Raw genomic sequence first — 72,089 nt, 5'->3', positions numbered from 1 at the left:
CCCACCCAGGAACATTTAACTATAGTTAGCTGGAATTGTAAAGGTTATCCTTGGAGAAGAGGACCTAGGTTAGGGTCGATAGCTAGAGATAATAATATTATCATGCTTACGGAGATGCATGAGCATGAGGATGTCAGGCTCCAAATTTTAAGGGATATAAGAAGGTATCGTTATGGAACAAAAGGACAAAAAATGGCAAGGGGCATGGGGGCATCACCGTTTTAATTAAAGAAACTTGGAGCAGATTTATAAACTTAGAGAAAGAAGATATAAACAAGCAGTACATATGGATAAAAATAATAGAGAACTAGATTAGTAATATGGTGGCTACTTGCTACTTCACCCCTGAAGGCTCAACAATGTATACGAAACTTAGACTAGACAAAGAAGACCCATTTGTTGCTCTCAAAAAAGACATTGCAACTTTTATCTCCCTAGGGGAAATAATGTTAATAGGGGATTTCATTGCAAGAACAATGAACAATCAAGCTCTTAGCATCAAAGATAATTACAAGGAAAGTAGAGATCCAGTTTGGCTAGAGGAAGAGAGGACACAAAAATGGATAAGAGCATTGCAGGACAACAAGGGAAAGGTCAATAATTTTAAGGCTAAATTACTAGGTTTATGTTCCTTATACAATATGGTCATATGTAATGGTATGGAAAAATTGCCTAAACTGAAAGGAATCACATGCAAAAGACACAACAGACAAAGTGTTGTTGACTATGTCATATGTTCTCAGGACTATGTCTCAAAGCTTAACTTTGAGATAGAGGACTGCCTCATTGAACTAAAGTATGACCATAACTCCATCTTGATGAGGGTGGCCACTCACATTAAAGACCAATATAATGTCACAAAACCCTTCCAAAAGAGGAAGATACTCCCAACTGATAGAGTTTTAATGACACAAGAAAATCATAATATTTTCTGAGACTCTCTTTTATGACTGTCTAGTGTTTAGGGAAACTATCTCAAGCCTTCTAAGCATTACTCCATGGAAAACAATAATTTTGTCTTTACTATCAATAAAACCTTGGAGGAGTGTAAAAGATCAAAGACTAAGAGAGAAGATAAGAATACTTTCCTAGCCAACCCATGGTATGATGATGAGTGCAAAACGGCAAAAAGAAGGTGGAAAAAAAACATAGAAAATGAAAGCATAAAAGAGTATGCTCAGCTGGTTAAAAAGAAGAAAGAGGATTATGTGAGACTGAGAAGGATTGAGCTAATTAATCTTCGGAAAAACAGCCCCAAAAAGTTTTGGAAAGAACTTCAATAGAGAAAGACACAGATGAGAACAACATCATAGTGACCAAATGATTGGAATACACCAAGACTCTCTACGAGTGCAACTTGGGAGAACAAAGAACCTTGGTAACTGAGTCTACAATTGATCTATTCAGTAGGAATAAGGAAGTTAGGTGCTAGTAAAGCCCAAGATATAGATGGGCTATAGGCTAAATATTTAAAGTGAGGTACTGAAACCCTAACACCGCACATCAGTAGGATTTTCAAAAACATCAATAGGGAAGGCTTCCCTATAAATTGAACAACTAGTATAGTGATTCCACTACACAAAGGCAAAGACATAAAATCCCCTTCTAATTATCAAACTATGACACAGTGCAAGGTAGGAGTATCCCCAAAGGAGATGTCTTAGCCCCTAGCTATGGAAACACAATAGCAAGAAAAAATAATGCAATATCTAATACCAAATTAAAATAATTGATTCATTGATATATAACTGATTACATGCAATATGCTTGGTTGTGAGGCCTTCCAGGTTAGGGCCAAATACAAATAGCAATTAAAAAATATAATCAGTTCTACAAGATCCCTCAAGATCCAACTTACAACCAATCTTAGCTAGTCCAGATACACAACTGGATAAGAACACCAAGAAGAATCCACACTTGTACCCACAGGTCCACCAAGAGATCCTCTAGTTCCTAAGCCATAGGTCTAGCTCTACTCCAATCCAAATTTGCATCTATTCTTCCTCTCCAAACTCCATCCAAGATTCAAGTTTAAATTGCCTCACGTTTGGCACTCTGTCCACACATTCATAACTCCATCACAATCCTACTGTAAGCTACCTCACATTTGGCGATTCGCTCACAAACTTAGGAAAACTTGCCCTTCAACTACTCCCGCACTCACTCCTCTTCCAAATGAATAATCACTAAAGACTTCCCTACAACCCCTACTTATACCAATCTAAGCCACAAGTTGGCCCAAAACAAAAATTAAATACAAATACATAAATTAAATGCCACAAGTTGGCCTACAACAACAATTAAATGTCCAAAAATTGATATTTGAGTAAAATTTTGATATCTCCTAGCTCTGATGGAATTAGAATTCGTGCTTCAAACCGTAGTTAGTACTCTAGGCCCTCTTCAATCCCTAAAATTTGCATCCTCTAACTCATTGTGGAAAATTAGTTACATGGCTTGAAATAGGCACCAAATTCCTAAGCAAGGCCGAGCAACCAAAGACCATGCCAAGCAACCAAAGACCATGTCGAGCTCCCAGACCATGCTGAGCTCCCAAACCATGCCGAGTCTCATAGACCATGAAGAGCTCCATAGACCATTTTGAGCTCCTAGAGCATGTCGAGCACCAATCCTTCTTTGACTGAGAACTAGTCCACACACCCTCCAAAGCAACTACCGAGCCTCCTCCCATGAACTCCAAAGTAGTCACCAAGAAAACCCAAGATGCTTCCGCATCAAACTATTATGATCAATCCCCTCTTCAAAAAGTTATTTGACATCATGGTAGAATGGAAAATCAGTAAATAGGTTGAAACAGAAAGTTAAAAAGCAAAGGGGTAAGCAGACTTTAGACCGAAACACTCTACTATAGATCACGGGATAACTTTAAGATATTTGATAGAGAAAATTTGGGACACCCAAGGGGCCGAGGCTTTCTACTGCTTTGTGGACTTTAAAAAAGCATTGACACAATGCCACGTAACAAACTTTGGGATAGAATGGAAGAGTTAGAGGTCTCAAAGGAACTTAGGACTGTTGTTCACAGATTATATGAGAAGGTTAAAGCTAAAATTAGAACAACAGATGGGCTATCTGAAGATTTTGACAGCAACATCGGGGTTAAATAGGGGTGTCCGCTATCTTCAACCTTATTTGGGCTTTACATTGATAAGTTAGAAGAATGGATAAACAAGACCATCGGTGAGCGAGTGCAACTAGCCCAATTTGTGATAAGACTACTCCTATATGTAGACAATTTCATCATACTTGCTAAGATGGCTAAGGGTTTGAAATAACACTGGAAAATGCTAGAAAGTTTTTTCCAAGAGGTGGGAATGCATGTGAACACTAGCAAAATAAATTTATGATCTTCTTGCTAAAAAAGAATAGGGATATACTAGACAAGCTCTTGTTTGAGGGTAATCTGCTAGAGATTGTGAAAGAGTACAAATACTTGGGTATAGATTTTCAAAACAAACTCAATTGGGATACACACAGATTAAAAAGGATTCAAGGAGGCTAGAAGACATTATATTCTTTGCAAAACAGGTGTACGAATGCATAATAATGGGATTGGATGATCATGAAAACTCTTTTTGGTCTGCTAGTTACTCCAGTGATTTTGTAAGGGTGTGAAGTTGGGGGGTAGTAGTATGTCTGAATAGAAATGGTGACAAGTTGAAAGAATTCAAAAACATTTCATTACATGCAATCTCAAAGTCAAAACTATGGTACCCTATGAGATCTTATTAGCCGAGGTGGGTTCTTTTCTGTTAATAGTTGTCGCATTGGTCCAGATGCTAAGTTATTTGAAGAAAACCCAAGGTTTGGAAGAACATCATTGGCCCAAGCTAGTCATAGACAAAAAATTTGTTAGGCGAAAAGGCACATGGATGAAGCAAAATGACAAGCATATGTGAAAATGGGATGTTAACATCCATACTTGTCTAGATAGTAATAAGGAAATAAAGAAGTATGTCATGGAAAATTTTTGCAATATCATATGGACAAGACATAAGGGGTGAAAAAAATCTTACTACACTAAAGAATTTAATCCCACTTTTGGTGATGATGAAAAGGCCTATATAAGGGCACCAATTAATTGGAGAGCAAGAATGCTAATGGCACAAATTAGAACTAGTTAACACCAGCTGAGATGTGAAATGGGTAGATGACAGCTTCGAAAAGAAGAGTGGACAGACATAATTTGTTTATTCTGTAATATGGGGGTGGTAGAGATAGAGCACCACTTTGTCAAGGAATGTCCGACTTACAGTGAAATCAGATCGGGGTATGTAGAGTTATTAGAGAACACAGACTTGAACTACTTATTTGAGGAGAATCAAGTGAAGAGAACAACGACTTTAATTATGAAAATTCAATGGCAGAGACACAAGTTAACCAAAAGTTTATAGCTAGATTAGTTTCTCCCCTCCCTTGGGGGGTTGCTAGTGCATGTCCCGTAGGCTACCTTAGCCTCATTATTAAAATCTTTCATCTCATTTCATTTCACTTCATTCTTCATTTTTCATTTGTCATACTTCCTACTTCATAGGCCATTTAATTGATCCTTCACAGTTTGTTGTTTGCTTGATCCAATGTATGAATGAAAAATCCATTTAAAATATATTCACTTTTTTAACATATAAGAACCACAACACCAAAAATCCATTTTAAAATATATTCACTTTTTAACATATAAGGATGACATCAACAAGTGCCAAATAGAACGCTGACTGAGCAAGTAGGAGGGACTCTTAAGGGGAAAATATAAGAGCAGGGACACGACTATCCTCCCTACAAAAGGTACCATTGACTAAATTTCAAAAAAATAAAATGATTTTTTTAAAAAAATCAAGGATTTGATCTTCATGATCTGTATATTTTGTGATCGAAAACAACAAAAATTTTGAAAAAATTTGACTATGTTTTTGTGAATCTCGAAAAGAATCATGCTTGACTTTTTTTTAGGGTTGGTCTTTCATCCATTTTGTTTTCCACTGGGCGAGGGCAAGAGTTTTGACTTCTTTTTTTTGGGTTAGTCTTTCATCCATTTTGATTGCCACTAGACACAAGCAAGAATAGTAGGAATAGGCTAGTGGCTACGGTGCAACTTATATGCACCCAACTAGTGTTAAATATTCTTAATTCTTTTATAGACAAATGAAATACACTCAAAAGATATGCATATAAGTTGCACTATAGACAGTGCCAATTGTAGCAGCGAAAACATTTTAAAATATATAGGGGAGATGACCCAATAGTTGAGTGGGGTCCAATAATTGATCACCCTATCTTGAACATAGAGTCCAATATTCCAACACATTTTTACTATATATTGTAATTAATTGATCTATTTGTACATATAAAAAATTTCAAACGTTGATAAAAAATATACCAACACTTGAACACATGAAAACTTATAAATGTTATAGAAAAAATAAATATATGAATTCATTTATGAGTTAAATAAATAAATTTTTGTCTCAAATAAAATATCATATCTATTTCATATGTGTGTGTCACTCAAAACATAATATGTTCAATTAAATAAACATTGTTATCTTAGTGCACAAATACTACTCTTATGTGTACAACTATTGGGATAGCAATGTATATGCATAGAGTAAATCATATCAATAATATGTCTTGTCACAAATATAAAAGGTGGATACCAATAAATGCCTTGTATTTTCTTATGAAATGTGTGAGATTGTCAAAAAAAATAGTATTCAATTAATGGTCCTTTTGTGTTGGTTATAAGTTGTATTTTATATAATAATGTGTTATTTTTATAACAACAAATAATTTTTTGTTGTTGAAGTATTTGTCCTTTTGTGTTATATATAAAAGTTATATATAATAAATATTTATGATTAATAATAACTATTTGGTCCATTTAAGTTACATATATGTTAGATTTCATATAGTTATACAATATTCTATTAACAACAAATGATAATTTTAAATTCAATTATTAGATATTTTTAAATTAAGCTTTGGTCGAGTGTATATCCCATTCATTTTTTGAACGCACTTAGGCCCCATTTGGTTACAAGAAGAATGGGCACAGAATAGGGTTTTCAGAGCCAAAACCAAGTTATGGAGGAAAACAGGGGCGTTTGGTTCAGCAAACGCAGAACCTGATTTGATTTTCGTCTACCAATTTTGCCCAAAATTTGGAAGAAACATCTTCCAGGAAATAGGTAGAAGTTGAAATCAAAACCCGAAGTTGGGTTTTTATGAATGCATTTGAATAAATCATCGGGTCCACGGAATCTCCCTTAGATTTTTGAAAGAACAAATTGGGTTTTTTGGAAGAAGACGGATTGTGCTATTTTCATGCTCTACTGTGTGAAGGCGAGGGTTTCTAATTTGCTAGGTTTCTTGGGCTGTGGCCATGGCATTTGTTGGGCTGTGGTCATGGCGTTTGCTGGGTTTGTTGGGTTTCCTGTGGCTGTGGTGTTTGCTAGGTTGTGGCCGTGGCATTTTCTGCGATTGCTCTACGACCGTGGCTAGGGTTTCCCCGCTTTGAACAACGACGACGGCTTTGAATGGTTTTCTTCTCCCACCCGCCTTTGCATACTGGATTTTTTTGGGATTTTTTTTTCATTCAAACAGGTCTGTTTAGAAAAATAGTCAAAATATATGCTCAGGAATGAGTTCTAGTCTGTGCTCATGTCGTTTAGCTCTGATTACTTGTATATATCATAGTTAAAGTTTTAATTTTTTGTACTCATAGCAATGAAATTTACAAGACCTATACATAGTTTTAATCTATACATAGCTGACCTATACATAGTTTATCATGGTTTTATTTCTATCTGCTATCTGCTTAGCAATTTAGTAAATATATGTGGTAACCATTTGTTTCAAATCTATTTTTAAAATAGTCAATATGTGCTCACTAATAAATTCGAGTATTAGTGCTATGAGAGATAAATTTCAGTGAAATAAACAATTAAACTTTGTAACAATTTCTAACTGTTTGTTTCAAATCTGTTTAGCAAAATAGTCAATATGTGCTCACTAATAAATTTCAGTATAGTGTTGTGAGAGATCAATACCAGTGAAATGAACAACTAAACTTTGTAATAGTTTCTTGCCAGTAATGAGTTCTAGTATACTGTTGTGAATGCAAATGAGTTCTAGTATACTACTGTGAGAGATGAATGCAATACCATTAAATAGAGCCAAGTCATAAACTTGTACTCACTAATAAATTCCAGTATAGTGCTGTGAGAGATCAATACCAATGAAATGAACAACTAAACTTTCTAATCGTTTCTTGCCAGTAATGAGTTCTAGTATACTGTGTGAGAGATGAATGCAATACCATTAAATAGAGCCAAGTCATAAACTATGTATGGATCAACTATGTATAGATCAATGGCAATCATGGCTTTTATCTATACATAATCAATATGTGCTCAATATGTGCTTAATAATAAATTCTAGTATGTGCTCATGCGATTACATGTATATATCATAGTGCCAATCAAGTAAAACATGGCAATCATGGCTTTTATCTATACATAGTTGACCTATACATAGTTTATCATGGTTCAAATCTGCTTAGCAAAATAGTCCAATATATGCTGTAATAGTTTGTTTAGAATTTGTTTAACAAAATAGTCAATATATGCTCACTAATGAGTTCCAATATAGTGCTGTGAGAGATTAATACCAGTGAAATGAACAACTAAACTTTGTAACAATTTCTTGCTAGTAATGAGTTCTAGTATACTGTTGTGAGAGATTAATGCAATACCATTAAATAGAGCCAAGTCATAAACTATGTATGGATCAACTATGTATAGATCAATGGAAATCATGGCTTTTATCTATACATAATCAATATGTGCTCAATAATGAATTCCAGTATGTGATCATGCGATTACCTGTATATATTATAGTGCTAATCATAATAGCAAAACATGGCAATCATGCTTTTATCTATACATAGTTTATCATGGTTCAAATCGATTTAGCAAAACAGTCCAATGAGTTCCAGTATGGTGCTGTGAGAGATCAATGCAATACCATTAATCAAAGTGAATCATGCCAATGAAATGAACAACTAAACTATGGATATATCAAGTATGTATTGATCCATGCAAAATCATTCAACATACTTATGAGGTCATAAACTATGTATAGATAAAAGCCATGATTTCAAAATATGTATAGATCAATGCAGAAAGAAACTCTATTCCCACTGCCAACATTGCTACTTTCATCTTCTAAAAGATGAGCCTCAGTTTTAGCGGACTTGACGGTTTATTAAAACACATTCATAAAAACCCAAATTCAGGTTATAGTTTGTACATGTGTATGTGTACATACATACATGTGTGTGTACGTACATACATACATACATGTGTGTGTACGTACATACATGCATACATACATGTGTGTGCACATACATATACACATACATGTGTGTATACATATAGACAAATGGAATCAGTATTATGCTTTCATTGGTATAGATAGATTACATGGAGTAGACTGACACATTATTGTAATTTGTTCATTATGGGCTTATGATCCTCAATAGTTAGTACTCCTTGTTGTATTTGAATAAATAATTGACTTCTTAATGCAATGAGGCTAGCAAATAATCATGTTGTATCTCGATAGGTGATAGTTGATATCTCATAACTGATAGTGTTTAAATTGTCCACGTTTCAGGTCACTGATGGATCCTATGGAGAGTATAGAGGTCCAAGGAAGCATAGTTAGGAGGACCACATACACCCGCATTCTCACAATTCTTTTTGCTTTTGTTGGCATAGCCAAAGTACTGGTAGCTCGAGAAGGTAGTCAAATGGGTAAACGAATAAGAAAAGGAAATTCCTTTTGTAGAGATATTATTCATTCGAATGAGGTGGATTGTCATGATCAGATTCAGATGAGTAGGGCAGCCTTCTTTTCTCTAGCTCGTATTCTGAGGCTAAAAGGTAGCCTGAGAGATACGATCCACTTGAAGTTAGAGGAACAACTAGTGATGTTCCTCCACACCCTTGGGCACAATCTAAGGAACCGCAAGATTGCCCATAACTTTGGGCACTCAGGAGAGACAATTAGTCGGTACTTCCACAAGGTTTTGATGGCTATCTTAGCCCTTCACAAAGATTACTTCATACCACCTGGTCCAAGCACTCCTCCTCAAATTAGTGGGAAGGATCATTTTGAATTGTTCTTCAAGGTAAATCACACATTGTTACAAGTTTATTGTCTAGAATGTTGTCCTTATCTTATTATTACTTGAGCATACATTTGATTAGTGTATCATATCCCACAAGATTGCATTGGAGCCATCGACGTAACCCATATTCCAGTGCAAGTGGATGTCGACATACAAGGTAAATATCGTGATAGAAAAGGGAACCTATCGCAAAATGTTATGGGTGTCTACTCCTTTGATTGTAAGTTTCAGTACTACCTTGCTGGTTGGGAAGGCTCTGCTGCAGATAGTTGTGTTCTAGCCTCAGCTCTATCCAGATCAGATCCACTTATAGTTCCCCCTGGTAAGCCAAATCACATTTTAATATACTCAAGGTTATGCTAAATGGTTCAAGTATTGACAATATACTTTCTTTATGTAGGAAAATATTATCTCGTGGATGCTGGATATCCAAATGCACCTGGATTTCTTGCTTCTTATCGGTGTACACGCTACCACTTGAAAGAGTGGTCAAGAGAGAACCCAATAAACTCTGCACATGAGTTGTTCAACCATCGACACTCCTCTCTTAGAAATGCAATAGAACGTACATTTGGTATTCTAAAGCAGCATTTTCCAATCTTAAGACATGCAACGTCTTATGATATCATGACACAATCCTATATTGTTTTAGCATGTTGCATACTTCACAATTTCATTATGATAGAGGATGGCCTTCCATTGGAAGAAGCTATTGAAGAGGAAGATGATCGTGATGGGATAAAGGTACCACTGCTTGAGACATATGGGTTGTCTCAGGAGGATAGAAATGAGTGGGCCCAATTTCGAGAAGATATAGCAAGTAGGATGTGGGAAGATTATAGATCCCAAGAATAAATGATTTATTAGAAGGCAATGTTCTTTATATGATTAAATTGATGTATGCATATACAATGATGGTGTGTGATTTCGTTATTCTAATATCAGTCCTTGCTACATTTTAATTAAATAAAAAGAACATTAACTTTCAATTTCACACCTACATTATGTACAAAAACTGTTGATCATATCTGCAATACACAATCCAACTTGAAATATAGATTACATTGCTTTAAATGCAAGAAAGCACAATTATTATACATCTTTGCATTGAGAAAGTACAATAACATGCTTCATAATGGGGTTCACGACTATTTACTTGCCATTGATAGCACCATTTTGTCTTGCTGGTAATTTTTTTGATGTTGATGTGTTATCATCAATTATTGCTTAAAATGTATATCATCTGATAGGAGTAGCTCAAATATCTCCCAACTCTTCCTCCTATCTACTGCCTCAAACCCACTCAAATTGTCACATGTTGTAGTTGAATAATGTTTATCATCTTCAATTAAATGCTTTCAAGTTTATTAAATGTTAGCCTCATTGCATTAGAATGTATTTAAAAATGATATTTAAAGTTTATCGTCTTCAATTTTAAATGAAACATAGAAAAGAGTACCAAATGATGAAGATCATAAGCCCACTAGTAAGAAGAGAACAACGAATTTGCTAAAAATCTTATTTTTCTGATGTTACTGCTTGCTGCATTCCATTTAAATTTAAAGAGCAATAACTTTCAATTTCAGTCATATGATTACTTTAAATCATAATACGTTTACCTATTCAATATGTTGGCCTCGTTCCATTATAATGTATTACAAATTGATAGTGAAAGTTTTTCACCTTCAAATTTAAATGAAATACAGGAAGGAGTACACAATGGCATATACCGAGCTCATGATGAGCATGGACGGATCTAATCATGTGAACCAAATGTGTTCTCCCATTACTTTGAGTGATATAGATGGATCCCTCGCTGTGAGCAACAAATCTTTTTCTTCAAAGAAGAAAATGTGGACAAAATCAATGGAACGCAAGTTTCTAGACTTGCTCCTCGAACAAGTTCATCTCGGACAGAAAGGTGAAGGTGGGTTTAAAAAAGAGGCGTGGACTGTGATAGAGAGGACATTCAATGCAATGATGAACTTGAATCTATCACGAGATCATTTTAAGAATAAGCTGAAAACATGGAAAGTAGGATATAAAGTAATGAAGGACTTGAAAAATACAAGTGGGTTAGCTTGGAATGAAGAAATTCAAACTGTGGATGCTGAGGATTCAGTGTGGGATGACCTTTTGAAGGTAGGATGATCTTTGTACTCTTTTCATTGAAGAAATTTTCCCTTCTTATTTTAATAATGAAAAACTTACAACCTAATCCATCTATTAATGCTTACATGTAGAGGAGAGAATTCAAAAATGCAAAAATGTATAAGAGGTTACCTTTCCTATATTTCAATGAGTTGGCTATAATTGTTGGCAATGACATTGCTAAAGGGTTCGCATCCACAACGCCCCTTGATGCTGAAGAAGGGCACCCTATGAACGATGCATTTAATGTGCTTGATGAGGATGATACCAATTGTGGTACACCTCTTGATAGCCAACCAGATATTAATGAAGAGTTATATCATTCCAATCAGTCGAGTGCAAGTACTAGAGGGACTCCTCCACCATCATCATCAAGGAGGGAAAGAGGAAGAAGACATCTTTGGCTACATCATTGGATGTGATATGCAAAACTATGAAGGAATTGAAAGATGGCCTCAGTAAGCCTCAGATTGTAAAAGTGGATAAATCTAAAGACGATAATATTTTGAGTGTTGCATATATTACTCTCAAAGTTGTCCCTAAACTGAGCCGAGCAATTTTCATGAAAGCACATGATACCTTGGTGCTTCAACATGAAAGAGCCAAAGGGTTCTTGATGATGGATGAGGCGGAGAGAGTGGAGTGGATTGCAATGACATTTGGTATGATTTAGCTATTTCAACTACTGACTGGATTGCAATGACTTATGTTGCATGATTACTCTGTTCAATGGTTTTGCATTAATCTCTAATAGCACTAAACTGAAACTATATTGATCTCACATCACTATATTGGAACTCATTATTGAGCACATTTTGACTATTTAATTGATTATTTACTTGATATATCCATAGTTTAATTGTTCATTTCATTGGCATGATTCACTCTGATTAATGGTATCGCACTGATCTCTCACAACACTATACTGGAACTCATTAGTGAGCATATATTTACTATTTTGTTAAATAAATTCTAAACAAATTGTTACAACATGTATTGGACTATTTTGCTAAATAGATTTGAACCATGATAAACTATGTATAGGTTAACTATGTATAGATAAAAGCCATGATTGTCATTGATCTTCCATGTATCCATACATAGTTTATGAGTTGGTTGCATTTAATGGTATTGCATTGATTTGTACATAGTTTATGATCTCATAAGTATGTTGAATGATTTTGCATGGATCTATACATACTTGATATATCCATAGTTTAGTTGTTCATTTCATTGGCATGATTCACTTTGATTAATGGTATTGGATTGATCTCTCACAACACTATACTGGAACTCATTAGTGAGCATATATTTACTATTTTGTTAAACAGATTCTAAACAAACTATTACAGCATGTATTGGACTGTTTTTCTAAACAAATTTGAACCATGATAAACTATATATAGGTCAACTATGTATAGATAAAAGCCATGATTGTCATTGATCTTCCATGTATCCTTACATAGTTTATGAGTTGGTTGTGTTTAATGGTATTGCATTGATCTGTACATAGTTTATGACCTCATAAGTATGTTGAATGATTTTGCATGGATCTATACATACTTGATATATCCATAGTTTAGTTGTTCATTTCATTGGCATGATTCACTTTGATTAATGGTATTGCATTGATCTCTCACAACACTATACTGGAACTCATTAGTGAGCATATATTTACTATTTTGTTAAACAGATTCTAAACAAACTGTTACAACATATATTGGATTGTTTTGCTAAATAGATTTGAACCGTGATAAACTATGTATAGGTCAACTATGTATAGATAAAAGCATGATTGCCATGTTTTGCTATTATGATTGGCACTATGATATATACAAGTAATCACATGAGCACATGTTGGAATTCATTATTGAGCACATATTGACTTTTTTGCTAAATAGATTTGAAACAAACAACCAGACACTGTTACAAAGTTTAGTTGTTCATTTCACTGGTATTGATCTCTCACAACACTATACTAGAATTTATTAGTGAGCACATATTGACTATTTTGCTAAATAGATTTGAAACAAACAATTACCACATTTATTGACTAAATTGCTAAGCAGATAGTAGATAGAAATAGAACTACGATAAACTATGTATAGGTCAGCTATGTATAGGTAAAAGCTATTGATATACTTGTAAATTTCATTATTGAGCACATATTGATTATATCTAAATAAAAGCCATGATTGCCATTGATCTACACATAGTTTATGACTTGGATCTATTTATATGGTATTGCATTCATCTCTCACATCACTATACTAGAACTCATTATTGGCAAGAAACAGTTACAAAGTTTAGTTGTCCATTTCACTAGTATTGATCTATCACAACACTTTACTAGAATTCATTAGTGAGCACATATTGACTATTTTGCTAAATAGATTTTAAACAAATAGTATGTATGTACACACATGTATATACGTATGTATGTATGTATGTATGTATGTGCATATGTATGTACACACATGTATGTACATATGTATACATACTTGATCTATGCATTGCATTGATCTCTCACAACACTATACTAAAACTCATTACTGAGCACATTTTTACTATTTTGCTAAGCATGTATGTATGTATGTGCGTATGTATGTACACACATGTATGTACGTATGTATGTATGTGCGTATGTATGTACATATGTATACATACTTGATCTATGCATAGTTTAGTCATCCATTTTATTGGCATGATTGGCATTGGTGAATACACAATTTAGTTGTTCATTTCATTGACATTCACACGATTGGTATGTGAAGTAATTCCAGATGGTTAGTTGGCTTTGTGTAATGGTATTGCATTGATCTCTCACAACACTATATTGGAAATCATTATTGAGCACATTTTTACGATTTTGCTAAGCATGTATGTATGTATGTGTGTATGTATGTATGTATGTGCGTATGTATGTATGTACACATGTATGTACGTATATATGTATGTACGTATGTATGTATGTACACATGTATGTACGTATATATGTATGTACGTATGTATGTACACACATGTATGCACGTATGTATACATACTTGATCTATGCATAGTTTAGTCATCCATTTCATTGACATGATTGGCATTGATCAATATATACTTTAGTTGTTCATTTCATTGGCATTCACACGATTGGCATGTGAAATAATTCCAGATTGTTAGTTGGCTTTGTTTAATGGTATTGCATTGGTCTCTCACAACACGTAGTTTATGATCTCGTAAATGTTTGGTATAGTTGTTCATTGCATTGTTAATTAGAGTTATATTTGAACCATACATACGTGGAATACATGAGGAGTGGCAAATGATGAATGCTCAATTGTAGAACTTGAAAGCATATAGAAATGTGATTTGCTAGATGATTGTATAGTTCATGATTCTGTCCTATGTTATATCTATAGTCCTAATTTGCTTGTATATGTTTTTATTTCTTGTCTTTTTGTCCCTATTTGATTTCCTATGTATGTTCTTGTTGACAAGATTATCAAAAGTATTTGAGGATTTCTGGTAGATGATTGTACAGTCATGATCTTGTCTCATGTTATATGTATATTCCTAATTTGCTTGGATATTTTTTTAATTTCTTGTTTTTTTTTTTTCCCACAATTTGGTTTCCTATGTATGTGCTTCTTGACAAGATTGTCAACAGTATTGATAAAGTGTCTTTCTTTTGTTTTTTTTTATTGCTCTTGATTTGTTGATATTGCAAGACCACACATGTTGATAAAAAATGAGCTATCTAATGATTGTTTACTGTGTTTGTAAACGGTCAATATTTTTGATGCCACTCCTTGGTGTATTCCATTGAAAAAATAATCAAGTTTTAATTTTTCAAGCATGTTTAGTTCATATATGCAGGATTGACCATCTAACAATACAGACAGTAATGGGAAGATTGAGTAGCATGAGAGGGTTGCCGGCGAATGTGGGGCATAAGGCCATACATCATGGATTTCTCAGTGTTTTCATATTTAACGGTGTGTTTTCACACCACCATTCAGATCACGGATATTGTTCTATCAAGTTAGCAAGTTTTCATATTGTTCATGGATATGTGATCTAGTTAGCAAGTTTTCATATTGTAGTAATTATGTGAAATTCATTATCAGAATTTCATGATGTTCAAATATGATTAATATTATTAATGATTTTCATGATCTTTTTTTAAAAATTGCATTTAAAATCTATGTAGCCAAAATTCCACATTTTTTTAAGAGCAATTATTGACAAAGCATCATTTTTCTTGTTAAAGTTATCATCAAATGTTTAATGTATGTGAATTTAAAATGGTATATTTTTTCTTATATAATATTTCACATAAAATTTTAGTTGCATATTTTGTTGAATAATTAACTAACCTAATAAATTTATTAAAAGGGAGAGATACATAGAGGGGCAGAGAGTGCGGGATAGGAAGGGGGGAGGGAGGGAGGGAGGGAGAGAGCGAGAGAGAGAGAGAGGAGCTTGTGTGTTCCTACATTTGTAGAAAGGTGTCTGTTGATGTGTGTTTTATGACTCACCAAACAGTAGAACAAAATACCGAAATATCTTATCCTCTCTTGAATATATATCTGTCTATGACCTCATCAAGATCTTAAAATGTCTCCTCCCCAATTGAAAGCATTTTCCAATTCGAAGATAGCTAGCAAAATCCTTTTGGTCTTTTCCTCCCTCCACAATATCCTTGTGTGCATAAACTCCATTGAATATTTTCAGTGTTAGAATCAAGTGAGTAGGCCCTTTCAAGCTTGGACAGATAATACTCTCCCCTAGCTCTTTATCTGCTAGGAACTTAATGGTTTCATTCTCTTGTTCACTTCATGAAATAGAATCCTCTTCTGCAAAATATGGATTCTTAACCTCCTTATCCTTATCCTATTCACCCTGATAGTTATCATTCTTCAGTGAACTCTCTTTGCAAGTTAACTCAACTAGGTACTTCGCTTTTGTCATAGTTTTCACCCAACAGGTAAGGATGCTACCTTTTGCAATTTTTTCTACAGGATCTATATCTAGATCATCAGAAAGCTCCTCTTTCAATATTATTCCTATCAAGCTTGATTCCAAATCACAAATTATACAATGATTTTGGACTCTGCGGGCTATTGCTTGGACATTTTTTCCCACTGACAGGGTCTCATCATTTTCTCCAGTCAGCAGATAAAATTTCTCATCCTGGAATGGCTCTTTATATGGTGATCTCAAATCCTTAAATCCGTGTAACAATTCACTCTTTATGTCAGCAAGCATTTCCCACTTTTTATTGGATATCCGTTGCTCCACACTTCTAGCATATTCATCAATATCAAGGGCATTTAACAGATCGAGATATTTTTTGACATGCTCAACAACCATTTCTTGTGTTTCCTCATCCATATCATCTATATCATGTCCAGCTTCTTCACAATATATGTCCTTAGCCATTTTCTTGGCAAGTTCATATGACTTTGGATGAATTCTAGTATCATCCAATGGATCTATAACATGGTTTCCGGAAGCTGCTTGTCCAGTCCCTCTAACCCTTAAAAAAACCAGTAGCATTTATAAAGACAAGTCGCTTCATAGCCTCTACAGTTGGTTGATGTAACCATTACCTGCTCAACAACTTCATACTTTTCATTTGGAGTAAGGAAATGTTCCAATGAATGAAGCTTCAATGATAATATTTCTTTGCCAAGACTACATAATGTTGCAACCATGGCCAATGGATTCTGAAGATACCGACCAAGAGCCACAACATGCCTCACAATCCCTCTCTATGTTGGCAACTGGTCCTGAGAGATGCGAGAATTCTCATATAGTGTAGGCAATAATTCATCTGCATAAACAACATTTATTGTGTCCAATCCTTCTGCCAAATCATGTGGATGAACACAAACACAGGGAGGGACAGAGGGAGGACACAAACACACACATATTTAGCGACTAAGTCACAAAGTTCGAGCTTGAGTTCGAGTTTGACAATTATGAAGTTCGGATGAACTTGACAATAAATTCAATTTGACGATAAATTTGTCTTATATAATTTTTCAAAAATATATAATATACATGATCACAATTTCCAACAATGGAACAAAAAACAACTTTGTACAAATGATTGCAAGTATGATTTTTTTTACTTTTCTTTGCTAATAAATATAATTAAAATAAAAAATAATAATCATTTTATTTATTCTTGACTAACAAAATAAAACTGTGAATATTCAAGAATAAAAAATAATAATAATGTAGTCTAATTATAAATAAATTAAATCATAAATATTAATACTTTACTCATCATGATCCTTGTGTTTCACTAATAAAATAAAATAAAACAATTTTACATCAAATTCTAATTTCAATTCGAAAATGAACAACCAAACGCAAGAAAAAGATATTCCCAGTCATATTCCGTTCCAATTCCAATTTCTAAATTGGAAATCAAACGCAGAATATAGATTTGTATATTCATCTTCCATGTCAACCAAATGATCCAACTATCTTCCTAAAACACATACCCAAGTTTTCGAAAACCTGATAATAAGATAACCTGGTTATGAGAGAAATTCATCTTCCCCAACCAAACGAAGCCTTATCTATCTTATTCATTTTTTGGACGCGCTTATATATCCCATTATATATTCCATTCTATATCAGTGCTGACAAAGTGAGTGGTCTCGCCTATGTGTCTTTTTCCAGGAAAGTAGATAAACGTATACGTGCGTAAGGAGGTCGACGCCCGCCAGCGTGGAGTTTTTAGAGAATGGGCCGGGGATTTTTTCGCGCTCCGCGTGCGTCGGGGTCGACCCTCGCCAGTGTGGAGTTTTTATATAATTGGTCAGTGTGGAGTTTTTCAATATCACATTGTTCAAGACACAAGAGAGAAATAGGCAGACCATGGCCATGGAGGGTGCTCTCCACCCCTCAATACCTCGACACACTGTTGCGGCATTATACCTTCAAGAAAGAAATTCTCTTCAGCGATACGGCCAGACTATACTGTTGCAGGTTGTTAATTTTCATACCGAAATCTTGCGGTTGGAGAGAGTTATGTCTGATCAAACACGAGGAGTTCACAAGTTTCTGAATTATTATGTGGCGATTCATGGAATGATCATCGCTGCGATATATTCAGTGCAAGTAGTACGCATGGAGATGCACTGTGCAACGGGGTGGGTCTTGCCTCTTCTCACAGCTATTGCATCTGTAGGTTTGATTTCATCAATTGCCATACATCTCTTCCACCATTTTACTGCTTTAGTCAACAGACAACTCGTTACCTATCAACTTAATGTGTTTCTTGCTAGACATTTGGGCAGCAATGAGGGTGACTTGCTACGGAGGAGTAACCCTGAGCTTTTTTTATCCATATGCAACATGGGTATGCAAGCACTTAATAGAGGGGAGCTGTCAGTAAGATTGCAGCGTCTTCAAAGCATTGCGGCTTTGGTAATATTGACTGTTTTTTCCATTTTTATATTAGTCTCCTGCAAACGTCTTTAGCTGTTGAAAAGTTTTCCCTTTGTATCGGTACTGCTTTCATTTGTTCATATAGATATTTACTTAGGGTTTTTAATGTTTTAGTTCAGTTGTATATTGGTCGCATCATTGTGTCTTGTTTTGTGTGCTTTATATCATTGTAAAAGTTTTAATACTAATAAAAATTCTGATTAGGGATTTTGGATTAAATGAGTACTTTTTTAACATTGTTGTCTATCGGGCAATTTATTTAATCATGCATGAAGAGAGTATAAATTTGTCTATCAATTACATGTTCATGGTATGGAACTTTGTCCATAGACGCACAGTTTTCAGTCTGAAAAGAAATTCGAGATGTGTTTGATTATATAATAACCCATGGTACTAGGCTATGAACAATTTTTGACCAATTCAGCATTATATTTTCAAGCTGTGTATCAATTACACATAATTACCAAAATCGTAAGTTGTACATGTTTTTATGGGACAGGTCTTTTCCAAGTGACAAATTGTTGGGGCCTTAAGCTTTCCTAGCTTTTTACGGGGCAGATCTTGCGTATTTCTACTATTTACTGAATTGTTTGCAAGTATTATTTAGAGGCTTTTACCATGCATGCTTCTCGTGGCAGGGCATTCTAGTATACATAGATGTCTAATAGAATTTTGAAAGCATTTTTTCTCGCTTACCATTTATCACTATTTACAAAAATATATTATTTTATGCAAGGTTTGTGTTAATTCCAACCTTTTCAATATAATACATGGGTTTGAACACTGCCAGACTCATCCCAAGCAAACCTTGCAAATTTCAGTGTTTTGACTTTGTAAACACATTATAGAAAACAATCTTCCAATACCTCAATTTTTGGAAGGATTAGAGAGATCAATTGTTGAGCTTGTTAATGCTGAAATAAGTAAATATAAGGGTAAACATATTTTTTCTCCTTGGGATGGCTATGTTATTCAGTGGTGGAAGGGTTTACTTTTTCCTCATCTTCCCGGTCCATTGTGTCCATCCAAGATTCCTCTTATCCGAGCACAAACCAAGTGGATTCCTCCAAGTGAGGGTTATTTCAAACTCAATTTTGATGGGGCCTCTAGAGGAAATCCAAGCAACTCTGGCTATGGCATAGTCATTAGAGGTTTTAAAGGTCATGTGATTGCAGCAAAATCATCTTCTCTCCCTCAGTGTACTAATAACAAAGTTGAGGCCTTGGGTTTGCTTTTTGGTTTGGAACTTGCAAAATCACTTTCTATATCTAAGCTACATGTTGAAGGGGATTCATCTATTATTATTAATGTGTGTATTAAACGTCATGTATATAATTGGTCCATACAGTATATATTACATCAAGTATGGTCTCTTCTTGATTCAATCTCTGAATGTTACACCATGCATACTAATTGAGAAGGCAATCTTTTGGTTGATTGTCTGGCTTATTTGGGTACTGATGGGTTTTATATTAACTCTTTACTTTCCCCACTTAACTTACTTGATCTCCCCAACATGGTTAATATTATGACAAAAGAATATGTTTAGAATAAGGCTGAGTCCTCCTCATATTCTATTTGATAGTAAATCATGACTTCTCTATGATTTCGCATGTTTTTTCTTTTATGGATCTCACTTGTTCTTTTGAGATATTATATGCAAGTCAGGGTCTTGGATTACTCTTGCATCAAATGACTTTCTAATAGCATGGTCTTAATTGAAGTTTTGGATGTAGACTAGTGATGGTAATCTCAGTGATAGTTTTTGGCTGGGCTCTTCATCTTGTCTCTGGCACCAATCAATGAATTGTATTCATATGAGTTTTGGGCTCTTTGTAATTACTATATTCTCGATTTGGGAATCTCTAGGACAAGATTCATTAGTGTTGATAAATACTCTCTCTTGATGCAGTATTTCTTCTCCTGCATCCCTTTTTTTGTATTAGGCAGTGACCGGAGTTTTTCTTTTTTGGTTCTTTTCTCTTGGAGCTTTTTTGAACCAGTTATTATTATTAATATAAATATAATGTTTCGCCAAAAAGAAAAGAAAAGATGAGAATCCACAAACTTGGGGACACCAATATTGTAGTGTAATGTGGGGAAATAAAATTCACTGGCTTGTACGTGCAAGCTAGGAATGTAGATCTATTTATGTTTTAATTACCTCAAGAGGACTATGCAACAATGTAAGGAGAATGCGTTGTGCGCTCTTGGTCTCCTTGTGTTGTGTAGTGCGATGCTTGAGTTCACAACATGGCATAACTGTCTCCCAAGCTCTATAAGGCTAGTGGTAATTACAAGCATTAATAGGTTGATCTTTTGGTGCAATTAAAACCAACAATCAATCTCGAAGCCTAGGTCATGGGTTCAAGCCTTGTGCTTGCTGCTAGGTGTGTGTCTTTTGTCTCGTTATTTTATGCAATGTTGTGCTTGGGTTTGTGACATGGCTTATCCACCTCCCATGTTCTATAAGTCTGGTGCTTGTAACAAACATTAATAGGTTGATCTTTTGGTGTAATGGCAACCAAGCAAATGTAAAAGCTTGGGAAAAGCATTGTAAAATTATAATTTGTAACATATATAACAACGCTGAGATCAGATATGCAAATGTTGACTACAAATCTGAAGAATATGGACATGGAGGAGGTTGCTGCCAGAATCTAGGCTAGATTCCGAGGGATGACAATGAATAGAGAAACAGGGTGGCCTAGTCCTAACGTTTTAGGATTTGGAAAATGATATCTAGGTTTTTTGATGCTTGATATGGACCTAGATCAATGCCTTTGTAACTTGTCACCTGGACACAAAGAAGACAGAAATTGTTGGATTGATGGGGGTTTTCCTAGCTCAAACCTTGAATTTAGAATTAACCTTGAAATTGAAATAATTGAAATGGAAATTGAAGCTTATTCAGATGTAGTAAATCTAGATCTAGAATCGAAGTATCTTATAACTTATTGATATAATTTTTTTGAATGTGATCACACGTGTTGATGAATAACTTGAGTCCACAAGACCTCAAACAAAATCAATCATGAACACATGCTTGCAGAAATGCTGTCTAGATTTTGAAGAAGAATGACTTGAATGCTTGAGCTTGATGTCTAATTAAGATAGATGGATATTTGCATGTGTGTAAATTCAGGGGGGAGGGGAGCTTTCTTTTCTACCTTTTCTTAACATTTTCAGTTTGTAATTTTGAAGGTAGTCGACACAGAAGAGGAGTTTTTTCTTTTGCAAACTAATTGTTAGAGGGTTTGAATTTGGGCTACAGTTATCAGGAACAGGTCACTTGAAGCAACCTAGTCTAGGATTGGCAACCTAGTCCTATTGACAAAGGCACGAACTAGGACTTGAAGTCTAGAATGTTGTGGGTGATGTCTGATTTTTTGGCCGTGCAAGCAAATTGAATTGGTTCGGGCATGAGAGGCAACACATGCTAAAACAGGGCCTAGTTGAGCAAGAAATTGCATTGGGATACAATTTGCGATGCTACATAATAAATCAATTTCTAAATAAAAAATAAGATAAGTGATCAAATGGTGATTAAAGTGGATACTCTGTTTTATATGAGTACGCACATTGCATGTATATTTATTTGACATTATCTTAATTATTTTTTCATTCCAAATAAATGTCTAGCAAATGTTTGCACATGGTTACTCACCAATATAAAATTACCTTTGATTATATGTCAATCCATAATTACAAGTAGATAATAACTATAATAGCCGAACTATTTCAAGAAGTGTTGGGATTAAAGAGACGGAAATAACAATTACATGCAAATATAACCAATATCCAAAAATAATAAAGCATACAAAAGAGAACACAAGATAGAAAGATTTAACATGGTTTACCCAATCCCTAGGCTACGTTCACCAAACAACGAGTCCAATATTCTTATTATCTAGTGATTACAATCTGCAATTCCTTGCAACTCAATACCGCGCAAGAACCTACTCAATTATTATCACTTAATAAAATCCCTAACCCTAAGCCATTTTTATACAAGCATTTTGCGACTTACAAATTAGGGTTACAGTTCATTACAACATGTTGGCCCTTAGTAAAATTGTCGAAAAAATAGCCTTACTGTTTTCCTTAGGGGCTACTGCCCTTGAAGCCGCCACCTTCGGACCCCCGCTCAGGCCTGACTCGACCCCAAATCCCGACGAGGATATATGGTGAGTGTACAATACTTACGTGACCAGCCATCACAAGCAAACAATCTCCTACTTGGGGATTGATTAGGCTCCAGACTAAACAACAATCTCCCACTTTGAGATTGATCCTATAGCAATAACACTACTGCATGAGGCTCCCATTGGATCGAACCACTCTGGACTTAGCTGTTCGTTTATTTTGTTCAGTCTAGAAGGCCAACCGAAGTTGAAGAGGATTTCAGCTTCTCCCTTGTCATTGCCTTTGTAAACATATCTGTTGGATTATCATTTGCATGTATCTTTTCTAGCTTTAATTGTCCATCATCCAAAACAAACCAAATGAAATGGTACTGGAATTGTATGTGTTTTGTCTTTGGGTGTAAAGTAGAATTCTTGGCAAGATGGTTGCCGACCCCGAACCCTCGCTCAAGGGCCGACCTAGCCCCAAATACCAACAAGGATACATAGTGAGTGTGCAATACTTACTTGATCATTCACCACAAGCTCACAAGAAGTGCCTTACTTATATCAATATCTTGGGTGATATTATTATTGATGATACTACAATGATGCTCATCATAATCCTTATATAGAAGATTCTTCATTGACATAGCACTTGATATAAAAAAATTGTTAAAATGTTAAACATGTAGGTCACCATAATTGTAATCCCTAGTGTCCCAAAACTCCTATCTGCAAATTCATGTAAGTTTGACCATAGATTGCAAACTCAACGAGTACTTGCGAGCTTTTGAATTGCTTGAGTAACTTGTAGGTTTACTCATTGGCCCGAAAAACACTATACTTGCGAAAAATCATCCAAAAACTTGATCAAATCATCAAGAAACTGACAAAATTTGCATCTAGGGCAAGATGTGAGTCAAAACCAAGTCACATGTGGGTTAAGTACTTAAAAAAACACAATGAAATCCAAGTATTCCATGAGGATGTGTCCCTCCAAAAAGCTCTGCATTCCCTATATGGGGACATTTGCAAGACTTGGGGACTTGGGGGAAATGATCCCCCACATCACCATCACCACCTCTGCCACTTCCACAAGAGACGTCATTGCTTGATACATTGTACATGCCATTACATAGTAATTGCAACATTTAACTTTGTGAAAACCAGATTTCCTTTTATGAGGCACTTGCAGAAATGTTATCTTGCAAATTTTGCCTTAAAGCTTTTAATTCACCTAAATTTGTATATATCAATGCCAACTGCCCCTCCCACCCTCCATTGTTGCTCTAACACTATCATCCCCCACTGTCTACTCACTATCCCTAAATATAGGCCCTTGGCCCCTTTGTCCCAAAAACATGTCTCTACATCCTCGAGTCCTATTAGTTAGGAAATTTAGTAGAGATACAAAAAACCCTGAACTTTGGTAGAACCACATTCAAAGAAAAAGGGTGAATTTCAAATAATAGCAAGTCGTGTTGAAGAAAAAGGTGAATTTCAAATGATTTAAAGCTTGGATTGTGTTTAAAGAAAATTAATACTTTCTTAAGTTGCTGAGTTTTTGTCGAGTCAAAAAGTTTGGGCTTACCAAGTACTCTCCAAGTTCAAGTCTAAGTTCGAGTCTGTGAATTGTGCACACAACTATATAAAATAAGTATCTTCATGGTTTCTGAAATAAAATTTTGCCGATAAAAAAATATAAAAGAGTAAAGAAAGTATGAATTGGGCAAAAAATGAAATTGATGTACACATAAAAGCTTGGTTGGACTTCTTTGCAGAAAGAGGATACATTTCTATAAAAATTGTTGCAATTTGTATTAAGTTGTATACACATACCATTTAGAGGTCCATGCTATGTGCACTTATAATCAAGGTTACCTCGACTTTCCTAGACTGGGGAGAGCTGCAATTTAGAGTCTCCAATTTCTCGAGCCGTTTTTGGGGACAACAAAGTAGACTAAAATATAAAAAAGGGGTATATTTTAAAAATGTAGAGAAATTTCTAAACATTTCTATAAAAACTTGGATAAAGCATGCATCTATACATGATAGAACCTTAACATATAACAGTAGTATTAAGTTGAGATTTCACAGGAGAGTCAAATTCAAATAAATTATCACAACTCAGACCTTAACAATTAATTTAAATTGTTTTCAGAACTCATTAGCAATGTGCATTTGAATATTGATTTCAAAAAATAGCATACAAGTTATTAACTTATAACAAAATGCCACAGTGTTTCACTTATGATTACGATATGAAAATAGTAAATGTAAAAAACATTGTACATTGCTACCCCTAATCTGCATCTCTCAAGACTGCACAACATCAAGTCCTCTGAATTATTGCTAGTGCAATGGCTCACCTTATCAACAAAACCCCACAACTCCCATTGGCGCTTCTTCATAAACCTGGGTGACATCTTTGAGATCAACATCTCACCATAAGACTCGAAGTTACCAATATTTTGGAGTTTGAAAATCCCATAGTTGAGGTGGTGCGGCTAGTAGCTTTTCCGTTCATCTATAGGAAGTCTATTCCTCTTGTGGGGTGGATGAAAGCATATGTGGACTAATTCTTCTCTGCAAAGAGGAACTAACAACCTATGTGAGGAGGCAAGTGGTAGGCATCTTCAATTGTGGTATATCCTTTATGTGCCATGTCCACCATCCAATATGATCTTTTTGAGCCAATATAGCTCTATCCAACCTTGCGTATGGTCTACTGAATGCAAAAAGATTTGCGAAGTGGAATACTTGTCCTTTGAATACATCTTTTCTAAGACCCCGATTAGTCCATCCAAAACCTCCTCATCATCAAATGGAGGCAACCTTCCATCCCTTGGTGCATACCATCTGGGATTTTGAGCAAAGGCTGCCATATGAAGCGGGGTTTCCATTGTGTTCCAGCTCCACATCACAACGGGCTTGATATGTTGCTTATGTAATCCCAAAGTAGGATCCTTAGCCAAAATTGTTTTCTTTATCTTTCCAAGCATGCTGTCAAATGTATCATATATCCCTCCAAGACTAGGAGAGCCTGCATCAACATATCTAATGACATCTACAACATGTGAGATGAAAGAGAAAACATTTTTGCAAAATGTAGACAAAATCAAAAGAATTATTTGACAAGTTAGTTGACATGTTAGAAACTTTGAAAGTTGAAACATTGGACAATAAAATTAAAATATTAAATTCAGAAATTTAATATTTAATATTTTGTAGAATCAACAATTTAATGACAAAATCAGTAATGTCTTACCTCATATGGGACCACTGATCATCATCAAGGATCTTTTGTTTATTGGATTTTCTTGTGGTAGAGCTTGAATTAGGCCATCTATTCCACTCTTATCTCAGCATCATCAATTGTTCAGGCTCAAGCACCTCAAGCATCCCCTTGAACAAAATGAAGTAACTGGCTTATCTTGTCTCAATAGGCTTGAAGATCTTCTTTAAAAATTTCATGAAGAGATCAAGATGTCAAGTTTGCAAATGGACATTTGAATGTCCTCTAGCTTTTTCCACCACTCGCTTCACCCAATTTATTTCCCCTATATCTGTCAACGTATTGTTCAATGCAGGAATACAATGTGGGGCCCCCAAAAGGTCAGGTTGGAACAATGACCACCTATACAACATTTGAAGGCACAACCTTTTCTATGACATCTCTCAAAATGCTAAATTGGAAATTGACATCCTTACACTTTTGTGAACAATCCAGGGCTTTGCAAAAGTAAGAGCCAATAAGGCATGTGACTATGGAAATGTCGAATGGCCAATGTGTAATGGCAGTCCACCCACACATCACCATAGAACAATATGTCTTGATCCATGTTTGCCTCATATCCTCTTTTAGCAAATTAACCTTGGAATACTCTTTGTCTAGGAGGGTAGTCTGTAACTTATGATCTCCATTGGGTATGAATGAGGGACCCTTAGACGCTACTTCTCTAATCATTTATTTGAAATAAGAGGAACAAGCCACAAGAGATGGATGGCACGAGAAAAACTGAATTTGGCTATGAAAGACTTTGTTATATCCTGTGCTTGCAAATTAAACATAGCTTCATTTTTCCCCTACTTTGTAAAACCAGTAATCTGCCTCTTTCCTCTTGTGGCAATTTCACTACTACCAATTGTGGATGGCATATGCAGAGATGATTGTGCACTTGTAAAAGAGTGTGCTGGTATTGTCACTCCTTGAGATCTCATTTCCACCTCCATGTGCGACCTATGAGTCTCTATCTTCTCATTCTCTTTTATTTTTGGACTAAATTTAACTCCATGGCCTGTAACACCCAAAAAGTGAGACCACACCCTTGTAGAGTTGCCTCTAAATTGCTTGCAAGTGTGACAAAACCAAACCCTTTCACCCCTGAATTTTTTTCTTTCTTGTCTATAGCTGTAGCAGTTTGGAGTAGAGATTTTGTTTTGGGTAAAAAACCCATTGCATATGTTTCCAATACTTTTGAAGGGTGCCAAAATGGATTTGTTTTTTATCCACTTCCACCCTCAACAATAGCACTTATATTTATTTCAAATTTTTCTTCTTCATTCTCACTACTATCATTCTTGATGTTGCTCATGTTTCTTGTTGAGATTCAATGCAACTTTAAATTGAAAAATGGAAAAGAATCAGATACTTAATTCTTCAAGCTTTGAAAAAAATAAAATAAAAGGATAAATGACTCAACTCTTTGAAGAGATTGCAGTGCCACTACGAATGATGCCCTAGAGAAAATCTCTTTTTGCAGCTGCTCCTTCAATCCCTGCTAAAGAAAATTGTTATTTCTTCAAGCCCTGCTGCTTCTCTTTTAGTTTTTAGTATTTACAAACAAAACCTGTAATGAACACTGAAATGAAGCCCTTTTTCCTCTTTTAGGGCAAGTTCAGACATAGCGGCCGACATTGCAAATAATTTTTTTTCCTCCAAGTATTGGGTCTTTTAAACAAAACTATGCTTTATGCTGGTTGTCCCAGAACAGTTGGAAAAGCTCACATGCTTGGACAGACCTAGTCGAAGGGAACATTTGAGGATGTTCCTAAAGCATCCCCCCATCACTCAGATGTCTTGGAAATGGGGACAGGGAAAAAATCTTTAGGAAGACATCCCTCAATAAGCTTGCTTATAATGGATTAATTATACTTGAAAGGTATTTTTAACATCGCACCATGATGTGCCACAATATGTGATATCATGTGTACTTTGTGTTGTTTCTAATCCTTTCAATTGCAGATAGGATTTGTGCATTATTAGTTGTCAATCAGGAATTCGGTTGTTTTCCTAGAAGTAGAATATGGACACTCATGATTAATTACTAGTGGTATGAAGAATTCTCTAAAAGCGAATAGCTTGTTGCTCTCACTAATGCCATTGCAAATAGAGAAAAATGTTCAATTTTGTTGCATATGGTACATACTAGTAGGAGGTTTTTAAATTGTATGGTCAATGTATTCTATTGGGCCTCCCACCCACGAATTGAAGCTTTGCATGTGTAATGTTCCCGTTATTAAATAAATCATTTATCAAACAATTGTAACAGGCTGATTGATTTTATGTATCTCGAACCCATTCTTATTTTTGTTTCCGTAGTTTGTGTCGCCGTCGGCTATCTTTGTACACCCTCGGAAGGTTTTTCTTGACAGGTATTTAAGCATGGCGTGTAGGTTGTCTTTAGGCATGCAATTTGGATTATTTCTATGTACTGCAAATTCCTGTTGGGGATTCTCTGTCGTTCGCCATTTTGGAAGTGAAAGATCTTCCCTATTTGGTCTTTTCGATTTCGGTGGGATTCAACTCTCACCCTATCCCTTCGCCTGTATTACTTCACTCGGATCTGACAAATCGGTGCATCATCTTTCGGCATAAATATTTCTTGAATGAATTGTCTGTATTCAAGTGTCCATTATTGTGTCTGATTTACTTGTGCATACGAACAAGTTAGCAGTCATTGCGATGGTCCCAACACCTAAGTGTGTGGTATCCAGGCATTCCCATACGACCCCCATTGCTCGTACGGCCTCCATCCTCCCACCCATCCATACCTCTCAGCAAATTCATTGTACAGCTCTGTGTTCCACCACCATACAACTCATCTCTGTTCGACCAACAAAACCATTCGTATAGACTCACCATCATACCCTGTACGGCTATTAGGAATATATTGTACGACCAATTTTACTACAGTACGACCACCAATATAGACCGTATAGCCTTCATCCATACGCTATCTTCTGCTGTTGTGCCCTTTGTCACCTGCACTATCGTATGACCGTATGGCCCTTCCTGTTGGGCATAGTCATCACGGTACAATCAACTCATCCTTTTGGTTTTTGAGCTGAAAGAACTTGGAACGAAACATTATAGTGGTATCAGAGTGCTTTGATCCTGCCAGCCCGTGGACAGTGAATGAGAGTTTATAGCCGGAAGAGAAAAAGGACACATTTCGTTGATCTAATGGCTGCCGAACCGGAACCGACAGTTGCCGAACTCGTGGCACTCTTAAGGGAACTTGCCAGGAATCAGGCACAAATCATTGATACTCAGCGACTCATGGAAGAAACTCTCAAGAAGTTGGCGGACAATAAAATATTCGGAGAACAAAATGGTCATAGCGTGGACTCGATGTCAGGTAAATCAAACCCTCATCTAGCATGCTCTCGACCTTCCATGCCGACTTTTCCTCCAAGGACGGAGGCACAACACGGAGAAAAACAACCAACCTTCGAAGAGATGCAAGAACAACTAAGAGAAGACTGGAAGAATGCAAATCTTAAGGAAGATATATCCTACAAAGATTATGCGGATCTGAGAATGAGATATTTGGGAGGTAGAAACAAAGGATATTTTAACGATGATCTCAGAAGAAAGTCGAGTAAAGTAAATTTGTTTCCATTTGATGATTTGGTTCCATATCTGCGCAAGCATGGGTAATGAAGGTCGATACTTACTTCCAGCTGAATCCTATGCTAGAAGAAGCATTCAAATTTGCGGCGCTGCACTTGGAGGGAGTTGTGCACGAATGGTGGCATCACTACACCATCACATCAGGGCATGATCAAATAAATACTTATGCGGAATTCACAGAGAGATTGATAGAGCGATTTGATGGTAAAGATCTGGAACCCAATTTCAAAGATTTGGCACAACTGAGACGAACTAGATCGGTTGATCAGTTGATTGCAAAATTTCAAAAACTTTGTTTTGGTCACGGACATTTTCGAAAGAAGACAAGTAGTGCTCTTCATGGACGGACTAGCAAAACCTCTAAAAGGTTGGGTAAAGGGGTTCAATCCTGCCACCCTATCGGAGGCAATTAATAAAGCGCGAAGTATGGCATCGTCATCGGTGTCATCCTCTCGAAGTTACATTCCAAATTGCTGGCGTTTTCGAGGAACAAACCTTTGCCCAGGTAGCTGTCGTTGGATGAAGCTATCAGACAGGAACTCCGAAGGAAGAAATTGTGTTTCACTTGCAAAGGACTTTGCGAGCCTGGCCATAGATGCCTCGGAAAGGAGAAGATCCATTACATTGAAGTCGTGTCCGATGATGAGGACGAATAGGAAGAAATGCCGACCAAAGAGGACCAACCTTACAATGACACCAACATGGTCGGTTTAAACCGTACGGAGAGAATTGCAGCTTTGGTAAAACGCAGAGAAACTATTGCCTTAGCTAGTAGCCTGAGGTGCACAGTTTTTCATGTACGGGGAACCCTTCAAGGACAAAGGGTTATGGTAATGCTAGACAGCGGAGCCACTCTAAACTTCATTAACACATCTCTGGTGAAGCGAAGAGGTCTACTTACGGAGGTGCACACAGGCTTTTAGGTCAAGGTTGCGAGAAGGACTCTTTTGCCCTGCACACACCTTGTTCCTCAGCTAAGTATCACAATGGCGAATCACACGGGGACTAAGGATTTCTTCATAGTGGACCTTGATGACATGGAGGTTATTCTAGGCATCCAGTGGGTGGAGACACTTGATGAATACATAGAGTTTCAAATGGATGGACTTCACATTTGTTGTTGATGGAAAGAAGGTTGTCCTCCACGGAATGGCAAATGAAGGTCCGAAGGAAGTTTCTTTGCATCAGATGGAGGCAATTTTTCGACGTGATGACGTTGCGTGGATAGCACACTGTTTTATCTCGGCGAAACCTATAAGAGGACAACAAACACCTCCACAAGATGATGAACTCGAAGATATTTTAAGTAAACATGATAAAGTTTTCATGGACATTCCTCCTAGCATATCGCCCCATCGAGGGTTTGAACATACTATCAAGTTGGAAGCAGGAGCCAAGCCGGTCATGACCACATTGTATCGCCATCCCAAGAAATTCAAAGATGAGATCGAAAAGACAATTCAGGAATTGCTAGAGAAAGGATGGATCCATCCCAGTTTGAGCCCATTCGTGTCATCTATGGTATTGGTCAAAAAGGAGGACGGGATGATGCGCATGTGTGTGGACTACTGCTTGTTGAACAAAAAAACAATAAAGAATATATATCCCATTCCAAGGATAGATGAGATGCTGGATGAATTGCATGGTGTGGTCTATTTTTCAAAAATAGATCTTTGTTCCGGATACCATCAGATCCATGTGAGGGAGGAAGATGTAGAGAAGATGGCCTTTCATTGTCACTACGGACATTATGAGTTTTTGGTCATGCCTTTCGGATTGACCAATGCACCTGCTACATTCCAATCATGCATGAATAACATCTTCAACAAACAATTGCGTAAGTACTTATTGGTATTTTTTGATGATCTTATTTATAGTAGGACATGGGAGGAGCACCTGAAGCATCTGAATGAAGTCCTAAGTATTATGGAGGAATAGTCTTTGTTCGCCAAGCAGTCCAAGTGTGAATTTGGTATGACAGAAATATTGTAATTGGGGCATGTTGTTAGTAAATACGGAGTTCAAGTGCATCGGGAGAAGATTCGAGCTATCATTGAGTGGCCTTCCCCAAAATCACTCACGGATTTGCAAGGAATCTTCTTTTTGTGCAATTATTACCGAAGGTTCGTTAAAGGATTCTCTCAGCTCAGCGCACCCTCGTTAAAGGATTCTCTCAGCTCAGCGCACCCTCGTTAAAGGATTCTCTCAGCTCAGCGCACCCTTAACGGATCTGACAAAGAAGGGGTCTTTCCAGTGGAACGAAAAGGCATAACTTACCTTTGATAAGCTGAAAGAGGCCATGAGCACTTGTCCCGTACTTGCATTACCTGATTTCACTCGACCATTCATTTTGGAGTGCGACGCATTCAGAGAAGGCATTGGAGTGGGTGATGCAAGATAGACACCCCATAGCTTATGAGAGCAGGAAGCTTACGCCAATAGAACACCTATATTCCATCTATGACAAAGAAATGTCGGCCATCGTACATGCACTAACCAAGTTTTGGCAATATTTCATAGGTGCCAAATTTGTCGTTTGTACGGATCACAACAGTTTGAGATATTTTTTGGAGCAATGGGACTTGAACGAGAGGCAACAAAAATGGGTAAGCAAGGTTGAAGCTTTTGATTTTGATTTTGAGTATGTGAAAGAGAAGAACAATGTGGTTGCAAATGCCTTGTCCCAGAAACCCACCATTTGCTCACTAGACCAGATTTCAGTTGACTGGAAGGCACATCTGTTAGTTGAATACTTCAAAAACACATTTGCCTGTGAAATAATGGATGGCCGCACCCAGGATGATCAGTACAGAGTGGTGGATGACATCATCTACTATAAAAATTGGATATATTTGGTGCCAGAATCCAAATTGAAGCAAAAAATCTTGAAGGAAGTACACGACTCACCCCTAGCAAGACACCCGAGTTTCCTCAAAACTTACAAAAGTCTTCGGGAGAGGTTTTCATGAAAAGGACTTAAAGGGGACGTGTTGCAGTATGTAAGAGAGTGTATAGTCTGCCAGTAGAACAAGTCCGAACATACTCTACCTGCCGAGCTGCTACAACCTCTGCCAATTCCAAAACATAAGTGGGAAAGTATATCGATGGATTTCATAACATGGCTTCCCAAGGTGAACGGAAAGGATTGTATTTTTGTGGTGGTTGACAGATTGACAAAGTATGCACATTTCTTTGTCATTCTCTTAGACCTTTAGGCCGCACAAGTTGCCGATTTGTTTTTTAGAGAAGTCTTTCGTCTGTACGGGTTAGCCCAAAACATTGTCAGTGATCGGGATGGGCGATTCATCAGTATCTTTTGAATAAAACTTTTTCAGATGGCAGGGACAGAATTATCGCCAAGTACTAGTTACCGCTCGCAGACAGACGGACAAACAGAGATTGTGAACAAATGGCTGGAAAGTTACCTTTGGAACTACGTCTCAGCACAACAACGAGCATGGGTAAAATGGCTACATCTAAGGGAATATTGCTACAATAACACATACGACATGTCCATCGAAATGGCAGCATTCAAAGCTCTGTACGGATATGAACCCCTCTCCTTCATCGACACAGTTCTGGGTGACAGCCACACACCAAGGGCAAGGGATTGGCTTCAGGAGGGACAGGACATATTGAGATGCTTGAAGGAAAACCTACAGCGGGCACAAAATCAACAGAAGATGTATGCCGACAGACACAAAATAGAGAGGAGTTTTGAAGTAGGGGATTTGGTCTATCTCTAGCTCCAGCCATATCAACAATCTTCATTGAAGGGAAAGGGAAAGGAAAAATTGAAGCCACGATTTTATGGCCCCTATCGTGTAGTTCGTCGCGTACGAATTGGAACTTTCGGAGGGAAGTCGTATTCATAATGTTTTCCATGTCTCATGCCTAAAGAAGGTTGTAGGGTAGAACGTCACAGCAGCCACAAACCTTCCACCGTTCAATGAAGGAAAGCTCATATTGGAACCAACCGAGATCATTGAAGTACGTGAGAAGACTCTGCGAACCGCACAGTGAAGGAATAACTGGTGCATTGGAAACACTTGCCATTGGACGACGCGACGCGGGAAGGCAAGCACATTCTCCAGCACCCGGCATTACATTTGCTTGAGGACAAGCAAAATTTGGGACGGGAGGACTGTAATGTTCCCGTTATTAAATAAGTCATTTATCAAACTATTGTAACGGGCTGATTGATTTTATGTATTTCGAACCCATTCTTATTTTTGTTTTTGTAGTTTGTGTCGTCGGCGGCTATCTTTGTACACCCTCAAAAAGTTTTCCTCGACAGGTATTTAAGCACGGCGTATAGGTTGTCTTTAGGCATGCAATTTGGATTATTTCTATGTATTGTGAATTCCTGTTGGGGATTCTCTGTTGTTCACCATTTCATAAGTGAAAGATCTTCCTTATTTGGTCTTTTCGGTTTTGGTGGGATTCAACCCTCACCCTATTCTGTCACCTGTATTACTTCACTCGGATCTGACAAATTGGAGCATCATCTTTCGGCATAAATATTTCTTGAATGAATTGTCTGTATTCAAGTGTCCATTATTGTGTCTGATTTACTTGTGCATACGAACGAGTTAGCAGTCATTGTGGTGGTCCCAACACCTAAGCGTGTAGTATCTAGGCATTCCCGTACGACCGCCATTGCCCGTACGACCTCCATCCTCCCACCCATCCATACCTCTCAGCAAAGTCATTGTAGGACTCTGTGTTCCACCACCGTACGACTCATCTTTGTACGACCAAAAAAACCATGCGTATAGACTCCACTTCATACCTCGTATGGCCCTCAGGAATATACCATACGATCAATTTTACTATCGTACAACCACCAATGTAGACCGTACGACCTTCATCCGTACACCATCTTCCACTACTGTGCCCTTTGTCACCTGCACTACCGTACGGCCGTACGACCCTTCTTGTTGGGCATAGTCATCACGGTACAATCAACTCATCCTTCTGGTTTTTGAGCTGAAAGAACTTGGAACGAAACATTACAGCATGCATATATGAGATTGGAAGGTTCAAAGACTAGATATAAAAAACATTATAATTACAAGAAACAAGTGGAGCACGCTATAGCCTATCATCCTAATATCATGTGAACACCCACCACCTCCTTGCTTAACCATTCTTTTGCCTTCTCCCGTCCTAGCACTCTAAATCAAATATGCCGCTGCATCCAAAAGAACAAGAAATAAGAAAACGGCAAAATCCCTATTGGCTAAAACATTGGTACCCTTATATGACACCTCAAAGCATATACTTCAAAGCTTCTATAACAAAACATTAAGAAGAACAACAAGACGCATGCTATTGCAAGCGTTGGAAAGCCCTGCTAACTCGTTCAATCTGCACACCAACATCTTGCACCAAAGGATGAAGCTTCACTCTACTCCACATACTCTTCCATTGCCACATCTCCCACTCTTTGACAAATGGTGGTTGCACTAAGCCTAGATTTCTTGTTTAGGTCCTATGTATTGGCTACGACCATTAATGCCACAAGTGCCTCCCACTCTGTGTCGTTTTTAGTTCTAGTAACAAAAAAACATAGAGCTATCGTACTTGTTCTCCCTTCAAGTTTATAATGGTGAAACCACCCCTAGCAATTGCTATTACGATAATAGATAGTTTCAATTATCTCTGTTTAGTAGCTAATGGTTATCTATTGTAATCTCCTATAAATATTAGAATGTTTCTGATATTTAGTTTTGTTTCTAGAATAGAATGTTTCTATTCTTTAGTTAGCTCTTAATAATTGTTAGTTTTCTCTTATCTAGAATAGAAAGTTTCTATTCTTTACGATTGTTTCTTAAGGAAACATCGTTCAGTCTCTTGTATAAATTGATCTCTTGATCACTATTAATAACAAGCAAATATTTTTCAATTACTTTGTAATATGGTATCAGAAGCCAATACTTTAATTTTTTTCGAAAATAATGATAATTTCTTGGTTGAAATTATCTGCCTTTTTTTCGAAATTATTTACATGCATATTTGCTTAAAACTCTTTCTATAATCCGACTAGGGTTTCCGTTCTGAGAGATTTGAATCCGCCGACAGTTGGTTTAGTTTTGCCATTGTTTGAAGCTCTTTTGCAGCCAAGGCCATTTTTGTTCAAAACCCTAATTTTCGGGTTCGAAATTTTTTTCAGATTCCACATTCTTGGTTTTTCGAGAGCTTAACTAGGTTATCAGATTTTTTGGGTGCCTCGAAGTTTGTGCCTCAATTTTCGAGCCAGCCAATCCAGAAACCGACAACATTTTCTTTCTGGGCTTTTTGAGCTCTCTGGGTCTCTACTTTTTGAGGGTTGCATATACTTGCATGTTGTTTGCATGTGTTGCTTTACCATGCAAAGTCTCGTGTAATGCCTCCCTCAAAAAATTCTGATGGGTTTTCATAATTTCTTTCCTCAAATAAAAAAATAATTCTGATGGTATTCATTTTTTTATGGGTTTCTATAAATTTTTCCTTAAAAAATTTCTGATTCTGTAATTCACATATTTGTGTGGGATTTCTTTGTGGGCTTTTAAATTTTTCTTCAAAAATTATATGTTGGGGGTTTTACTGTTTTTCCTAAAAAATGAAGCTTTTGTAATGCTAGGTTTTGATTTTTTTCCACCTCAAAATCATGTCAGGTTTTGATTGATTTTTCACCTCAAAAATCATGTTGGGTTTTGATTGATTTTTCGCTTCAAAAAGCATGTAGGATTTTGATTGATTTTTCACCTCAAAAATTATGTTGGGTTTTGATTGATTTTTCACCTTAAAAATCATGGTTTTTTGCGTTTTTTTTTGGAGCATTATGCCCATTTGCAAAACTTTGGAGCATTATCCAAAGTATCATCAGCAATCTTCTCAACATGCATCCTCTGCTTTAGATTCAAAAGGCCTCTGGAAGAAAAGCATTCAATGCAACTATTGCCACAAGTTCGGGAACATGAAGGTTGAATGTCGGAAGTGCTTATCTAAGCAATCTAGTTTGCAGCTCATAGCAAACAGTGTGGAGTGCCTTGAGCAGACAGAATCTACCTTTTACGCTTTTTGACAGCTTCGTGCTTGGGATAGATTAACCATTAAGGGAGGGTATTACGATAATAGATAGTTTCTATTATCTCTGTTTAGTATCTAATGGTTATTTATTGTAATCTTCTGTAAATATTAGAATGTTTCTAATATTTAGTTTTATGTTTTTAGAATAGAGTGTTTCTATTCTTTTTAGAATGTTTCTAATATTTAGTTTTATGTTTTTAGAATAGAGTGTTTCTATTCTTTAGTTAGATGTAGATAACTGTTAGTTTTCTCTTTGCTAGAATAGAAAGTTTCCATTTTTTACGATTGTTTCTTTAGGAAACATTGTTCAGTCTCTTGTATAAATTGATCTGTTGATCACTGTTAATAACAAGCAAATATTTTCCAATTACTTTGTAATAATTGCAAGGTCGCCCTTAATTGCTCCATCAAAATTCAACTTTGTAATGCATTTAGGAGGGGGAAACCAACAATGGCAATAATCAACCTTACTATAGTTATATTGAAACCAGCATAGTGAAGGTTTACAAGTGTGGGAGAACTACTTGTGAACTTCTAGGACAAGTGACATTCATTTTGCCCCTAGATTAGACTGTATGACTATTTTCTGTGAGAGCCTATGATGTGATTAGAAGTGCTAGAAGCTGTAGCCATAACTAGTTTAACTTTAGATGCAAATTTTTTCCTAGCCTTATCAAAGTCCACCCTAATAGTAATAGACTCAGCCTAGCTATTCATCTAAACTTTTCATCATTTGGGAAACCAAACATGGGTTTACCCTAGCTATGTATACCAGTAGCTCCAGATTTTCCAGATCTACCTACCAAGAGCCCATTGCCTTCCATTTATGTGTTAACCCATCACCTTCCATTTATTTGTTATGAAAGGTCAAGAAACAAAACAATTAACTTGTTGAACAGCCCCTCCTTTGGAAGGGAGGCCTTTCCATACCCCCATTAAGAGTAGAATTGTAGAAGTAAATCCAGCTTTAAAATAATGGCACATTTAAGTAGATGACTGGTATTTGCTTGAAATGGATTTGTTAAGTGGCATATCAACTTTTGTAGATGACTGTTATTTGCTTGAAATGGATTTGGTAAGTTTCAGGATGCTCTTGGGTAGTAGACCCCATGTTCAATGAAATTTGAGGCATGGCCTCGGAAAAATAAATATATATCTTTGCAGCCAAAAATTTAATACATGAAAGAGGGCCAGAGAGACTATCATTTTAAGAGTGGCAAGAGTAGCATTAGTTCTCTGAGATGAGAACCATTATTTTTAAACCTTAGTAGCATAGGATTTTGTATGATATGGGTTGTCTATGTGTTTCTCTTCAAAAGCCCATGTAGACCAGAGGAGCCAGAAAACTCCAATTTTACCAAGTTTTCATTTAACACATTTTTTTCTGGATTCGATTGTGTATGTTTTATAGCGTCAATGTTTCAGATCACACACTGTGATCAATCATCTTTTGCTATCTCTCATCCTGATGATGGATTGTGGAGTGTGATCCAAAGTGTTGATGCTGAAAAAACATACACAATCAAATCCAGAAATAAATGTGTTAACAAATGGATTGTGGAAATCTGATAATCTTAAGTTCCATTTTTTTTGAGCATAAAGTCACCTTTGGCCATACAACCAGCATTCAGACATCTTGTTTTTAGCACTCTATTAATTTAGCTCTTCTTTTTCTGAGCAAGGGCGGTTAACTAGCCTAAGTGGTGTAAAACTCTGAACACTATCTTCTTTGTCTAAGTTTAACGACTTAATCCAACCAAGAGGTTTGTCTAAGTTTATCTTCTTTATCTAAGTTTGACAACTTAATCCAACCAAGAGGTTTGTCTTTCCTGTAGGATTTTCTAGTTTTGTTTTCCTATTTGAGGAAGTATAAATGGGCCATTCCTGAATTTGTAAGTAAAACTCTATCTTGTAATACATCAGTCCATCCTTTACTATCAAATTGTTATTTCGACTGACCAAAATGATGGAATTCCTCACTATAGGAGGGTGTTGTACCACGGCATCTTCCCAAACTGTATCCATGTTACCGTTTTTGTCAGCTATCTTCCAGATCATGGATCTTTTTTATACTACATTTTCTAGGAAGTTTCTGACCTTGGACCATAAGTCCTTTATGAGAATGAATCTTTATCTAGAGAATTGAAGCCTTAGAGAAACATCTCCAATATAGTCTTGCTACTGTGGCAATTGTTACTAGTTGCAGAGACAAAACTACATTGGAAATCTGGTGTTGGTGCGAGAAGGAATTGTGTTAATTTGTTATTTTGAGGAAAGTGTACTTGAAGTTTTGAATGCAAATGAAAAAAGGCTTTCAAAGAAGAAAATGTGCAAGTGCAAGCACAAGATGATTGGTTCATTCCTTGTAGTGGTGGCATTGAAGGCCTTCATATGCCCACTTTTCTCACCTACAAATAAGGTTAGGATGATGTATACGACTGATGGCCGTCACTAGAGACTGGTATTTGACTCAACCTGACTGTATGATGCAAAATCATCCTGGAAAATATTTTGCAAATAGATTTAGGGAAATGTAGTAGATCAAGATGGAGTGTTAAATCTAGGGTGCAACGATTGTGGATGACAAGATGTGAAGCATAAATGGGTAAATGAAAAATGGTGGGGCGTAGGGAGCTTTACTGGGCCTAAAGGCTCTGTGTTTTGGGATATACAAATCTTCACTTATGAGTTGGATGATCCCGCTGTAGTCATGCCAATCGATCGTGAGAACTCACTGCAAAGTAAGTCATGTTCATGCATCTTTATTTTTTGAGTGTATTGACTACAATTTGCTATCCAAACATGCATAATTTATTAATTAATTACCCTTCTTTTGACTTTTCTTGGTTATATTATATTCTGACAATTGTGAGATGTTGCATAAATATATGCAATTGACAGTTTAAAAACCCCTTTGTTGAATGATTTAATGTTGTGTTTTGGAGGTTTAGGAACTATGATATGACAACTGGCAGCTCAAAACTGGCAAAATCTATTCAGGCAAGTGTGGATTCTTCTCTATCTGTGCCTTTTCTTGTTATAGACAAGTGGAACTCTCTTTGATCAAGTCCACAAACCAATACAATGTGTTACATGATGGATCATGACATGATTTTTCATAGAGAAAGTTAAAAACTGAAATTTGACTTGTGTGCATGATGTATGTTTCAAGAATGCCAAAACCATTCATTTCTGAATAATCAAAGGTAAGCCCATGGTTCAAAGAGACTTTCAATTGTGCACTGCGCTCAGAGGTCATTGGCATCATCAACATATGCATTTGTGAAATGGTTTGCTTACTTCAAAAGATCACATGCAGCTTGTTTTTTCACTGTATCATAGATAATCTGATTAGTGCATTTGTTTAAGAGTATGACTTTTGAATGTAGACAGATAGATGGATTCTATTACCTTCTTTCCTCTTTAAAATCGTTGGGTCAATTTCAGTTCTGTGACTAAATACAACAAACCAAAGCAAGTCTTCAACCATTATAATGTGCTACATTATCTTTAAGAAAGCCAGACTAGGTAATCTAAAAATATAATAATCAATGATACTGAGTTTAGGTACTTCCAAAATTATTATCAAGATATTTAATCTAGCTCAAAATGTTTTCTTTGACTTTTCCAGGGCACTCAAAAGAGGACCCAAGTAAATGAACTGAACTATTGCTTTTAAGATCTATTACAATTCATTTATTGTGAAAATATATATACATCTATTGCCATAGCCTCCATACTCTCTACCTCTAACCTCAAAATGGGCAAGAATCAATTTGCCACCAAAGAATGCTAAAATGAAACCAGGCATTACATTGTAGTACTGGTTTGGTCAAAAGTTCAAACAATAGAATAGGTCCTGATTTAGACATAAGAATGGATAGATTGCATTACCAGAAATAATTACATGAACACAATTATATAGGGTTGTGTGTGTGTCAATAACTTTCAAGCCTCGAAACTCTTTAATTTACCAAACAAAATGTGTATGATAATGCGTCTTTCGAATTTTTCACACATTGCACGTTCTGAGGCTGTAAGCTTCTGTTTGTACTTATACTGTGAGAAGGGGGTGGATTTCATCCTGTCTCAGATAGTCAGCCTGACAATTGTTAAAGGAAAGTATTGTGAGGTTTGGTCTACTAAATCTCCTCCAGCTTCTATTCTTGGAAAAATGTATTGTATTGTTGCAACTATAAGTGCGTTTCCTCCTGATGTTGTTATAGCCTTATTGTTCGTTGAGGACCTGTTTCTGTTAGTTGAGCTCATCTTGGCATTTTTTTATAAAGAATAATGTTAAAGCTTGAGCGCGTTGAGACTAGGTAAGCTTGATTGGGGTGATATTTGTCTTGTCCAGATTAAAAAAATGACTCATTTGCTAGTTTAAAAATATTTTAGATATTGAATTTGATCTTGACCATTTTGATGCTGCTGCTATTGGTGAGACTACTTATAATGAAGTTGCTACTTTTGCATCTCTTTTTCATTGTTCGATTGTTTCTGATTCGCTGTGTTCTTATTGCTTAATTTAGTTGTCAGTGCCCTTTCAAAGTTCTTTGTTTCTCATTTTTAGTCATGGTTTGATATTTTTAAGAGAGATTAGATTTCCACAGTCCATTGTGATTACTGCTTTGTTTCAGGATTTCACTGTATGGGATAGATAATTTTTGTTGAATCTCAAATATCTAGTTTGTAAGTGTTCTATTTTCTTGATTGGCTCAAGAGTCTGTTTTTTGGTTTCCTATTTGTGATTCAGTACTTTGAGCAATTCTAGAGAATATCAGTTTGAGAACATATACAATAAAATGTTTTTTAATTTTTCATTAATGGTATATACTATAGAATGGCTGAAGGACTAATTATTACTACAAATACAAAATTCAAATTTCAAAAGCAATATGGAAATTGTAATGGTGAAAAAGCAAGTTCAGAAGTCCAAAGAAAGAGTACATAATGTTTTAGCAAAATGCTGTTCCGAGATTGCAAAATAGTAAAATAAAAAGGATTCAAAAGAGGAGATGTCTTGCAGTAGGAGATTGGGTGTAAAGTGTTCAAGTTGGAGGAACTACATGCTGGAGGATGATTTGCAGGAGAAGATAGGAGACATGTTCATTCCAAAGGTACACACTGGAGCTTAATAGGTAGGGAGTCAGGCTGGAAGAGCGTAGGAGGGTGATGCAGGAAAGAAGGTGAAATGTTTGTTTTGCAGGAGGAGAAGGTAGGAGTGTTGTGCGAAGAAATTACTCATACATCTGGGTAACTGTATACCTCATTGGCAGAGCATTACTGAAAGCGGTAATCCTACAAATGAATTGTATGCGATATGAGTCCTATAAGAAAATCCTCACAATTTAGGCAGTGTCCCTGTAGAATGCCCACTAAATAATCTTAAACTCAAAGAACTTAGAAAACCACTTAGCATAAAAATTGTGATAGAGTTGTTACCTTGTCAATGTAAGTATTTTTCTTGTACATGATATTTACACTTTCAAGATCTACAATCTGCAGAGAACACTTCTTCCTATATGGTGTAACACTAATCAAAGGGCGAGGGATACATTGTTGTGGTAGGGAGACAGAAATCAAACCCTTGTATGTAGGGAAATTGCTACCTTGTAAATGTAAGTATTTTTCTTATACATGATATTTACACTTTCAAGATCAACTATATGCAGCGAACACTTCTTCCTATGTGGTGTAACACTAATCAAAGGGTGAGGGATACATTGTCCTGGTAGGGAGATACAAAGCAAAGCCTTGTACTTGGGGAGACCTGATTATAATAAAGTTTGGAAGATTTATCATTTGTTCCGAGTCAATTTGCAACTATGGGAGATAGATTTGACTATAAGACAGGTGGTGTTGTGGTATCTAATAACAACACTATCTGATGGTTACAAGCAGTAGCAAAGAGAATGTATATTAGAATAAGATAGCATGGATTTTTCTTACACTGTGTAATTGTTTTAGTTCTTTCTGCAAAATAAATCTGAAAAGCCTAATTTCCTCATAGCACTTTCATTAATTATCAAGGAAACATTATATATTATAGTACCAATTAAAAGCCGCAACAAAGTTCAGATTCATTAGACGGTGATCCAATAGTCCAACTCATCTTCTATGCAACTGTTTTCATCCATTAGCAATCACAATTAATTTTTCGCTATCCTTTCTCAAAATTGAAAGGAATTAAATGCTTTTGCCATTTTCATATGAATTTTCTCAAGTGCGTCCTCTATCTTCCTTAAATCAAATCTGCCATGTGTCCCTTAATCACTTGAAAATTTGGAGGCTAGATACTGTTTCTAATATGGTCTCTACTCTTTTTGCACAATTAGGGGCTCAATAATTTTGAAGTCATTCAATCTCAAAATATCTTTGAAGTAGGCCAGAGCAGGTTGGCAAACTTGTTCAAATAAAAGAGATCTACTTAAAATCTATCTACAAATCAAAGCTTCTTTTGGGATTGCACATATTTTTGCAAGAAACAGTATAGTGTTGTTATTCTGACCTATGTTTGATTTGCATTTTGGATATTGGGATTTATCAAATCTTACACGTAAGAATAATCAGGAACTTGAGGAAAGTTGCGAGTGTTGCTTCTAGAGTTGACAATCTGTTTTACAACAGACAAGCAATTTGGGTGTTGTGCAGAAACAAGCACTGAGGTCGTCTTGGAAGGAACAATGTTGATAGACTTCAATAACTTAATAATTTATTAGATACCTTTATGGAATATATTTTCTCCTGTTGAGAATTATCTTTTATGAATTTAAATACATATGGATACAAGTGAGTACAAGTGCTATCAAATTTAATAAATTTGTAATGCTTAATCGTTTCTTTCATTATCTCTTACTGAAATTTTTCTCACTTACAATCAGTACACAAGCATTCTCTGATGTTGCAAGCCTTTTGGTGAAACCTTCTGTGTCTATGATTACTTTGAGGTTAGACATGAATTCATTAACCATTCTCAAACAAATTAAGAGATTGTTTTGCATTTTAGTGGTGTAATCGAAACACACCTTCTTCTGGAGGAGATGGGGGTTCAAATCCCCTCTAAAAGAGTTTATATCTAGTATTCCCAATGAGAACGCAAAACTCTCAAGTTCAACCATCAAACTAAATCCTATTACTGGTTAATTATAAGCTACTACAACATATATGTGGATAAATCATGAAATATCAATGATGTGCCACATGAATGTTGCAAAATTGTGGAATAATTTGCTGTAACATGTAAATTTTTGAGATTCATATCTATCAGTAATCCAGTTTGAATTGGGTAACTGAATTTTTTTGTCAACTCTGGCATGATTACTGAATGCTAATTATTGTCACGGACTTAAATCATCTCATAAGCAATACTACTATATTTCTTATACATGATGTATTATTGTTAAATAAACAAAGAAATAAAGTACCTGATGGTAGAAACTAAGCTTTTCAAAGTGTTTCTGCATATTCTTGAATCTGAAGTATCACAGCTGTGCACCAGAGTTACATATGACATTACTATACAACCATTTCCGACAATTATATGCAATCAGGAATCTCAGGATGAGGAAGAAATTGAGGCTTAAATAGGTGACAAGTTGTAAAAGCTCTCAAACATTTTCCATAGTAGTATGGCATACTGTCATAGTCCTGAATTTGTCAGAAAGATTCTTTGTGGTTAACTTGTTAAGCTGAAGGCATTCCTTTCCTGAAGAAAATCATTTTGATCTATGAGATTTCCACAATCCATGAATATGAGTGTTAGTTTCTGGATTTGATTGTGTTTAGTTTTTTATCATCAACGTTTCGGATCATACTGCATGATCCATCATCAGGATGCTAGAGAACATGAAGAACAAAAAAAATCTGCAGCCTGATGATGGATCATGCAGTATGATCCGAAACGTTGATGATTAAAAACTACACACAATCGAATCCAGAAACTAACACTCATATCGAAAATCAATTTGCTTTGTAGATCAATGGTTCCCAAGGCATTAGAGATAATGCAAGACAGTTGCATTAATCTTGGACATTCATTTCCCTTCATATAAATTCGCTGCCTTATTTCACCATTTCTTCTCCCGAAATCTGCTGCTCGCATCAATTTTCACCTTCCACCATCACCATTATTCCTTTCCCGACAGAAGACTGTTCTTCGATTTGTATCCATTTGACATTTTTTGTCATTAATGTCATTGTCTGCAAATGTCCGAGGTAGAGAAATCAAGGCTAGTACATTGTATTCCTGCCAGTTTATTCGCACACAACTTTATGGTACAGTAGTAAAACACTGTACTTCCTTTTTCGTAAAATGACATCCCTGCGAATTGATGGCTTGACCACCTGACAAAATTATCAATGGTTGAGAATACTACATAAACATAATCTGCATGACATCTTTGCTGTGGAATGCTACAAATTTCCCTTTCTAACCCTCAAAAGCCCTCTTCAGTATATAACTTCCAAGTGGCATCAGTACATGTATATTTTGTTGTCTAGTTTTATTGAGTGCAATTATTGTTCAATATGCATTGCATATTCTTGACAGACTAATTTCCAAATACTCCATTTTCCACAATTATATATATTTTTCAGCAGGCATCTACTCAATTGATGGATGACAATGCACATGATGATTATAGGAACATATGAGGTTTACATATTTTTAAAACTAGCACTTACACCCAAAGGAGGTGCAGAGGATATACAGATAGGGTTTATATTTGAAAGGATAAATGAAGGTTTACATTATAAAAGAAACTGTATAAAAGTGATGGTTTCCAAACATGTAGATTTAGATTCACACCATCATCCCATTGCAAATGGGGATTTCCTCTTTTTGCTTTGTGAGTAGCTGCAGTTGGTGTTGGTAACAATTTTCAAGTCTCCAAGTTTAAGAGATGAACAACTTTGGCTTGTTGAGTAAAAAAGTCAGTTTTGGGTGTAACAGAAAGTTGGGCTAAGCTAGTCAAAGATATGGAGTTGAAATCAAAGGATTTGATGAAACGAGTAGGGTCTTTTTGATCCAGGGGCATCTTGCATTGGAAAATTATTGGAAAAAAAAAAAATTGAAAAAGAAAAAAAAGGCAAAAAAAAAAAAGAAAAAAGAAAAGTTGTCATTACATTAATCGAGGTGTGTAGGTGGCATCTTAGAAGCTTGTGGAAAGTTTCTTAAATCTTGCATTTAATATTTGTTGTGATCCATAAAAGAAATGTAATTTTCTAATTGGGCCACATGGTGGTGCTTAGTTGTAATTCTAAAAGGTTATGGAAGTTTTAGAAGGTTGTGGATATTGTGTAGGAGGAATTTTAGAAGGTTGTGGATAAGTCATGCATAGGGTGGTAAGTGCCTATTTAAGCAAGGCATATGAGCATTTCTAATCAAGCTCAAGGAGAAGCTCGAGAAGAAGGTGAAAACTTAAGGAGTAGCTTGAGAAGTAGAAGCTCAAGGGGAAGCTTGAGGAGTAGAAGCTCAAGGAGAAGCTTGAGAAGGAGAAACTTGAGTAGTAGAAGCTTAGAAAGCTTGGAAGTTGTGAGAGAGAAGGAGGAAGTGAAGAGTGAGTTTTCTTGAGTCTGTGGACAGAGCGTCGAATGTGAGGCAGTTTACAGCAAGATTGTGATGGAGTATTGAGTGTGGACAGAGCGCCGAATGTGAGGCAGTTTACACTTGGATCTTGGATTAAGTTTGTGAGAAGAGCTAGTGACTGCGATTTAGAAACAAGGATGTTGCTTGGTGGCTTGCGAGCACAAGTTGAGATCTCAGAGGTTTCTACCAGAGTGTGGATCTGGACTAGCTTGGGTTTGGATTGGATCTTGAGAGATCTTGAAAAAATGTTATTGTAATTGCTATTGAATTTTCAGGTATAATAAAATTGTCTTCATATTGTTGCATTATTGGTTGTGAGTTGGTAAGGGTGGTGTGGCCCTTCGTCAGTGGTATTAGAGCGTATCTACATTAGTGGTATCAGAGCGGGAGTTCTTGAGTGTACAAGCAGATTGCCGAAGTGTGAGGCAGTTTGTACCAGGACCTTGGTTGGGTGAAGTTTATCAAAACAGGAGTTCCTGAGTGTACAAGCAGATCGCCGAAGTGTGAGGTAGTTTGTACCAGGATCTTAGTTGGGTGAAGTTTATTAGAGTGGGAGTTCCTGAGCGTGTAAACAGATCGCCGAAGCTGAGGCAGTTTGCACCAGGACCTTGAGAGGACATGCAGATTGATTGATTGATGCAGAGATGGAAGATTGAACTTGTTGAGGCATGATTGTGGAGAGCTGGTGGATTGCAAATCTGTTGTCCTAGACTTGTGATGTGGTTCCTGATTGTTCGTGCGAGGTGGCAGGTTGCGATCTGACTTGCAAACAATTCAAGGTTGTCACAAGGAGCGTAGGAAGGATTTGTTGCAGAGGGTTTACGAAGACCTTGGGAGATGGCTCTAAGAGGATTGGACCCTAAGATGATTGTGAAAATCCATGATATAGTGGAGAGGAATTTTTCCTAGATGATTTCTCGATTGGATGCTAGATTGGCTAATCAAGCTAAGAAGGTCAAGATGGAAGAGGATGGTTTTGTTGATCAGTTTGTGGAGCCTGATGCAGAACCTGCAGAGCAACTAGAGGTTGTTGCTAAAGATATTCCTAATGTTGTTGATGTTGGGACAGATGTTGGTTTTCATGATCAATTGGTTGAGTCTGACATGGAGATTGTGGAGCACTCGGTTGTGGATGATCTAGTTGTTGTTGGTGGTGACTTGTACCTTGCAGAGCATCTTGTTGTGAGCAATGAGGTTGCTGGTGTTAAGAGTTTGGAATGTGTTGATGGAGATCTACATGTGGCTGCTGATGTGGAGTTTGTTATTGCTAGTATGGACACACTAGTTGTCGATGTGAATGGGAGTTTGCTAATGAAGCATTATGTTCAGTTTGTCCCTGGGAATGAGCATGTTGATTGGATGGTTGAGATTCTAGTGTTTGATAGAGTAATGCAAATGTGGAGGATTTGCATGGTGGTTTTGTTGTCCCTGTTGAGGTGGAAGCCTTTGGTGAAGATAAAAATGGTTGTAGATTTTCTTTTGGCGTCCAAGTGTGGGACACACTTTTCTATCTACCGGGGGAGTCTGATGCAGGGGCATCTTGCATTGGAAAATTATTGAAAAAAAAAAAAATTGAAAAAAAAAAAGGCAAAAAAAAAAAAGTTGTCATTACATTAATCGAGGTGTGTAGGTGGCATCTTAGAAGCTTGTGGAAAGTTTCTTAAATCTTGCATTTAATATTTGTTGTGATCCATAAAGGAAATGTAATTTTCTAATTGGGCCACATGGTGGTGCATAGTTGTAATTCTAGAAGGTTATGGAAGTTTTAGAAGGTTGTGGATATTGTGTAGGAGGAATTCTAGAAGGTTGTGGATAAGTCATGCATAGGGTGGTAAGTGCCTATTTAAGCAAGGCATATGAGCATTTCTAATCAAGCTCAAGGAGAAGCTCGAGAAGAAGGTGAAAACTTAAGGAGTAGCTTGAGAAGTAGAAGCTCAAGGGGAAGCTTGAGGAGTAGAAGCTCAAGGAGAAGCTTGAGAAGGAGAAACTTGAGTAGTAGAAGCTTAGAAAGCTTGGAAGTTGTGAGAGAGAAGGAGGAAGTGAAGAGTGAGTTTTCTTGAGTCTGTGGACAGAGCGTCGAATGTGAGGTAGTTTACAGCAGGATTGTGATGGAGTTGTGAGTGTGGATAGAGCGCCGAATGTGAGGCAGTTTACACTTGGATCTTGGATTAAGTTTGTGAGAAGAGCTAGTGACTGCGATTTAGAAACAAGGATGTTGCTTGGTGGCTTGCGAGCACAAGTTGAGATCTCAGAGGTTTCTACCAGAGTGTGGATCTGGACTAGCTTGGGTTTGGATTGGATCTTGAGAGATCTTGAAAAAATGTTATTGTAATTGCTATTGAATTTTCAGGTATAATAAAATTGTCTTCATATTGTTGCATTACTGGTTGTGAGTTGGTAAGGGTGGTGTGGCCCTTCGTCAGTGGTATCAGAGCGTATCTACATTACTTTTGAAAATCCTTGTTCTAGTTCCAATTATATCTTAGGAAGTCAGGAAAGATTGTGGGAGATAACACTAACGGAGGTGCGTTGGATCTTGAAATTCGGTTTTGTCTGGAAATTTTTGAGAAACTCCCAAAATCCCAAGTCTTTAATTTAACTCCTACGAAACCACTCTCAACATTTTGACAGTATTTATATACAATATAACTTAAACTTAAGAAAGAAAATAAATATAACTAAAATATTTATTTTATATAATTCAGTTCACCCTCCAAACTGAAGGAATTGAAAGAAGGATCGGGAGTTAACTTGCAAAATGAAGAATCCTGCAAGTAGGTCAGAACCTGACTATGTCTTAAGACTCCAAATTCTCAACACTATGTTAGAATGCAACCTCATTTCAAGATTCCCAACCTCAACAACCCTAAAAATTCTGCCCAAGTCTAGATGATTTCTAACTAAAGGGCAAGATTCAAGTACAAACTGATGAAAAGAACCAAGAGGATGAGTGAGAGGAGGAATCAAGTAAACCCGAGAGCAGGTCAGAATCCGACCACCTCTCAGGGTTCTCATTCTCAAGAGACCCCAGAATTCCACTGTCCTTTCCATGTAGAATCTTGACAAGTGGTAAAATTCCACCCAAGTTTAGGGGCATTTCAATGCTAAACTTCAACTCCAAGTTGATAAAAATGATGCAAATTAAGAAGGAAAGAGGAAAATCAAATGAAATCTTGAAGGAAATTTATCAATTTTGGAGATTGATGTAGATTAAAAATCAGAACTTGGAGTGAATTTCAATCAGCCAGGGGTGGAAATCAGACTGAACATAAATATGAGCCTTCAAAATGAGTTTGAAATCAGAAAATAAGAGTTTCAAAAAGGACAATGCAAATATGGTGAAATCAAAATTTATCTTGACATAGGGTCGGTATCCGACCTCATGTTAGGATTCTCAATCCTGACATTACCCTATTTTAGACATTCAAAATGGCTGAAGGGCAAAATTCTGATGCAATATCTGATGGAAAAGGGAAGAGATTATCAAAATGAAGGGCCAAAGTTGGAAGATTCAATTGAATCAATAAGGTCTTGAGAATTTACAAGATCCAATGAAGAAAAGGATAATCTGGAGAGGTCAAAATCCTACCACCTCTCAGAGTTCATAATCTTGACAAGTCATCAGATTTCTGCCCCCTTCTCTGTGTAAAATATTGACAACTCCAAATCGAGCCCAAGTATGAAGATTCTTCAATGAAATTCTCAATTCCAAGTTGAAAGAAATGGTGAAAAATCAAGACCAAAGGCAAAATCTATGGGACTTTCAAGGAAGAATATTGATTTTCAGAGGAAGAAATGGGTTAAAGTTAAATGGAAATGGGCTTCAATCAGCTACAAATTGCTAGCAAAAGACTGATGAAACAATAGAGGGGCAGTTTGACCGCCCATAAAATAGTAGGGGTAGGGGCCATAGAATAGTAGGGCAACGGCCCAACTCTCCTCTTGCCATATAAATAGTAGGGCCACCGTGTGTGGGGTTGGGTGCCCTTTATTATATTATTCCCTATAGAATTGTAGGGGGCCGCTCTCCACGCACGCATTGGTGCAGAGGTAGATTACTATTGGAAGTCAGGTTACAATAAAAGATAGTTTTGACATAGAGTCCGATTCTGGTCACTTGCCAGGATTCAAAATATCAACATGGGGTAAATTTATGCCCAAGAATAAGAAACGATAGCGGGCTTGAGATCAATTAAATAATGCTCGAAATCAGGTCGCACGCGTGACAAGAGAAATTGAAACTAACAGGCAAATTATTCAAATCGACTTTATATTGAAGGATAAAATGGTGATTTAACCTGTGAACTTTTTCTAATTAAGCAAGTCAATCTTTTCAAGGGAATTAAAACTTCTAATTTAAATTTGATTGCCCAAACAAGGCCATTCCAGCCCAACCTAAAGGCATCACTTTTCATCCTAAGGAACGTACTTATATAAGGGATGGAGCTGATTTCATTTTCCATCATATCATTTCTCTTCTCCATATGTAAGTCGAATTCACAATAAAAGAACATCAATTTTATTCATATTTCAATTTTAATTTTCTTCCTTTTTAGTCCAAATTTATCATTTGGCAAGTTGCAATTATGATTTATCTTCATTTTCTAGCCTAGATTTTGTAATTTCTAAATTGATTTCATTTGCAAAATTGGTGATTTATCCCTTGTAAAACCCTTTATAATATTGACTTCCCTATTATGAAATCGCCACCTCTTGTGATAAAAAGATAAATCGAAACTATTAGGCAAATTATTCAAATAGATTTTATGTTGAAGCATAAAATGGTGATTTGAAATTTGAACTTTTCTAATTGAGCAAGTCGGTCTCTTTAAAGGCATTAAGATTTCTAATTTAAATTTAATTGGCCAAATAAGGGCTGATCAACCCAACCAAAAGACATCCCTTTTCAATGTTTCATCCTAAGGAACCTACCTATATAAAGGAGGGAGTTGATTTCATTTTACATCATGCCATTTCTCCTCTATGAGCAGGTCAAATTCGCCATAAGAGAACATCAATTTTATCACAAGGGGCAATGATTTCGTGATTGGAAATTTGATGTTATAGAGGGTTTTAGAAGGGATAAATCATTGATTTTGTAAGTGAAATCAATTTAGAAATTACAAAATTTGGGCTTGAAAATGAATAGAAATCATAATTGCAACTTGCCAAATGATAAATTTGCGCTGAAAAGGAAGAAAATTGAAATTGAAATTGAAGTTTGCTAGAAAGGAGAGTTACAAAGAAATAGAAAAAATTGAATTTCAGAAAATTGAAAATTCTTAATCAAATTCCTTTAATAGAGTACAAACTCAATCTAGTTGAGATTTCATGCACGCTTTTAAATTTCCTTAATATTATTTATACTCATCATTTTGCGAGTTTAATAAAATTTTCATTTGTTTTGCAAGGTGATTATTGAAGGAGACGATTGGAGAGTGAAAGATGGAAGCGAGCTTAGGCTCAAAACTTCAATGGAGAAGGAGGTTCAAAATCAGATTATCAAAGGGCCAATGTTCAAGAAAGAAAGCTAAAATGAAAAACCCCAATCCAAGATCAAGATAAAAAATGAATGCCAAGAACAAGTTATGAAGGAAAAGGGATAAATCTACAAGCAAAAGAAATCATCACAAGCTTAAATTTCCTTCGGAAACCCAAATTCACTTTGAAAGATCCCACTACATGAAAACAACTATCAGTTCAAGCGAGTTTAAAATCAGGGCAATGAGAAGATTGTTAGAAGATGGAGAAAATTTGAGACAATGAAGCTATTAATGTTAGTGTAGTTTCAATTAGATAAAACCCATTATATATGTATGTATGTATATTATATAAAAAAGAAGATATTATCACATTCTTAATCATGATATAAGCAAATATTATTGATAACTAATGATAGTTAAAGAGACATGTCTCTACGGAGACATGCCTCTTAATATATATGTACGTACATACGTATGTACGTATGTATTGAGAAGGTAAGTTGAAACATACATAAAATCTACTAGTATTATTACAAGATACATCAATGAAAAATCTATTAAAATTCAACATGGTGTCACAACACGTTTTAAAATTCAACATCTTAGGAGGTGGAGCTATTATAGGTTTCACTATTGAGCCTAATTAAAAATACTGTTAAGTCTTGATTCAAGGTCAAGGACAAAGTTTGTAAGGTTTTCTTAGAATTAATAATGAAATTATGAGAAGCATTTTATATGGTCTTGTTGAAGATTAAAATTATATTATGAGATCAAGTATACTTAAGCTCATTATTGACACAAGGAAATATATTACTGGCAATTCAATATGTGTTGTGTATTATATCTTGAGTTTGATGAAGACTAGTGAAATATTTGTGGGGTCCATCTCTAATGACTCATGTTAAGGTTGCCTGAGTTAATTCTAAAGAGCCGATGCAATAATTATCTATGATAATGTATTGTTATTGAAGATCAACATTATTTTAATAACCTTCCAGTTTGAGAATTTATATGTGAAGAAGTATTAATATTATTAAACTGGACTCATGAACCTAGTAAAATATTAATATTAAATATTTTATTCGGTAAGAACTGAGGTTTTCTTGCTGCTTCTCATGAACCTTGAACTAATGTTAACAAGTGCTACATAGTGGCTTAGTACTTGTCTTTAGTTTTTATATAAATCTAATTTCAATTTAATAAATTTATTATAGTATGTTAAGAAAAAATATTATAAATATAATTATTAATATATTATAAATAAGTTATAGTATGAAAATAGTAATATTTTCATAATAATAATAATATTTCTAAAACAATTATATAATATAAATAAATTTATCTTTTTAGTATTTTTAATGACAAAAATTATATTATAAGAAAATATAATTAAGCCGAGAGGCTTTCTACAGTGGCAGCAATCTTCAATATAAACATTTTTTATTTTGAAAAAAATTTGATGTTCATTTACATGTCAGAAAAATAAAATAGAAATAGACTAAATATAATTATAATTAAAATCGTGAAAATTGCAAAGAGGAAATGGAAATAAAAATGAGGCAGATCAAGAGTCTTGAATCATTTCCTCACGTCTTTTAGGCTCACATAAATATGCGATGATGAAAATTATGAGATTATGAAAATAGACGCCTTGAGAAGGATAGCTCTCGGCTTATATATATATATATATATATATATATATATATATATATATATATATATATATATATATATATATATATATATATATATATATATATATATATATATAAAAGCTAGTATTAAACTATTAAAATCTAAATCAACATACTTACATTAAAAAATTATTAAACAAATATGAATCACACTAGTTAGTTTTAAAATCTATCGGGCCAATATAGGTAAATGAGTTCACCCAATCAAATTGTAGAAAAATATTTTCTAAAAATTGTAAAGTTAAAAATCTTGTATCTATAATATGCAATGTAATAGTTTGATAAACAAAATTTAAAGAATGATTAATTCCAACTCATAGAAACCAAAAATTTTAATCTAGCCTACCAGCAAGCACTAATAAATAACATATCAATAACTTGCTACTTTGACCAAACAAATAAATTGAATAATTGACTGAAGAATAGATTTTGGGTTTATTTTATATATTAAGTATGCCATCACTTTGCAAATAAACCTTATATGCTGGGAAAGGAATTAGTAATTCATGGTGAAACATTTGTGGAACTCGTGCTTGTTTTACTATATGATAAGTGCTACTGTTTAAAAATTGGTCCTCTAATTATTTGGCATGATAAATTAATGTTTGTTGGACAATCATTGGAGGTCCTCAATATAATTGCCGATACTTTTACATTTTGATGGATGTCTTGTAATGTGGAAGAGATTGATATGCCATTCAAAGAATATAGTGAAGCTTAATATTTAAAATCAACCCTTTGAAGACTCCCAAAGACTTATGATATATTTGCAGACAAATTTTTGTATCGAGGTCCTAATTGAAAACCTAGACATATCAAAGTTCAAAAAATTCCACATTGTCAAATAAGTAGTTGGAACACTTTCTAGTATGAACACCAGGTATAAGGCAAGCGATGATTGTAGGATTGACTAACATTGATGACCATGATTGGCACTATATGAAGGCTAGAAATTAAATGCCTAATGATGGATTCTAAATATGTCACTTTGAATAATTCAATGGATATAGGTTTTCATTATGTATAGACTAGTCTCTTAGATAAGTTTCGATTTCCATTAGAATATTTGAAGGTGAATAAGAAACTTGTAGATTAATGAGAGATAGACAAAATCTCAAGAGGAGAAAACTTAGATGCCATGAATGAGCACACCAAAATCTAAGTGAAGATTGTTGTAAGTAAACCCAAGATAAGGAGAGAATTATTTTTTATTATTATATCTTGAGAACTATCTTTATTTAATTTTTTGTAGTTAATCTTTTATTTTTATTTTTATATGAGTTATTTGTCTTGATCTTTTCCTTTTTCTTGAAGAAAAATATTGGATTTAGAGGGAGTCTAACACTTCATCTGAGGCAACATTGGATGAGGAGCTCAAATGATTAATATTCAGATGGTCTAAAAATTCATGTGCGTGACTGCATGATTTTGATGGGTCAACCCCCTGTGTACATCATGACGAAATGACAACTTCCAAATGATTATCACTTGTATCTATAGAAGTTATTGAAAGGTGATGATCTTACAATAATCCAATCTTTTATTATGAACATCTTATTATCACTAGTAGAAATATGACCAAAAATGACTATGTGACTAAAAGTTTTAGCCATGTGACTAAAACATCTAGTCATGTGGCTAAAACTGAGCAAATTCTACAAAATTTTCCTAATTTCCAAGTATACATGATTAAATAAATGACTGATTTGATTGTTCGATAAAATGACAACTAAATAATTAGAAAAATAAATTAAAATGATTGACCAAATGACTAGATATTTGGTCATCCTAATGAACATGACTAAATGAACAAAGATTACTCCTTTACACTAACATTTGATAATATTATAGACTCATAGGATTGTTTTTGATAAGGTAAACAGGTTTTAAGGGGTCCTGAAACCCATAAGTTTAACAACAAGAAAGGCTGAAAATAAGCGAAAAAATGCCCAGCCAAAACATAAGCCCTACGGCTGAAAATAAGCCCAAAGGCCCAGCCCGAAACAACTGCCCACTAAAAAGGCCAGAGAACCAACCACTTCTGAACTTCCCCCACCGGCTCCTTTCTGCTCCTCTCACCCGTCATGTTTACCTGATCAACTTCCACAATTCTCATGAACTCTGAACTGTGCAAGTTATTTGCATTCGAAAAAATGGTGATGTTTCTTTTATGATACCCGTGAATATACCCCTTTCTGAAAATAATGGTATCGTCCTTTTGAGCGTGTCGAAATGTCAGAGGAAACCCCTTTTGCTGGTGAAAATCACGATGCCAATAATGGCACTTACCATTTATTAAGCAATCTTTATTATCCATAATTGCATTGGATTTGAGCCGTCCTTCCCAAGATTTTATCTTGGTCGATAAGCAACTTTGCCTCCGCCGAAAAATCTTTTTCGGCATGCCAGGTCAGATTATTGGTGGCGTTAACCCCTTTATTAGCAAACCAATCAACGACTGGGTTTGCCTCTCTGTAAACATGAGTGACATGGACCTTATCGAACTCTGTGAGAGTGGCGCAAGTCTCAGCAATTATGTTCGCAATCATCCACGAGGGAGGGGAAATACCATTAATGGTATTAATAATGTTTTTGGAGTCCCCCTCAAGCCAGAGTTTAGTAATCCCAGCTTCAAAAGCCAACTTGACCACCTTACTCGCAGCTCTTGCTTCAGCCAGATGAATAGTCTGGATTCCCAGCGGGGAAGCAAAGGCAGCTATTCCCTCCCCATAGCTATTTCTTATGATTCCACCACAACCTGACGGGCCTGGGTTACCCTTAGAAGCCCCATCAAAGTTGGCTTTTGACCAACCATCTGGGGGGACAAGCCAGCTAGCATCCTGCCTTTTGAGGTTCCTGTCTTTTTCTTTAGCTATCTTTCTGTCCCCTTCTTCTTCTTCTTCCTCCTTCAGCACTTGGAGATTTTCCTTTATATTCTTCGAGACCTTCCTGCCAAGGATTATAGCCGGCTCCTCACTGTCTCTAAATATTCTATTATTCCTTTCCTTCCAAATTCCCCAGCAAAAATGGGGTAGAATCCAGTCCGAGTGATCCTGCCGACCAGCAATCATACAAAGACCTTTCCACTGATGGAAAAAATCCATGAGATTATCCGGTTTGCACCAGAGGGTTTCATTATCATGTGTGATGACATTCCACACCTCCCTGGCATAGTCACATAAGATGAAAATGTGATTTTCGGTCTCAGCCTGATTCTTACACAAGGGACATCTACTGGGCATAACATGTCCTCGCTTCATGAGATTGTCATGAGTAAGGATTTTGTTCTGAAGAGCCAGCCAGTAAAAAATGTTGATCTTTGGAGTGAGACCCAGAATCCAAGCCTCCGCCCAAGGGGCCTTCTCTTTTAAGCTCCAAAGGGAATTATAGCCTGAGGCAACAGAGTATCTTCCATTGGGATTATCCCTCCAGACCAGCTCATCCCCCAAGTTGATAGGAATCATGGAATTGAGCATAAGCATTATAGGAGTCAAGTCCTCAGAGATGAGGGATAGGTCACTCCATTCCTGGCCATTCCAATAATCACAAAATTTGGACCCAATTTGATCAGTACAAGCTTGCATCCATCTCTCAAAAACAAGGTTATTGATAAGTGGATCTTGGGAAAGCCATCTATCCGACCAGAACTGGATGTCCTTCCCATTTCCCAATTTCCATGATATCCTGGCCTTAGCCAGGTCCCTGGCTTTCATGATCCCATTCCAAATGTTCGATCCTTTTGGGATATCTTCATTAAAAAGGGTGAAAAGAAGAGTGGGTCTTCTAAGGTACTTGTTTACCAGGGTGTCCCTCCATTCATCAGTGCTACTGAAGATCCGCCATATTTGTTTAGCTAGGAGAGCCTTATTGAGGTGGGTGATCTTTCTAATGCCCAGACCTCCGTACCTCTTAGGGAGGCAAACCTTCTCCCAAGCAACAAGAGGGTATATTTTCTTCCCTTCATTACCATTCCAAAGGAAGTCTCTCTGGATTTTCTCCATTCTTTCAGCTATTTTCCTCGGAATTCCAAAGAGGCTCAGGGCGTAGATTGGCAGATTTTGAAGAGAAGATTTGACTAAGAGGCATTTTCTCGCTTGACTAAGAGAGACCCCTTTCCAACTAGCCATCTTCCTGTTGAATCTGTCCAAAATACCATTCCAAAAAGACTCCGGGGGTGAGGATCCCAAAGGGAGACCAAGATAGGTAGAGGGGAAAGAGCCTACCCCACAACCCAGAATCTTGGCGATTTTTCTTTGTCTAACCTCAGAGGTGTTGATGTAAAAGAGCGAGCTTTTGTTCCAATTAATCAGCTGACCCGTCCCACTGGAGTAAGTATCAAGAATCTTCTTTAGGGCTCTGGCCTCTTTGACAGAAGCTTCCCCCCCCAAGATAGTATCGTCAACAAATTGCTGATGAGTGAAGGGAACACAATTAGAGGAGGGAAGGATCCCTTTGATACAAGCCTCACGCTTTCTACAGTCTATAATCCTTCCTAAGCATTCAGCTAAAATGATGAACAAAATGGGCAAAAGGGGGTCTCCTTGTCTGAGGCCTCTGGAAGGTTTGAAAAAATTAGAAGGGACTCCATTAACCAGAACAGCCAAGGAGGAGGTGGACACCAATTGAGAGATAATTTTGCAAACTTTACTGTCAAAGCCAAAAGTCGAGAGGACCTTCCCAAGGAGAGACCAGTCCACCCTGTCATAAGCTTTAGAAAGATCCAGTTTGAGAAACATACCTTCCCGTTTGGATGCCTCAAGAGAGTGGATGACTTCGTGCACCATCTGGACAGAATCCAAAATTTGTCTCCCTGGAACAAAACCCGATTGATGTTGCGAGATTATCATGGGCAAGATCTTGAGCATTCTTAAAGTGAGAACTTTAGAGATGATCTTGTAGAGTGAGTTGCACAGACTAATAGGTCTAAAGTTGTCCAACGAGTCCGCCCCAGGGGATTTAGGAATGAGAACCACAAAAGTCGAGTTTAGCTCCTTGAGAATAGATTTGGCTCCAAAGAATTCCTGGACAGCCTGAACAACCTCTCCCATGATCACCGGCCAGAACCTTTGGAAGAAAAAAGTGGGAAAACCGTCCGGGCCTGGAGCCTTGTCAGCAGGCAGAGAAAAGAGAGCCTCTCTAACTTCCGAAGCATTAGGAATAGAACAGAGCTGTTTATTATGGATAGGTTGAATGAGCTGAGGGGTACAGTGTAACAAATCCTCCTGGTCCAAATTGGAAAGCATTGGGTCCTCAGAGAGAAGGCTAGAGAAAAAGGAAACAGCTTCTTCCGAGATGGCAGATTCTTCAGTTAACAGCTCCTGCCCCTTTCTGATACCATAGATCCTGTTACTAGCACGGTGCTTGAGGGTGGTTAGGTGAAAAAACTTAGTGTTCCGATCTCCTTCCTTTAGCCAGGTGATCCTCGATCTTTGCCTCCAAATTTTTTCTTCCTTATTAATAATGTTATGAATTTCAGACAGGGTCTTGAGCTCCGAAACCCTGTTGGTCTCAGTGTAACCTTCCTTCTGAATGCAATCTTGGATAATAGTTAGATTATCAAATAACTCTTTCTTTTCATGGAAGATATGACCAAAATCAGACTTGTTCCAAATTTTAATCATCCTCTTCACATTGCTAAGTTTTCTGGTGACTCTGAACATGGTTGAGCCCTCCACCTCTATCCCCCACCATTTCTTGATATTATCCATGAGGTCAGGGTGAGAGGTCCACATTTTCTCAAACCTGAAAGGATGGTATCTCCTGTGTACCAGAGGGGAAACTAAAAGAGAAATGGAAGAGTGGTCCGAACCAATTCTGGGAAGCAAAGATAGTCTGCAGCTGAAGGATTGAAGCCAGTCCAAAGATATAAGAGCTCTATCCAGCTTAACCTGAATGCAATCATGGCCTTTTCTCTTGTTTGACTAGGTAAAGGATCCGCCCTTAAGCTCTACGTCCATAAGGGCCAGATTATTTATGAAGTTAGAAAGATCCTGTTTACTTTCCCAATCCGGGGGCATACCTCTCTTTTTCTCTTTATCTTCTAGCGGTGTGTTAAAGTCTCCCATGATTATACCTTTCTTAATGTCACAATCTTGCACCATATTACCAACTTTGGTCCAGAAGTTTTTTCTATCTCTCTTATTATTGGGGGCGTAAATATTCACTAAAAACCAGGAATCATTGGTGTGCAAATGTTGAACTCTGTAGAAAAGAATGTTATCTTCATCATACTCAGCTACTATATTGAAATACTTATCATTGAAAAGTAACAGCAGTCCTCCAGACGCTCCTTCAGAGTTAGAGGCTATGCCCTTCATGCTATTGTTGAACTTAATATTTTCCATCCTTTCCTTCTTCATTTTAGTTTTCTGGATTAGAAACACATCAGGCCTTTGGTCCCTTATCATATTTCTAATAACTTCTTGCTTGTGGATTCCATTGAGTCCACGAATATTCCAAGATAAGATCTTCATGATTTAACTACTGAACATGCTTCTTGGATGGTGCGCTGCGTACCATCCATAATGTTTCTTCTGGCTTCCTCTTTCCTGATTTCATTCTTGTTTTTCCTTCCCACTAGGTTAGATTTGTGGCCAAGATCAGCCTTGGCCTTGCTTCTAGTAGAAGGGGGAGATACCGAAGAAGGGTCCCTGCTATTCTTCTTCTTTCTACTCCTGACTTCTGTCCAGGGATTCTCTTCTCCCTCTAGTCCTTTGTCCAGCCAAGCATCAATTCTCGCCAAATCTTCCATTGTCGATGCAGACAGCCTCTCTATGATTCTGTTTACTGTTGAAGGGGGGGGACAACACACCGGGTTAGGGTCCTGGGACATGGGTTCCCCCTCCTTTAGTTCTTCCATGGAGTTCGGGACAAAGGATAGTTTCAAGTCATCCCCCTGAGAATCCAGAGGGGGAAGAGTCATATTTTCACCTGTCTCCTCAGGTTTCTTCTCAGATTCCTTCGCATTGGGGAGAGGTGTTGAATCGTCTTTCACTCCTTTCTCTTCTCCCCCTCCTACGTTTCCAGTCGCCCGAGGAGGCCCTAATTCCTCTTGGGGTGCATTAGGAGCAGTATTTGTTTTTCCTTCTGCCTCTCCATTTGCCTTGACTTGCGATGCTTTTTTCCTCCATTCTTTTTTGGGATCTAGAGAATCTTTTATCCCCCCTTGTGGACGAGCCTTTCCCACCGTACTCTTCCCTTTGAAAAGTGGGCATGATCTAGCCTTGTGGCCAGCCTTCTTGCAATGGAAACAAACAAAAGGCACACTTTCATAGTCAATCTTTTGAGATCTGTTTCCTAGACGAGATTGTAGTTCTAAAACTTGAGGCATGTCCTGGCCTTCGATGAATCCTACACAAATTCTTGCGTAGTTCAATCTTTTCTTAGCTGCTGTGACAGGGTCAATGGAGAGGAGCTCTCCAAAGGTCCTGGCTATGCCATCAAAGACATCCTCATGCCAATATTCCAAAGGAAGTTCCAGAAGTCTTAACCAAACTGGAACCTGAGATTGGAAATCATTGTTCAAATCCAAGTTGGATGTCCATTTTTGCAATATTAGGTTGGATCTGCCCAAAGACCAGTTCCTAGCACATAGTATACGGGAAAAATCTTCCGAGCAAGAGAACTCGAAAGACATGAAGCCTTTGGCCATAGCAGTCACTTCTACATGCCCTTTAAGGTCCCATTTTCTCCTGGTAAATGTCCTCACTACATCAATATTAGGTCTTGGCCCTACAAATTTTCCTACCAGAGTGTTCGCCATGCTTAGGATATTGTGGTCAATAATTTCCCTAGGGATTTCTAGAGAAAAAATACCTTTCTCCTTATCATATTTGTCAATGACTTTTGGGAAAGACGATTTACCTGATGGTTTTATCCCGAATAGATTCGACCAGCGTCCCCATGCCCCAGACGGCCCACTGCCCACATGGGGGGGAGGGGGAATCTTCTCACCTGGATGGGGCATCATAACTCGTGGGTCCCCATCCTTTGAGGCATCCTCATCTTTCCCCTTGGTTTCCTGCCCTGCGCTTGTTGCATGCCTTGCTGCATGCCCTCCTGCAGACGTGCTCTCCTGTCTCCCGCCTTTCTCCAGATTCGAAACAACGTGATTTGAATTGCAGTTCCCGCCCGCTCCATCCCTCTCTCTCACCGTGCCCATGATACTCATGGAGAGAGTATGTTATTCATAGGATTGTTACCATAGTGGGCTATAAGAATTGTTCAGATCACCCAAAATTCTACTAGTGTTATCTTGCTTAACTTAATTTAAAACATTTGAATGGTTAGATACTAGCATCAAGGTCACCATCCCACGTGTTATTGTAGTTCATATAATTCTATTATTGTGTTATAGTACATGTTTCCCCATTTTTACATTTTTACTTTAATTTTATTACATTTAAAATTTAATATTTATTAGATGATCATAACTTTTCATCTTAATAAATTTTCTTTACCTAATATTACTTAAATAGCCAAAACCTCTTACTAAATAAATAATATTTATTTAACTATCAAATTCAAAATTTTAATAAATATTAATTAAATCATGATATTTGCAATTTAAAGATAAAATCCCTTCCTATAAACTAGCGGAGCATACTTTGCAAGTTTTTTCTTTTAATAAAATTCAAAAGAGCCTTATTGTGTGGTGATACCCTCAAAATAGTTCAGATTATTTCTTACATTATCACATTTATCTACCTGTTGATTTTGAAGACTAGGGTTTCTATGACCCTAAGAGTTTCTCATAGATTTTAAAGGTTTTATAAAGGAGCTTTAAAGAGAAGTACGTAGAATTTTCTATGAAGACATGGATCTATATAGGTATGCCCCCCTCACATTGTCTTTACACTTGCATTAACTGAATTGTTTAGAAAACTATTTCTCCTAAAAAAAATTTACGTGTTTTGTGATTTGAAGACTACACGTGATATTCTATGTCCCAAATATATAAATTAGACCTCAAATCCAACTTTATTTGCGTTCCTCTGTGAATTTTGATAGTTTCATTCCACATTCCTCAACTTCTTTCTCTATTGCACTCTTAGTTGTGGCTAGGGTTTAATTTATTGTAATTCTAAAAACTATGCACATGATTGCATGATTCAGGGGAGAATTGTGGTTGTGTACAAGTATCCAAGCTAACAAGCCTACAACATACAAAACTATGACCTTTTTAATTAATTTCAAATCAACTTTATGAGGTATTTAGCCACTTTTTTCAAAGAAAATGAGCATTTTCTCTTATCTTGGATACCTAAACACTTTACATGAGAATGCATAGTTGCACATAGTACAAATGGACTGAGTTTATTAGTGTAGGCAATAAAATTGATCAAGCCACACAATTGAATTGTTGTTTAGAGAAGCTCTGTTGTCATCAGTATTGAGAATCAAACCTATTAATATACAATACAATTGTCTTTGATGGTTGTTAAGAAATTTATGTTAGATATTTGGTGCCAAATGGGAGTTCTCTCTCATTAGGTAGGCAAACTATTTGGTAAAATTCCTCAAAGAAGTTGTGCAAGTATTTGAATGCTATTTTGCAAGCAATAATAACTATCCTCTTTCCTCTATGAGAAAAAAGTATACTAATGTCAAAAATTATTACACTAGCAAATTAACACATTTGTTTATACAATAAAAACCTAGTATAAAACTTTATTGTTATTATTTGAAAATAGATAAATTTAGGATAACACTAATTTATTATCCAATTAACCTTATGAGTAATGGTTCTATGTTTTGCAATGTGTTTCCATTATAAAACTAATTGAAACATCTTGTTTATTTAATCTCAAACTAACTCATATCCACATTAGTAGATGTTAAAGATCACATCTTATCTTGTAACTCTAATTTATTAATTTTATACTTAATGGGGGTGTCGCATCATATTTGATTAATTTAGTACAATAAATATAATGTTGTTAAACTATTAAAATACTGATATGAGTTACAAATGTAAATTTGGGTCACTAAATTTTTATACCATTTTACTTATTATTAATATTATATTATAGAAATAATAGCAAAATATGTTATCGTTTTCCTTGATAAAATAATATCAGCATTGTTGACATTAAGGTCAATTTGTCTATTAGTGACTCAATACTTAGTTGGTTACATTGCTACCAAACTCTACAATTGCTACCGAGCTTATCATTCATTTAGTAGTGTTAACCAAGTGTCTCAGTTGCTATTGATCTAAACAAACAGTTTGCAATTCATGCCAAGCTTCACAACATCTATTGAGCATCAGAGATAGTTTATAGTATAGCCCGAGCGTAGCAGTATCTACTGAGCTATCCAGTAGAAGTGATGAAGACTAGTGTTAACCAAGCTCTGTAGTGTTAACCAAGCTGACCTTGTAGTATTAACAAAGTGAATCTAGTGTTGATCAAGTCATGTAATGTCAACTGAGTGATTCAACAGCTACTGAGTTTCTCAATGTTCATTGAGTCACATAGTGTTGAAAGAGTTTGAGCTACTCAAAAGTGATCAATATGGATGAAGCTTCAACTTCAACCAAGTGTCAGAGTTTTTCGAGTGTTGATAGTGTTTGCTGAGTATTAGAACATCATCGAGTTTGTCTTTAGAATCCAAGTTATAGTAGTTAGGCCAACTTTGTGAATTATGATGATTTTGGTATTTTAGCCAACTCCTAAAGATAATGAATTGAATTGGTATATATGTAATGCATTGTATCATATCCAAATTAGTATGTGATGAAACATAAGAAGTGTATGAGAGAAAATTGAAGAAGGATACAAGTAGTATAAGGGACAACAAAGATTTATCTATCACAGCTAGTGGATCATTGTAATAAAGGAAACTCATTCAAAAAATCAGAGTTGCAGATCAGAGATCAGCCACTGATTCATTCTAATAAGCATATCAATCAAATCCTTTAATCGAGTGGACTTAATAATCTTTTGCTAAATCTCCTAACAAAGTCCATACTTCATTGTATGTTTGTAAATCCTTTGACAAGGTGGACCTCATAGTCTTATTGCTCCTAACAAGGCATATCACTAGAAGTGATCAATTGTAAGCCTTAACAAGTTAAATTTATACTGCAATACTAAGCTTGTGGGTATTATCCTAAGTCACAAGGTTCAAGTTCGAGTTCAAGTTCAACAACTATGAAATTCAAATGAAGTTCGAAAATCAAAAAAATTGGAAAAAAAAATTGACATAAAATTTGCCTTATGTAATTTTCAAAAAAATATAAGAATATATTATTTATTTATTATATGTTTGAGTTTCATGCAAAGAACTTTTCAAGATAAGGCTACAATATAAAACATGTTTCCATGTCCAACAATATATCCAATAAATCATCAAAATAGTTTGACATTACAAAATAGAAATAAATAATCATTATAATAATTATAATTTCCAAAAATAAGTATAATATTTTAATATAAATATTTACAATTATAAAAATTATAATATTTCAGTATATAATAATAAATATACAATGTTTAATATATGAAAAAATAACAATTGTAAAATTTATAAAATTTAAAAATATTTAATATTTGTATAATATTTAAAATTTATTAAATTTTTATCACAACAATTTTAATTGAAGTAACATATATTAATAAAAAATAGTAATATAATTAAAATGTCTATAGATCTAATGGAAATAATTTAATTGTAATAATATTATAAATCTAATTATAGTAACTTTAATGACAATAATTTATATTCATGCTAAAAGATAAAATATGAAATGACAATCTTAATATAATAAACCTAAACCTAAAAACACAAAATTAAAATCTTATGAGTTTATAACTATTAAAATCTTAGACGGAGGCGAAAGACAAGTTGCAGTGACAAGTCATTAGGGGAGACTGAGGAGTTGCAGAGACGACGAGAGTTGTCCAATAGATTTGAATCTACGATTTGAATCCGTAAATAGATAGCCACAATTTTGGTCAACAACCAAACACAGATGAAAGAGTTGCCTCCGATGCTAAGAAAAAAAAAGATGGAAGTCTAGCAACCGGTGCTCAGAAAAACATAGTCTAAAGCCCTAGCCATTGCAGCTCACGAAAGCACAGATAAAAGCCCTAGCTGTCATTGCTCGTAAACTGTTGGTGCATTCTAAGTTTGCAGATGGCTTTATTTATAGTGAAAACTTGGTCGAAAATTATAAAATATGGGGTGATAAAATTGTGTTTTTCAAGACTACATGAGCATTTTATTCGTTCATACGAATTTTGGACAAATTTTAACGAATTTATTTTGGTTTTTTGTGGTTCGCCAAATTTTGAATCTGAAACCGAAAATTCAGCGAACCCTGTGACTTAGATATCATCCCCACTCTAGTTTCGCTTTCTAATTGGAAGGTTTCTAGGTCACCATATCTTGTATCAAAGTATTACGAATGTCTTTATTGCTTTCATTCTTTCATGCATGCAATTAGATTAGAATAATATAATAAGGATTAATTGGTGAAGTTAAAATTTTATTAGTTCTTGATTCCCCTCTCCCCTCTTAGTAACCTAGCCTACCTTATATTTCCAGCAATTGGTATTAGAGCTTTTGGTTCTCACAGAAGAAGTTTAACAACTTGAGATAAGATCAAAGTCAATGAAGGTATACAAGCTAGATAAGGCTACTGAGAATGAAAAGTTGGATCTAGAATTGGCCATTGGATGACTCAAGAAAGAAAAGGAGCAACTCTCTCAATCATTGAAAAGAAGGAAAGATCTTGCAACACAAATGGATGACAATCTCTATATTGAAGAAATAATTGATGACTTATGTCTAGAAATAAATTTAGATGAAGCTAATGCAATAATCAAAGACCTACTAGAGAAGAATTCAAATCTTCAACAAGAAGTTAGAAAGCTAAAAAGAGAGCAAGAAATCCAATCAATTAGAATGTGTGAGGTTATGTGATGCAGGAGCATCTAGAGGTATAAGGGAAATCTTGTGTCAACCAAAAAAATGTACTTAGACTTAGTTTCTATTTCATGTGTTTTCATTTCTGGATACCCATTTGGGTCAAATAAAGGTTCCAACTCTCACAGTTCCACTATCAGTGTTCTAGGATAAAGTATTTGAACATCTTGGGATACATGTAAATGCCAAATAAATAAGAGTATGTAATTGAGCCATCATTTTGGTGAACTAGAAGGTGTAAATTGGTCAGAAGATTGTAATTGTAATTTAGAGCATTCCAAAAAAAGAATTAGGTTGAAAGGTCCCACAATTTGAAAGTTATTGCAATTTTTCGATTTTTGGAGACATCCTAAGAATGCTTCAAAGTCAGGTTAGGGGCATTAAATGACCTTGAACAACAAAAAATGGGGGATGAGAAAAGTTGTCCATAAGGCTATAGAGTGCTTCAAGACCTTTTTGAAAATGTAAACAGTTCGTCAATCAAAGCTACAGTTCAAAAGTTATGCCTCTTGGAAGTTCGGTTACCATTTTTGGATTCTTCTAGATTTGCGCCGACTTCTAATGCAGCTTCTGGAGCCTTCTACTTGGTCGGTGGATGCCAACTAGCACTTTCTAGAATGTATTCCTCATCCTTAACCCTCCGAGGTCTATTTAAGAACATTTCTGGCATTGTAAAAGGTAGTTCGGAGTGGAGTTTGAGAGGAGGTACTGAAAGGAGAAATTATCTCCAGATTTATGATATTGTAAGCCCTTAGGGCATGTTTTGAAGTCTATTTTCTCTGTACTGAATGTATTAGAATATTTACACAGTGAATAAAATTTTCCCTTTCTTGTTGTGTCCACTCTGTGCTTGGGTTGTGTCTCCATCAAGTGGTATCAGAGCTGGTTTTCTTGAGTGTGTAGACAGAGCGCCGACTGTGAGGCAGTTTGCACCACGACTGTGTGGTTGTGGGTTTAAGTTAAGAAGATGCCTCCACGAAGAGAGCGTGGTGAAAGGGCCAGATCTATTAATCTTGAGGAGGTTAGAGCTCTCCAAAGGCAGGTACAAGCATTGCAAGAGGAGCTCTGTAGAGGAACAAATGTTGCCACAGGCGACGAAAGTGAGGAAGACAATGAAGAAGAAGAAATTGGACCAGAAGGGGAATTTGATGGGGAAGTTCTAAATCAAGCAGAGGAAAGGCTTTTTAGGGCCATTACTAAGTTTGGGAAAAGACCTACAATTGATGTGGGTGTATTTTCATGAAATCTAAAACCAGATGAGTTGATCGAGTGGATCAATGAACTGGACGAGTACTTTGAGTATGAGGATATCAGGGATCCAGATAGGGTTAAGTTTGCAAAGGTCAAACTAAAAGGCCATGCCAAAATCTGGTGGCAAGAGGTTCAATTGGAAAGAAATAGAAGAGGAAAGGAGAAGATCACAAGGTGGGATCATATGGTGGACAAATTGAAGAAGAAATTCATTCCTTTTGATTATGAGCTTGATTTGTTTAAGAAGATGCATGGGTTAAAGCAAGCAGGAAAATCGGTCCAAGAATATACAGAGGAGTTTTACCGACTTTTGATTAGAGCAGGGCATGCATAAGCAAATAAGGAAAAGGTTTCTCATTATATTAGTGGGTTGCAACCTAGCATCCAGGAGGAATTAAGTCTGGTAAGAATGACCAACGTTGAAGAAGCATACCAATTTGCCCTACGAGTTGAAGAGAAGCTAAATAAGAGGTTTGAAGGGAGACAAAGAGGGTGTGGTCAAGGAGGAAGGGGTAGTGGTAGGTCATTTGGGGGCCAAAATGAAACCCAAAAGAAAAATGAAGATGTGGGTACTAGCAGGAACCAGAGGAACAAGGGTTTCAACCGCTCCCGTGATCAAGACTTTGGAAATCAGAGAGGAAGAGGTAGAGGACGTTGACGAGGAAGAGGTCATCATTCCTTTGAATGCCCTCAATGAAAAGGAAGGACAGATAGGAGAGCTGAGGGTCAAGCTAGGGTTGCTCATGTGGATGAGGATGCACACTCATCACATTCAGAGGATGCAAAAAGAGGAGAGACTTTAGTAAATGAAAGGGTCCTACTAAGTGGTGAGATTGAACCAGGACAAAGGAGGAGTTTATTCCGTAACAGGTGCAAGTGTGAGGATAAATGTTGTGATGTGATCATTGATGGTGGTAGCACTGATAACTTGGTATCAGAGGAGATGGTCTCTAAGCTGAAGCTCAAGAGGGAGAAACACCCCTAGCCCTATCGGATTGCTTGGGTGAAGGATGATCATAAGGTACTGGTAAGTGAACAATGCTTAGTGAAGTTCAAAATTGGGAGTTACCATGATGAAGTTCTATGTGATGTTATTCCAATGGATGTTTGCCATCTATTATTGGGTAGACCGTGGCGGTTTGATAGGCATGCAGTACATGATGGTCATGCAAGCACATACTCTCTAACAAAGGATGGAGTTCGCCACAAACTAAAGCCCATGAAAAAGGAAGGTGAAAAGGTATGTAGCAGTGCTAGGATTTGTCTTGTTGATGGAAGGAAGTTTTTAGATGGAATGAAACATCAGTGTATGTGTTATGCTTTGATTCCTAGGAAAGATAAAGAAGGTAGTAGTGAAATACCACTTGAAGTTTCAAATTTACTAGGTGAGTTTGGAGATATCATCTTTGATAATTTTCTAGAAGGATTTCCACCAGTAAGGCAAATCAGTCATCAGATAGATTTAATCCCAAGAGCTAGTTTGCCTAACAAGGCTGCTCACAGGTTGACTCCTACTGAAACTGAGGAGCTAAACAGACAGGTGCAGGAGCTATTGAGAAAGGGATTGATTCGGGAGAGCCTAAGTCCATGTGCAGTACCTGCAATACTATCACCAAAGAAGGATGGAGAGTGGAGGATGTGTACAGACTCTTGAGCTATAAATAGGATAACCATCAAGTATCGATTTCCTTTGCCAAGAATGGATCATCTTATGGACTGCTTGAGTGGAGCTCAGTACTTCACAAAGATAGACCTCAAAAGTGGCTATCATCAGATACAGATATGAGAAGGGGATGAGTGGAAAATAGCCTTCAAGACTAAGGAGGGTCTTTATGAGTGGTTAGTCATGCCCTTTGGACTGACAAACGCCCCAAGCACCTTCATGCGGCTTATGAATGAGGTACTTAAGAAGTTCTTGGGAAAATTTGTTATTGTCTATTTGGATGATATTTTAATTTTCAGCAAGACTTTGGAAGAACATTTATTGCATATTCGTAGTGTCCTTGAAAGGTTAAGGGAAGAGAAACTGTTAATTAATCTGAAGAAGTGTATCTTTACAAAAAGGGAGTTAGTCTACTTGGGGTTTGATATATCACTTGAAGGTCTCAAAATGGATCCAGAGAACGTAAAGCCATCTTGGAATGGCCTACTCCAAGATCTGCTACTAAGGTAAGATCGTTCCATGGTCTGGTTAGTTTTTATAGAAAGTTTATTAAGAATTTTAGTGGCATATGTGCACCCCTGACTGACACAATAAGAGGGGATAGAAAAGAGTTCAAATGGATTGCGGCAGTTGTGAGAAGTTTTAAATGCTGAAGAAGAAGGTGACAAAACAACCTATGTTGGCACTTCCAGATTTTAGAAAGGTGTTCCAAGTGGATTGTGATGCTAGTGGCAGTGCTATTGGGGCTGTATTAAGCCAAGAAGGTAAGCCTATTGCATATTTTAGTGAAAATTTGAATGATGCGAAAAAGAAGTATTCTGTTTATGATCAAGAGTTCTATGCAATAGTTCAGTCCTTAAAGAAATGGAGGCATTATTTATTTCCAAAGGAATTTGTTTTATATACCGATCACCAGGAATTACACTACCTAAATAGCCAAGGTAAATTGAATCAGAGGCATATGAAGTGGGTAGAGTTCTTGCAGAGCTATACATTTGTGTTGAAGCATAGAAGTGGAAAATCTAATAGGGTTGCAGATGCACTAAGTAGGAGACAATTGTTGCTTACAATAATGCAGGTTGAAGTAGTTGGGTTTGATGAACTCAAAAATTTGTACCCTAAGGATCTTGATTTTGCTGAAGCATGGAAAACTTGTAAAGAGCCTATTGCGGTAGACAAAACAAAGTGGTTAGACTATCTAATTCAGGATGGTATGTTATTCAAGGGTAGTCAATTATGCATTTCAAGGAGTTGCATGAGGGAAAATTTGATTAAGGAGAAACACAGTGGAGGGATGGCAGGACATTTTGGTCGAGATAAGACCATTGCCATTCTCAAAGAACATTATTTTTGGCCTCAAATGTCACAGGATGTGAAGAAGTTTGTACAGAGTTGTCAAATTTGTCAAGTTGCCAAGGGATTTAGTCACAATACTGGACTTTATCAGCCATTGCCTATTCCATCAAAGCCATGGGAAGACATAAGTATGGATTTTGTTCTTGGATTGCCGAGGACACAAAGGGATAATGAATCAGTATTTGTGGTGGTTGATAGGTTCTCCAAAATGGTACATTTCATTCCATGCCACAAAACTCATGATGCTATCCATATTGCAGACTTATTTTTCAGAGAGGTGGTAAGACTACATGGTCTCCCAAGGAGTATAGTTTCTGACAGAGATACCAAATTTGTGGGGTATTTCTGGAGAACATTGTGGAAGAAGTTGAGAACGGACTTGAAATTTAGTTCCACACATCACTCGCAGACTAACAACTAAACAAAAGTGGTAAACAAAAGTCTAGGCAATTTGCTGAGATGTTTGGTTGGGGATAAGCCCAAGGGGTGGGATTTGATTCTACCACAATCGGAGTTTTCTTACAATAACTTTATAAACATGAGTACCGATAGATCACCATTCCAAATTGTATATGGAAGTAGCCCAAGGACTGCAATAGAATCGAGGAAGATAGAGCAAGGGGAGAGGACAAGTGCTGAAGCTGAAGAATTTGTTGAACATATCAGGCATCTACATGAGGAGGTTCAGGCACACATTACCAAGATGAATCAAGAGTATAAAGCTAGGGCTGATCAAAGGAGAAGACATAAGGAATTCCAAGTAGGGGATCTAGTCATGTACACTTACAAAAAGAAAGATTTACAGCCGGTACTTACAACAAGTTGAAAATGAAGAAATTTGGCCCTTGCAAAATTTTGAAGAAACATGACTCAACAAATGCATATGAGGTGGAGTTGCCAGATGGTATTCACATTTCTCCTATTTTCAACATTGCAGACTTAACAGAGTATCATGATGATGGTGTAGATGAGGAGTCGATGTTAGAGCCATGTCCAATTCCTGCTTCTAAGAAGGAGGAGATAGAAGACATTCTAGATCATCATGTGGGTAGGAGTACTAGAAATAGGCAGTATGAAGAGTATTTGGTCAAGTGGAAAGGACGACCGATCGAGGACTCAACTTGGATATCAGGAGCTGAGGTTTTCCATTTGGGATTTCCTCTACCATTCATAAAGTGACAGGGTCACT

General features: G+C 36.4%; 1 protein-coding gene across 5 annotated transcripts; it reads left to right on the top strand.

The window, feature by feature from the left end:
• The first annotated feature begins 18,022 nt into the window (after positions 1-18,022).
• Positions 18,023-52,227, top strand: LOC149530779 (uncharacterized). Of its 5 annotated transcripts, XM_089810933.1 has the most exons (3): positions 18,024-18,519; positions 18,655-18,796; positions 51,935-52,227. In XM_089810933.1, exons 1-3 carry the CDS (start codon positions 18,245-18,247, stop codon positions 52,055-52,057), a joined length of 540 nt encoding a protein of 179 aa, XP_089667059.1. In that variant the 5' UTR covers positions 18,024-18,244; the 3' UTR covers positions 52,058-52,227. The 5 variants fall into 5 exon arrangements, with proteins under 5 accessions (XP_089667054.1, XP_089667059.1, XP_089667055.1 ...); XM_089810928.1 differs by having other exon boundaries at positions 18,023-18,796; XM_089810929.1 differs by lacking the exon at positions 51,935-52,227 and adding an exon at positions 42,443-42,944 and having other exon boundaries at positions 18,026-18,796.
• Positions 52,228-72,089: the final 19,862 nt, after the last annotated feature.

This window comes from Cupressus sempervirens, chromosome 11 (genome assembly GCF_028749045.1).
Source record: "Cupressus sempervirens isolate cs-2001-9-10 chromosome 11, ASM2874904v1, whole genome shotgun sequence".
NCBI lineage: Eukaryota > Viridiplantae > Streptophyta > Pinopsida > Cupressales > Cupressaceae > Cupressus > Cupressus sempervirens.
Note: the sequence above shows the minus strand (reverse complement) of the source record. Positions and strands in the feature narration are given on the sequence as shown.

Coding starts and splice junctions, on each gene's coding strand:
- LOC149530779 (XM_089810928.1), top strand. CDS start 18,245: ATGGCCATGGAGGGTGCTCTCCACCCCTCAATACCTCGACACACTGTT. Junction 18,797..51,934: donor TTCAAAGCATTGCGGCTTTG/GTAATATTGACT, acceptor TTGTTTTGCAAG/GTGATTATTGAAGGAGACGA.